This window comes from Magnolia sinica, chromosome 4 (assembly GCF_029962835.1).
Source record: "Magnolia sinica isolate HGM2019 chromosome 4, MsV1, whole genome shotgun sequence".
Taxonomy (NCBI): domain Eukaryota; kingdom Viridiplantae; phylum Streptophyta; class Magnoliopsida; order Magnoliales; family Magnoliaceae; genus Magnolia; species Magnolia sinica.
In genome coordinates this window covers 27945790-28017878 of record NC_080576.1, presented here as the reverse complement: position 1 = coordinate 28017878, position 72089 = coordinate 27945790, and the positions used below count along the sequence as shown (strand labels likewise).

Sequence of the window (72089 nt, the reverse complement as noted above, 5' to 3'; positions counted from 1 at the left end):
TTGGTACCCCAACCTCGCAAACCGGGCTCACAAAATTCCCCAACGCCGAATCCAATACTGACGCCTCCGTAGAACCCCATTCTCGGCTCCTAGCGCCCATTCGTTAGGTTCCGATCCTGAGATGCTACGAGGAGGATTTTCAATATCAGTTTGATTTGTAATAAGCATAACCAAAGGCATAACCTACAAACAACAACCAAAAACTCCATCACATTTCCACTATGATCAAAAACTTTAAAAGTACAATGAGCATAAAGGGAAATACAATGATAATAAACAAAAAGCTCCAAGATGATCTACAAAGCGCTCCTGCCTCAGCGATACTATGCTCTAATGTCACATGCACGTAACGGTCGTGCATAAGTTTATGGAAAGCTTAGAGGGTGGTGTAAGTGTGTGCGCAAGGTAGTAGTTATGCAGTATCAAAGTAATGCGGAATATGCTGATGAATCCATGAATACCATGAGCCGTACCAAGGCTATGCAATGCGAGGCATGGATGATGTCGGCCATACCAAGGCCATGCGGTGCAAGACATGAATGATGTCAGCCATACCAAGGCCATGCGGTGCGAAATGTAACTCAAGCATGCGAATCCTCATCTAAGTCCACATATCAATATAACTCAACTCTGGAATATCACCGGGGTCTAGTACACTCCAAGCCAGATTACCGACCCATCGCGCGCAATAAGGTGAGTGGAAAAGACCACATTATCCGCCTGCCAATATCGGGCTCGGCTCGTCGGTAGGGGACCCATTCCTCCAGCTGGTCAAACTCAGCCTAGCTTTGCCCCCTCTTCTCGGGCGGGTAAGGCTACACCCCTTCCAACCGACCACGATACAGTGGAAAGCGCGACCGTCTGGTAATCAGTACTCGGCGCTCATGCACCCACTTGGTCTAGACGTTGGAGCAACCTCTTGGTACTATAAGGGTTTAAGGACTTTCACTCAGGGATATCTATAGCACCCCATATAGGACAAGATTTTCGGTATCCAATCCTGCCAACCACGATACGTCTGTGGAGGCTACGGCCCTGATGTCGCTAGGGCGTACAGTAACCATATCACACAGTGTGAATGCATGAATCACACTATCCAGTCATACAACAAACCTACGCGTAGCGTGCGCTCATGTAGGGCAACACCGCTATCCGGGAGCCCCTAAATAATTTGCCTCAAGGCATATGCTATGATCAGTCACTTCTCATATCAAGCATACATATGATGCGTATGATAATGAATCATGGAACTATACTAAACATGTTATATGGTGATGGACACTGTTCATAATGAAGATGGGCCTAGACGGCCTACACATTACATGCACGGGCCTATCAATGGGCCCTAGGGAGAGTCATAATGCAGACATTTAACCAACACTATACTTGCAATGTGGACGTCAAACCATCATTGCTCCCAAGGCATATCCCGTCGTAAACATCATTACATAAACCATGTTGGGATCACATATTGCAATGGACCTTAGGTACATCCCATTGGGCCTTCATTATATCAAATGGGCCGTATCACATGGGCCTTACATTCGTCAAATGGGCCGCATTAATGGGCCTCACCAACGGGCCTTATGTACATTGCAATGGGCCATAACCCATAGGCCTTAAAATACATCAAAATGGGCCTTGTAATATGGGCCTCGTATATACATATCAAGGTGGGCCTCAATGGACAGCCCACAAATACACTAAGATGGGCCTCAACACATGGCCTTAAATTAATTTCCAAAATGATTGGATGGTTTAGATGAAACACATGCATCATGGTGGGTCCTATAAAAGCCCACCATCATATATATATATGTGTGTGTGTGTGTGTGTGTATATATATATATATATATATATATATATATATAAAATATAATATATAATATATATAATATAATATATTCTATATATAATATAATATAAACCACATCCAGGCCCTGGACGCCTGGACAGTGATATATACAATATATAATATATATAATATAATATATACCATATATATAAAAATAAAATATAATAAAATTATCATCGTCCAGGCCCTGATGGCCTGGACAACACATATATCAGGTGTAGCCCCACGTGGGGCCCACCAAAATTTTCAATTAGGGTAAAAGTTGGGCAAGGAGGACCCGAAGGGTTTCAATGGTAGCCACTCAATCCCACTGTTTCTTATCGTGTGGGCCACCTGATATCGGATGTGGCTGATATTTGGAGGGAACCTACTTTTGGGGGTGGCCCACCTAATGAACGGATTGGATATCAAATATACATCATGGTGGCCTACAGGCCGTGGTTGTGCCGTCCGCCCGTCCGCCGTCCATTGTCGCGCAGTGCCGCCTTGACACGGCGCCCCGATGTTTATTTATTTTATTTTTTTAAATCGCGTTTTCTTACGATTTTTCGGTGTGCGGCCCGCATCATGTAAATCCACCCCAGCATTGTCTTTACTGCTCAAGACAGACCCAATGAGTCCAATATTCAATATATTTTTCGCATAACAAAACAGGGTAGATTTTAATGGTAGACACACTGTTTTGCTATGCTATGGTCCGCCAAAAACCTCGGATTGGCTCCATTTTTCGGCTCAAGGCCTAAAATGGTCTGGGGAAAAGGTTGGACGGCTTGGATTAACGACATTTATCAAGGTGGGGCCTAAACAAGTGGTCCACCCAAAAAACTTGTGAATCAAGCTAATATTTTTGTTTCCCTTACACGTCCAGCGTCCCTGGACGCTAGACAGTGTGGCATAACACTTTAAGGTATATATGTAAAGTGGGCCCCACCTACAAATGGCTTGGATCATATACATGCTTCATGGTGGGGTCCATTTAAGTGGGCCACACAACCATATCATGATCTCATAAAAGAAAATGAAATAGAGAGGGAGAGAAAAGGATAGAGAGTGGGACACGTGTGATAGAGGGACCCCGACACTATGGGCCCTCCCTTGCACTAAATCATACATCAAGTGGGTCCCATTACACATGGGCCCAATAAATCAAAATCCAATGGTGGAGATCCCTTCTCCACTAAAATAGATGGTCTAGATGACCCTAGGTATACAAGAAAAATAAACATCATAATGGGGTCCATGGAGAATAGCCTCATCATGGAATGATCATGATGATCAAAGTGGGCCATCGGCCACATCTTAGGGTCCCAAGTGAGATCCGAACTATTGGTCTGTTGGCCTCACTTGGCCCATCTTTAAAATATTAAAACTACTCTATCAAAGCACCCCACCGCTTGATCTTCTTGCTCCCTTGGCTTCCTTATCTCCTTAGCTTTGATTCCAACGGAGAAGATGAGGTTTGGATGGTTGAGATGGGAGATGAGAGGGTGGGAAAGGTGGGCTACACTTGTTGCTTGGGAATGCTTGGAAAGGCTTGGACGTATGGTGTTTTCTCTCTTGCTTGGGAATGAGTTTGAAAATGAGAGAGAGAGACTTGTAAAAGGAGAGAGAGAGAGTGATGGGTGATGGAGTGATGGATGTGGTGAGTGATGGGTGTGTAAGAGATTTTTTACTTTTGGAGGTTTTGGTGTAAGAAAGGTCGAGGCTTGTAAGAACTTTTTAACTTTTATGGTTACTTGGGAATGGGTGAAAGGTGATGTGTACTTGACATGTACTTGACATGATCGGATTGATGGGTTGATTGATTGATGTGACATCTCGAAGAGATTCTCTCAGAATTCGCAAGCGCGGCGTTTTTTCATATCGAACGCCGCCCGCATGCGCGAGTCATGACATTATAACTGCGCGACGGCGCGGTCGCTAGGGTACACATCTTGGGTTGAATCGACTTGGGTTAACGGCATGCATCTCAGGGGTCGCGCGCAAACATCGGATAAAGGTTGAAGGTCGCCGGAATTCGGCCGGAGGACCGCAGAAGTCTATGGAACAATACGGTCTAGGATATGAGGCTTACACGTCTTGGTACGAGAGGACGTCCCAACGTCGAGACTGAGTGGATATATGAGCGCCCGAGTGCCGATTACCAGGAGGCCGCGTCTCCTACTGTGTCGTGGTCGGTTGGGAGGGGGTGTGGCCTTACCCGTCTGAGAGAGTAGGCAATGCTAGGCTGAGTCTGACCAGCTTGAGAAATGGGTTCGTTATCGAAGAGCCGGGCCCGATATTGGCAGGCTGATAGTGAGGTTTCTTCCACTCACACAGTTGTGCGCTTGATGGGGTGACAGGTGGCGTAGAGTGTACTAGACCCCGATGATGATCCCAAAGATGTACAATACTGATTTGTGGAGTAGGAGTTGCATACTCAGCATTATATTCATCCATTCACTATCAACTCGGGCTAGTAGTGCGCAACTAATTGTTATGTATACTTTCGCAATGGCCAGGATTTCGGTTGGGGCACGCGACTAACTTAAGATCAGAAGCTTACCACATTGAGTCTATCTATCCAAATTTAAGTATGGGACTGGTTTGGATAGAAGTCCTTTGTGATAGGCCCCATAGCATGCAATACCACATACTATCATCCCAACTTTACACTGCAGCTTGGTCATTTTATTCGCACCACATATTGCATATTGCATTATATCCTTGGTATATAGTATTTTGGGTTGCTATGTTTCTGCATTTATATGACCTAGATAAGACTGATGGTTTTCGTAACTCTTCCAAACTGCATATTGTATTGCATCATCGATATTTGATATCTGATTCATAATGTTTCCGCATTACATAGTCGATGTATATTACTTTCTCAGTATATGACATTGGCTTGCTATGTCTTTTCATCGTATATCCTGGATGAGGTTGATGATATTTCGTGGACTTACCGGTATTTCCGTTTACTCTGCTATTACATTCTGAGCATGCATATACTGCTCACACACTTTCACCACCCTCTAAGCTTTTTATAAGCTTATGCACGATAGATGCGTGCAGGTGGCGTTAGGTTGCAGCAGCGTTGAGCATGAGCATGCAGCCATCTTCTGGAGCTTTGATTTTTGATATATGTATTTCCCTTTCAGTACTGTATTTAAATGTTTATATTAGTGGATATGTGATGATGATATTGTTCTTGTGATTTGGGTATACTTGTGGTTATGCTTCTTATGAGATAAATTCGTATTGAAAATCTTCCTTGTAGGATCCCATGATCGGCATCTGACGTATGAGCGCTGGGAGCCGAGAATGGGGTATTACGGAGGCTGTCGGCACCAGATTCGACGATCGAAAATTTTATGAGCCCGGTTTTCGATTTTGGGGTGTGACACTTGGACTGCACTTTCAAAATCTCATTGTATTTAAGATAGCAGCAATGGTTTTATAGGTATTTTATCAAACACCTTCTAAGCAACATAACAATCAAGAAAAAAAATGGTGTTGATTTCATATACATACCTTCCTTGCCATCCGCCACACTTCTTTGAGTTATTTCATCAAACACTTGGTGAGTAATATCAATATCAAAGTAACCGAGTCACCAAACTGGTTTGATCCGAGTTTGATTCGAGCTAGGTTCGATCTGAGTTGAGTTGAGCTAAGGCCATCTCGAACTCGGCTCGAACTCATTTTTTAACTCAAAAAATCAGCTTGACTTGCCTTGGAAATGAGTCGAATGGAGCTTTTTTGGGTCCAGTTAAGCCTGCTAACCAAGCTAGCTCGGCTCGTGCACACCTCTAAATTATAGTTGGTGTGTGGTAGACCCAATTCGCTTTCTAAAAGGAGGCGTGCGTATTACGTACTACCCTAGCCTGTTTGAGCTTTGGACAGGCAAAGGCTCCGAGGGCCATTGAAGGGTCACCATGATGTATAAATTTTATCCACACCATCCATCCATTTTTTCATATAATCTTAGATTTTTATCCCAAAAACATAGAAGAAAAAAAGTTCAAATGGACCACATGATAGGGATTAAATTTATACTGTTGAAAATTTCTTAGGAGCCACATAAATTTTGGATCAAGATGATATTTGTTTTTCCACTTCATCCAGATGCATATAAACATATCAAAAGGTTGGATGGAAAATAAACGACAGGGTGGACCCTAAGAAGGTTTCAATGGTGGACATCCTTAGCAACGATGCTTCCTGTGGTGTGGTCTACTTGAGGATTGGATCCGTCTTATTTTTGGTCAAGTACTCTAAAATGATATGAAAAAAATGGATGGATGGTGTAAATAAAAGTCATACATCACAGTGGCCCTCGGAGCGTTCGCTTGTTCTGAGCTCCAAACAAGCGGGGTAATACCTAATCCGCGACCGTAAAGGAGAGGTTGATTAGCGTGACTTGGTAATGAAGAGACGTCACCAAGTTCTATGGAGCCCACCATGATGTATGTGTTGTATCCACACTGTTAGTCCATTTGGAGAGATAATTTTAGGGCATGATGAAAAGAATTAGGCACATCCAAATCTAGAGTGGACCCCGCCACAGAAAACAATGGGGAGAGTGACGCCCACCGTTGAAACCTTCCTAAGGTCCACTGTGATGTATATTTGAGATCCAACCTGTTCATAAGTTAAAAAAAGATATTAAAGAAGGTAAGACACAAATATAAGCTGGATCGAAAACTTTTTTGGCCCTTAGAAGTTTTTAACGGTGGGTGTATTCTCGCCACTGTTTTTTTGCAATGGGTCTACTCGAGCTTTGTATATAATTCATGCTTCGGTTCATGACCTAAAACGATCTCTACAAATGGATGGACAGTGTGGATACAAAACATGCATCATGATGGGACCCACAAAACTAGGTGACGTCACTTCAGTAGTGAGTCTAGTCTAGCTGTCGGTAGCTAATCCACGTCCATACGTGGGCACCTAGAAATACAATGCACGCAGATTAGGTACTTTCCCTGTTCGGAGCTTGGGACAGGCGGAGGCTCCGAGAGCCACTAAGGGGCCACCGTGATGTATTAATTTTAGGGCCTGTTTGGCCGGGCAGGTTGGATGGAATTGGGTTGTATTAGGGTGGATTGCACATCTTTCAAGATGATAAATGAGTGGGTCAGTGGATTGCATGCAATCCAACTGGATTGCTATATCTAACGGCCAGCTAGTGGCATGTTTGGACGGGCGGACGGCCGGGGGAATGCTACAGTAGATGATGTTTGGCCAGGTGTGGGATTGCATGCGACCCATGGGATTGGCTGGGCGTACTAATGTTAGTGGAAAGGACAGTTATAACCGTTTGGCACCAATGGACGGATTGCAAACAATGCCTACCATCATGCGCGTGGCTGGCAGTCTGTGCTCTTTGCGCCCAGCCATGATGTAAATGTTTCATCCATGCCCTTCATCCATTTTCACATATCATCTTACATCGCTGTTCCAAAAATTAGAGGGCTATATATCTCAGGTGGACCACACCACATTAAGATATACCAACAATCCCATTATTTTACCAGAAAATTTCACAATCTGATCTGTTAATGAATGCCATACAGGCCCAGATGGAGATATAAAACACAGATATCAAAGAATATTAACTGCATGTGGACCCCACTGGTGTGTCCAAAGGTCGACCCTCATTCAACACTGTTTCCTGTAATGTGGTCCACCATGACATTTTTGGATATATGTAATTTTTAAAATCCCACCGTAAAACGATGTGCAAATGAGGACGGACGTCATGGATGAAACACATACATTGTGGTGGGTCCCATAGAGCACCTTCCAGCTTGTTCCTCGTGTCAGTGGGAGTAGCAAGTCCCGTCGCTTACATTGAGATGCCCATAGCTTGTTCGGGTCATAAAATAGTGTGGGGCCCACTGATGTATGTCTCATCAACGCCGTTAATATCTAGTTTATTCAATCAATATCACCATCACCATAGAACATGTCCACGTATCCGCATGGATCACATCATGTGACAGTGGTGTGATACAAATAGATCCCTGAAAATATATGGCAGTTAAAAAAATGCATGAAAACATGAGAAACAAAAGACAATGTCAAACATAAGTTGTGCGGGAAAAAGAGAGGAAAAGAAACAAGTGACAGATAAAGAATTACAGTCATCCGTGTTGGGTTAGAATTTAAAAATTACAAGGATGGTAAGAAAAAGGACACCGACGCCAATTAGAAGAGCACAGAACAACTCTCCATCTGATCGAGCTGATGGGGGAAGATCATCAGTCGACACGGCCCTAGAAACCATGGCCGGCGTCGCCTGTGCCGTTTGCATCATCTTTCGGATGGACGAAGACGAAGAATGGTGGATGTCCAGCTCATCAGAAAATGCGGCAACCTGAACCGCATGAGAATCCGTGCAAGGACTTAATGGTGCACATGCCTTACTGAAGTGACCGTCCCAGCATGCAACTGCCTCTTTCCAGTTCCTGAATGCGTGGTGTCTCGCTCCACTAAAGCCTCCACCTCCAACCAAGCGTCGTCCCAACGTATGTATATTTCAGGCCTACGTCCCACCAAGACGGTGTAATACTTATCCTTTCCCATTTGCAATGACATGGACATAATTGGCACGAGATTCATGTGTTGGAATAGAAAGTCACAATTGAAGTTTACATGCAGTATTGTCCTATCAAGTAGCATCGTAAAGTACAAATAGACTTACTAGATGAAAGCAAAATCCAGTTGTGTTTACGTACCCTTCCAACCAAGCGGATTGTATGGTCTTATCTGTCTTAAGAAAATAAACTTACCAATGCATGCATGTGAAACCATATAAAAGATGTTAATTACATAAAAGTTATCGCCATCGCATAAGTCATATTGGTATATACTATGTATATACACCATATTTGTCAGTTTAAAAAAATAAATCTAAAATAAACAAAACCAAGAAAATCAAGTATATCAAAGTTATTACATACCAACAACTAACATCCAATAAAACATAACCTAAGATATTAAGTCCTCAGATGGATCTAACACCTCGATCACCAAAGTGGTCATGGAGAGTTTTCTTCAACCAGTCAATGCGGCGCTCAGGTCGCAGACTCATAAAGAACGATGCCAGTCCCTTTTCCTTACTCAAGAGCTGACCAGCCTAACAAAACTCTATGTTGGTCAGGCCCTGGACCTCTTCTAATACATCAAGTACTTTGGAAGTGTGATTCATCGACTCACCAAGGCCAAATTTCAGCATTGACTCGGCAACGGTCTGCAGAGAGGCCCCGAATACTTCACAAGGATGAGGAGGGCGCGGTCGTTTCCTTCTTGCGCTCCCACTTTGAGTAGTATTGGAATCAGCTATGTGAGTGGGAGTGCTACGTGAGCCGTGTTGTCCCATCGAAGGACTATCTAGCGAAAAAGGGATGGTTCCTGTGGAGTCTGACAAAATCATCTGACAAGTCAATCGTATCATCGATATCTCTCTCCATGCATCATTGAGTTCTCATTGAAGATGAGATGATGATGCTGACGTAGCTATACTCCTACTGCCGTATACATAACGTCCCGTTGCCTGGTCCAAACCGACGATAACTGTAAAATCATCTATTCTCTCAATCCGTTTCCCGCGTAGTCTTTCCGCATGCGGGTGTGACTGTAGCCATACAATGAGTAGTTGTAAGTACAGTATGCGAGTTAATAACACATCAGATGGCGGAAGATGTATATTTCGAAAATGATACCTTAAGATATTCCTCCCGTGCTCCATCAGGAGCCGTCACCACCATCCGCTCACTGTCCCATCTAAACCCGCTTGCAGCCAGCATATCCTTCACTGCAGTGTACTCCCTCTTGTAATACCTTAGTCGGTTCGACACATTCAGCCACTTGAGGACTATATTGGTATGCTTTGTCACGGCTTCTGCAGCAATTTCGTACGCCTCACGTTTAAAACCATTATTTCCCTTGCATCTCAACGCCACTTGTTCTAGAAATATGTTGATCATAACCTGATTTATATTGAAAGTCCATTTTATTTCTGGGGCTCGGGCTCGGCCAGGGATTTCACCATCTTCATGCGTGGGGAAGATTGTGTGGGGACCATTGGTGTCTTGACCGATGAATGTGTTGGTGTCGATGGATCATTAGACATCTGGTCTACTACAACACTTGAATATCAAGTACAAATGATGATTTGCAAATGTTAACCATAATCATAGGAATAACAACTATTTCAAAAGAACGATTCGAAAATCATCATCTGGTATCTCCATATGATGAATCTATCTAGTCAGAAGTTGGAAGATTACAATTCCATTGTTCGGTATGTAACGTTTTTTGAAATTAAATAATAGCAAGTCATGGAATTTGTAACATATAACGATTAATTATCTACTCATACTATTTTGCCGCGCATCTGCCCATAATCTGGTTGCAATATCATCGCGCACGTGAATCCAAGTATCTTTTTCACACCGAGATGTCCGCAGCAACCATTGTCGCTCATCGTTCATTGATAGCTCGTGAGGCGTTAGGTTACTCTCCTCATCAGCAACCATGGTGAGTAAAGGAGACCCTAGCTTAAACAGGGGACCCTCCAATGCCTAAGTCAGGTCGAGGGAATCTGAGTCTAAGTCGAATTCTAGAGGGAGAGTGCAAGATATTGCGTACCTGTTTCCTCCCCCAAAGATGTTATTTATACCCCTCGCTTAGGATGGGCATGTCTGCATAACTCGGCGCATCTTGGGGCATTTACCACGTCCCGCAGGTGATTCGGCCATCTAGTCGTTCAGTGATCGTGCGGACGTGGGCGGTTGAGTAACTATTGCCAATCGTGTGATAATGGGACACCTCATTGTCCCCCTCGTTAATGGATTCCGATCTGAATCTTGAGCCAACTGTCTCGACATCGGATTACGCCGATCCGACCGCCTCGGCCCAAGGTTGCTCCAAGCTCTGAGTCAATAGCCCCGTCCCTGAATCATTCCGCATAGGGCCTCGGAGCGAGGGTGTAACTGATGTCGAATTGAAAATACATTCCTAGCCTATTCTCATACTCATAACTCCAAGCTTAATATTCACTACAAGAAAGAGGGTTTTTAGCGACGAAATAAATTTTCGTCGCCAAAAGTCATTTTTAGCGACGAAAATAATTTTCGTCGCTAAAAGTAAACTTTTAGCAACGACACTTTTAGCGACGAATATTTTCACAGCTATAAATTGTGATTGTCACTTTTCGCGACGAAAATTTTCGTTGCTAAAGGCTATAAACAGTTTTTTCAAAATTTTGAATGGATTACTTTTTGCTACGAAAATTTTCGTAGCTAAAAACCCTGGATGAGACTTTTAGCGACGAATATTTTCATTGCCAAAGGTAACAAATGAATTTTACAATAATGCTTTTAGCTACGAACTTTTGGCGACGAAAATTTTCATCACTAAAGATTGTAAACAACATTTCTACTTTTAGCTACGAACATTTTCGTAGCTAAAACTCTTGGATGAGACATTTAGCGACGATTATTTTCGTCACTAAAGGCTGCAAACTTATTTTCAAATAATTGGAATGGATTACTTTTAGCTACGAACATTTTCGTAGCTAAAACTCCTTGATGAGACTTTTAGCGACGATTATTTTCATCGCTAAAGGCTGCAAACTTATTTTTCAACAATTGGAATGGATTACTTTTAGCTACGAACATTTTCGTAGCTAAAAATCTTAGATCATACTTTTCGCTAAATCTAATGGATTACTTTTAGCTACGAAAATGTTCATAGCTAAAAACCTGGATATGACCTATAGTGATGAAAATATGCGTCGCTAAAAACAGTTTTACCTACGAAATATTTCGGAGGTAAAAGTCTCTTTTTTAAAAAAATATATTCCATCTCAAATTTTCTGAACCTGTTAAATTATAATTCATCATATTCTTCCTGATATACACCAGTTATATAATAATTTCATCATATTCACATTCACATCCATCTAAACCCAAACTACGTAAATTCATCCAGAGATAAACTACATTCATTCAAACATAATATGCATCCATCTAAACATAAACAATCTTATGGAAAAAAACAAATGAAAAGAGAAAACATATGAGAGGTGATCCAGATAAATGAAAAGAGAGAACATATGGGAGGTGATCCAGACAAATAAAAAGAAAAACAACCTTCAGCCTTAACCAAAACCTAAACCTATAACCTACACTTAGGTTTAGGTTTTAGGTTTATGTTAAGGTTATAGGTTTAAGTTATAGGTTTAGGTTTAGGTTTAGGTTATAGGTTATAGGTTATAGGTTGTAGCTTTAGGAAATTGAGAAGAGGTTAATGTTTAGGTTTAGGACATCGGGTTGGGGTTCGGGATCGGGTTTAGGTTGGGTTTTTAAGTTTAGGTTTAGGTTTAGGTTAGGGAGCTGAGATTAGGATTAGGTGTAGGTTTACGTTTAGGGATTTGAAAATACATTTAGGTTTTAGGTTTTAGTTTATAGGTTTAGGTTATAGGATTAAGTTTAGGTTTTAGGTTTCAGTTTATGGGTTTAGGTTATTGGATTAAGTTTAGGTTTTAGGTTTTAGGTTTAGGTTAAGGTTTAGGTTTTAGGTATAGGTTTACGTTTAGGTTATAGGTTATAGGTTTAGGTTTAGGTTTAGGTTTAGGTTATAGGTTAACATTTAGGTTATAGGTTTTAGTTAAGGTTTATGTTTAGGTTTAGGTTATAGGTTATAGGTTATAGCTTTAGGGAATTGAGAATAGGTTAAGGTTTAGGTTTAGAAAATTGGGTTCAGGTTCAGGATCGGGTTTAGGTTTGGGTTTTCAAGTTTAGGTTTAGGTTTAGGTTAGGGAGTTAAGATTAGGATTAGGTGTAGGTTTAGGTTTAGGGATTTGAGAATACATTTATGTTTTATGTTTAGGTTTAGGTTTATGTTTTATTTTATAGGTTTAGGTTATAGTTTTAGGTTTTGATTTTATGTTTAGGTTATGGGTTAAGGTTTAGGTTATATGTTTTGGTTTAGGTTAAGGTTATAGGTTTTGGTTTAGGTTTATGTTTAGGTTTTAGGTTTAATTTAAGGTTATAGATTTAGGTTATAGGTTTTTGTTAGGTTTAGGTTATAAGTTATGGTTATAGGCTATAGCTTTAAGGAATTGAGAATAGGTTAAAGTTTAGGTTTAGAAAATCGGGTTCGGGTTCGGGATTGGGTTTAGGTTTGGCTTTTCAAGTTTAAGTGTAGGTTAAGTAGGTAAGATTAGGATTAGGTGTAGGTATAGGTTTAGGGATTTGAGAATACATTTAAGTTTTAGGTTATAAGTGTATGTTATAGGTTTAGGTTTAAGTTAGGTTATAGGTTAAGGTTTAGGGAATTGAGAAAAGGTTAAGGTTTAGGTTTAGGAAATCGGGTTCAGGTTCGGGTTTAGGTTTGGGTTTTCAAGTTTATGTTTAGGCTAAGGAGTTGAGATTAGAATTAGGTACAGGTTTAGGTTTAGGGATTTGAGATTACATTTAGGTTTTAGGTTTAGGTTTAGGTTAACCTTGTTTATTAGTTTATATGTTTAGTTTATAAGTTTAGGTTTAGGCTAAGGTTAGGTTATAGGTTAAAAGTTTAGGTTATAGGTTATAGGTTATAGGTTAAGGTTTAGGTTATAGGTTATAGGTTATAGCTCTAGGGAATTGAGAATAGGTCAAGGTTTAGGTTTAGGAAATCGGGTTCGGGTTCGAGATTGGGTTTAGGTTTGGGTTTTCAAGTTTAGGTTTAGGTTTAAGTTGGGGAGTTGAGATTAAGATCAGGTGTAGGTTTAAGTTTAGGGATTTGAGAATACATTTAGGTTTTAGGTTTAGGTTTAGGTTAGGGAGTTGAGATTAGGATTATGTATAGGTTTAAGTTTAGGGATTTGAGAATATATTTAGGTTTTAGGTTTAGGGAATTGACAATAGGTTAAGGTTTAGGGATTTGAGAATAGGTTTAGGTTATAAGTTTAGGTTTAGGTTATGGTTATATGTTAAGGTTAAGGTTATAGGTTTAGATTTAGGTGAAGTTTATAGGTTTAGGTTTAGGTTAGGTTATAGGTTTTTGATTAAGGTTTAGGTTATAGTTATAGGTTTTGGGATTTGAGAATAGGTTTAGGTTATATATATAGGTTTAGGTTAGGTTATAGGTTATAGCTTTAGGAAATTGAGAATAGGTCAAGGTTTAGGTTTAGAAAATCACGTTCGGGTTCGGGATCGGGTTTAGGTTTGGGTTTTCAAGTTTAAGTTTAGGTTTAGGCTAGCGAGTTAAGATTAGGATTAGGTGTAGGTTTAGGTTTAGGGATTTGAGAATATATTAAGGTTTAAGTTTAGGAAATCGGGTTCGGGATCGGGTTTAGGTTTGAGTTTTCAGGTTTAGGTTTAGGATTGGTTTAGGTTATAGGTTTAGGTTAAGGTTAAGGTTATAGGTTTAGGTTTAGGTGAAGTTTATAGGTTTAGGTTAGGTTAGGTTATAGGTTTTTGGTTAAGGTTTAGGTTATAGTTATAGGTTTTGGGATTTGAGAATAGGTTTAGGTTATAAGTATAGGTTTAGGTTAGGTTATAGGTTATAGCTTTAGGGAATTGAGAATAGGTCAAGGTTTAGGTTTAGGAAATCGGGTTCGGGTTCGGAATCGGGTTTAGGTTTGGGTTTTCAAGTTTAGGTTTAGGTTTAGGCTAGGGAGTTGAGATTAGGATTAGGTGTAGGTTTAGGTTTAGGGATTTGAGAATACATTAAGGTTTAGGTTTAGGTTTAGGGATTTGAGAATAGGTTTAGGTTATAGGCTTAGGTTTAGGTTTAGGGATTTGAGAATAGGTTTAGGTTATAGGTTTAGGTTTAGGTTTAGGTTAAATTGAGAATAGGTTAATAGGTTATAGGTTAAGGTTTAGTTTATAGGTTTTGGTTTAGGTTAAGGTTATAGGTTTAGGTTTAGGTTAAAGGTTTGGGTTTAGGTTTAGGGATTTGAGAATAGTTTTAGGTTATAAGTATAGGTTTAGGTTAGGTTATAGGTTATAGCTTTAGGGAATTGAGAATAGGTCAAGGTTTAGGTTTAGGAAATCGGGTTCGGGTTCGGGATCGGGTTTAGGTTTGGGTTTTCAAGTTTAGTTTTAGGTTTAGGTTAGGGAGTTGAGATTAGGATTAGGTGTAGGTTTAGGTTTAGGATTTGAGAATACATTAAGGTTTAGGTTTAGGAAATCGGGTTCGGGTTTAGGTTTGGGTTTTCAAGTTCAGGTTTAGGTTTAGGTTTAGTGTTTTGAGAATAGGTTTAGGTTATAGGTTTAGGTTTAGGTTAAGGTTATAGGTTTAGGTTTTGGTGAAGTTTTTATGTTTAGGTTAGGTTAGGTTTTTGGTTTTGGTTAGGTTAGGTTATAGTTATAGTTTTGGGATTTGAGAATAGGTTTAGGTTATAGGTTATAGGTTATAGGTTCAGGTTCAGGAATTAGGGAATTGAGAATAGATTAAGTTTTAGGTTTAGGAAATCGGGTTCGGGTTGGGATCGGGTTTAGGTTTGGGTTTTCAAGTTTAGGTTTAGGTTATATAGGCAGGGAGTTAAGATTAGAATTGGAATGAAATTAGTAGAGTATAAGACAAATTTCAACTTTATGCATATTAAAGAAAACCCATATGACAATCTATGACAAAGATAGTCACATGAGTCGAAGTTGATATTGAATGAAATTCCACACAATATGAGAAACAGAATCCATATGCCCAAATAATACCTGAGAAACAGTAAAGCAAAATAGACCCATGTGAAACAACAGGATAGTTAATAACAGATGACAACATATGCAAAGATATGCACAACAATTCCACTGACTACAAGGAATGTGAAAAACAAAATCGTCAGATGAATGCACACACACCGCTTGACAGATGCAAGAAAATGATTCTGCAAGCAATTTGCCATGTCTTAAGTTTTCAAGGGTGGGAAGGTGAGAAGCATCCTTTTTGTGAGAATACATGTTACTGTTAACAACGATTTCATCTCACCAGAACTGGACAGAAAATACACATGGACTCCTTCCAGAAAATGAAAATGGAAGTGTTTCATACACTGATTATTATTGGTACTGTAAATCAAATCTCAGAACTGGATTCCAGGGAAATCCAACAACAGGGAGTCCACAATCTGATAAGTGGTAACAAGGAAAGCAGACTGAACTTGACAGGCTATCTTATTCCACTTTGAGATTCAATCGAACTAACTGCCCACTGTGAGTAAACAACAATTCATGAAGAATAATCAACATCAATTGGAATGAAATTAGTAGAGTATTGTCCAAAATTCAACTTTATGCATATTGAATAAAACCCATATGACAAAATATGCTTAGATAGTCAGATGCTGTGAAGTCGATGTTAAATGAAGTTCACATAATATAAAAAACAGAATCCATATGGCTCAAATAATAACTGAGGTACATTAAAGCAAAATTGACAGATGTGAAAAAACAGGATACTTAATAACAGATGGCAAAGTATACAGAGATATTCAGAGAAATTCCACGGATGAAACTGAATGTGACAGATCTGGATACTTAATAATCTTTGCACAAACACACCACTTGACAGATGCAAGTAAATGAATTTTATGATATTTGCCATGTCATAAGTTTTCAAGGGTGGGAAAGTGAAGACACAAAAATTTATAAGAATGCATTCCACCTCTACTTGAATTCATCTCAATTGACTTAACAGAAAATACACATGACCTCCTCAGCAAATGAAGATATCAGTGGTCAAGCAATGATTAATATACTTAGTTTAAATAAACATAATATAACTGGATTCCAAGGAAAACCAACAACAGTAAATCCATCTGAGATCACTGGTAAGAAGAAAATTTAGAAATTGATTTTCAAGTCCAATGGATAGACATATGAGATCTACCAATGTAACAGTAGAAGTAAAGACAGATTCATGAAGAACAACAACGGATCAGCACCAAGTCAGAGAAAAGACTACATTATCTAACATATGCGATCTACCAAACTGAAGAAACCCATGAAAATTCATAAATCCCCGAAATATATACAGAGAACCCAAAACCCCCCTGGATCATTTTGGTGGCAAAGACTTCGACAATCAGAACCCAAAAGCCCAAAACCTAAGAAGTGGTATAGAAGAAAACTCAGACGGCCATGCTCCAACAACAAATCCACCATCGGAGTTATAAGATCTTTAATAAAAATCATGTGATGCAGGGAAATACATCACATGTGAATACATCAGATTAAAGCATTAGGAATAACAAGACATCATTCTAAGACCTATGAAGAAGAAATCCAACAGCACATATACATCTGGACTTCTAACGATGCCATGGCAGCCAGCTTGACAGGCTCAAATGCATGACATTTGGGCCTGTTTCGCCATGAGCTAAGAGGGATACATCACAAGAAATGAAAATCATTCATGCCCCTCTCAGATGTTAGAGAAATCAACAATTCCTGGAACATGCAAGACATATGCACATGACATAAGGGCGTTTCATGCTCGGGGGCGAGGAAGACAACCTACCTTAGCCCGACCACTCCTTTTAGCTCGCGATGGCAGACCCGCTCATCTGAAAACAGCCATCGCGGGTTGAAGCACCCTCTATAGGGCTATTTCACGGCAAAAAAACCATCCATCTACCACATCTCCCGCCATAAATGCATACCCTGAGAAATCTCATCTTTAGCCCGTACGATGGACTGTTGACGGGAGTGAGATGGGATCGAGAAGGGATTGTAATCCACCGATGTATCCAGCGCGGGATTTCACAATCCTAGATGAAGCCGTTCGAATCCAGCGCGATCTGCAGCAGATCCTGAATCCCTCACTGCCCAAACAGAGACCCATACGGACGAGATGGGATTTCGAAAACCTATCCAACCTACTCCACCCTACTCCAACGCTCCTTGCCCATCCAAACACGCCCTAAGTAAATCATTCATAAGACAGTATAATGGCTATGTTTTGATTGTTTAAGTATGAAATCCTTAAGTAAATCATCTATGAGACAGTATAATGGATATCCACCATTGAAACCTTTTTGGGGTCCACCGTATTGTTTATTTTCCATCCAATCTGTTGATATGATCATATACACCTGGATGAAGTGAGAAAAACAAATATCATCTTGATAAAAAACTTGTGGCCCTCAATAAATTTTTAAATCTAATTTTATATCATCATTACAAAAATAAAGAAGATCTAAGTCTCAGGTGCACAACACCACAGAAAACAATGGGATTTCAGTCCCTACCATTGAAAATTTTCTTATGCATCACAGAAGTTTTGGATCAAGATGATTTTTATGTATTACCTTCATCCAGATTTATGTGACTTTATGAATAGTTTGGATGGAAAATAAACATATTGGTGACCCTTAAAATGATTTCAATGCTAGGCGTCTCCCCATTGCTTGTGGTGTGGTCCACTTGAGATTTGCATCAAAATAAATTTTTGGATCAAAGACTAAAATGATCTCATTAGATGAATAGATGACGTAGAATAAATACGTTATTGTGGGCCCATAGAACTCTTCCAATACCGAGTGCTGGACTGGAGGGGTCACTACCGAATCCGAGTCTCTCTCTGCACCCTAGCGCACAATATAAAAAGGGCGCGCCATAAACCAAACTTCAACACCTGAGGTAGGGCTGTGAATGCCCCTTCTTGTATAAGATCTCATCCAAGACTATATACCGCGCAACTCTGACCCTTAGACGTTTTGCCTCCAACCTGTCCGAAGGGACCTTGCCAGATGTGACGTATTTGTAAATCGGGTCCATCCAGCTCGATGTGACTTCTACCAGGTTGACCGTTTCCTGTTCCGTTCGGTCAATGCTTAGATGTTCTATGAACTTTATAGGGATGACCCGAGGAATCTTTCCTTCCATGGCTGAGGCTAGCCTTGCAAGGGCTACAGCCCAGGAATTCTCTGCCCTCGGAATTTGATTGATAGTGCAGCTCCTGAACCTTTCTATCAACTTCCTGGCCTCGACCAGGTAAGCCACCATCCTGGTCTCCTTAGCCTCATATTCGGTGGAGATGTGATTCACCACCAGCTGAAAGTCGCATCGTACCTAGAGGGACTGGATCCCCAGACTGACCTCAGCCTGAGTCCAGCCAATAGGGCCTCATACTCTGCTTCATTGTTAGAGGCTTTGAAACCAAGCCTGGTTGCATAATAGATAGGCGTAGAGTCAGGTGCGACTAATACAATCCCTGCCTTATCGCGTTTAGCATTTGATGACCCGTCTATAAAGAGGATTCATCTCGGTTCTGACACTGTATCTTTATTAGTTGAAGGAGTTGACTCTACATCGACGTTGATCCCCTCTTCGCTCGGAGCAGTTAACTCTGCAATGAAGTCGGCCACAGCTTGGCCCTTAATCACAGTCCTCGGTCGGAACTGGATATCGAACTCCCCGAGTTCGATCGCCTACTTAGTTAGCCGACCAGACATCTCGAACCTCTATAGGACTTGCCTGAGGGGAGAGTCGGTTAAGACAATGATAGAATGGGCCTAGAAGTACGGGCATAACCTATGAGCCAAGACAATCAGGTAGAGTGCCAACTTCTTGAGAGTCGGGTACCTCATCTCATCAAGCACCATTGCTTTGGTCACATAGTACACAGGGTGCTGCTTGCACCCACCTCCCTGATTAGCGCGGAGCTGACGGCTGAGGCCAAGACTGGCAGATACAGGAATAAGGACTCGCCCTCTTCAAGCTTGGACAGTAAGGGTGGTGAGCCCAGATATTGCTTTAATTGATGGAAGGCTTGCTCGCATTCCAACGTCCACTCGGCCTTCTTATGACCCTTTAGTTGCTAAAAAAATGGGATACATTTATTAGTGGCTCTGGATATGAACCGTCCGAGCGCTGCTACTCGTCTAGTGAGACATTGTATCTCTTTTGTCGTCCGAGGCGAGCTCATTTCGAGGAGTGCCTTAATCTTGTCGAGATTTGCTTCAATACCTCGTTGACTGACCTGAAACTCGAGGAATTTACAGGAACCGACTCCGAAGGCACACTTCGCGGGATTCAGTTTCATGCAGTATTCCAGGAGGATGGAGAAGGTCTATCCGAGATTCGCTAGGTGATTGGAAGCCCTGATACTCTTGACAAGCATGTCATCAACATAAACCTCCATGGTACGTCCTATCTTCTTGGTGAACATTTGGTTCACCAATCTCTGATATGTGGCCCCAGCATTTTTCAGGCTGAATGGTATAACCTGGTAACAGTAGAGCCCCTTGTCAGTGATAAAGGTAGTCTTTTACCTATCTGGGGGGTGCATCGTAATCTGGTTGTACTCGGAATAGGCGTCCACGAAGGAGAGCAGCTCATGCCCAACTGTACTATCTACCAGCTAGTCAATTCGGGGCAAGAGGAAATTATCTTTGGGACAGGCCTTGTTCAAGTTCGAGTAGTCCACACAGACCCGCTACTTCCCGTTTGCTTTCTTGACGAGGACCACATTTGCGATCTAATTTGGATAGTGTACTTCCTCAATGAAGCCAACGCTGAGGAGTTTGAATACCTCGTCAGCTATGGCTGCATATCGCTCGGCGTCGAACGCTCTCCTCTTCTGTTTCATTGGCTTATGATCTAGGTCCATATTCAGCCTGTGGACCATGACATCGAGAGAGATTCCCGGCATGCAATCATGTGACCATACGAAGATGTCTCTGTGTTGCTGCAGGAAGGCCAACATCTCAGACCGTTGCTCAGAATTCAATGACATGCCGAGCTGAATGGTTTTGCTCGGATCTGCTTCGTCAAGCAGCACGGCCTCCAAGTCTTCCACGGATGAATCCTTTGTAGGTCCCCTGGGATTGAGGACATTGGTGGTGAGGGCCTGCTTCACCGACCCTTTCCTCACTGCTGTCGCATAACATGTCCTAGCCTTGCGTTTATCGCCTCGGAGGTAGCCTATTCCGCCTTTGGCAGGAAACTTCTTCATTAGATGGTATGTGGACATGATCGCCCTCATTGCATTGAGGGAAGGCCTGCCCAAGATGATGTTGTGCACTAACGGCACGTTAACGACAAGGAAGTTTACCAGGAGTGTGACTTGATGCCGTCCTGCTCTTGTGGTCACAGGGAGGGAGATGGCTCCTTCGGAGATCACCCTTTCTCCGGCAAAGCCGTGCAGAGGGGTTTTTATAGGTCTAAGGCGTGACCTTGGAATCCCCATTCTTTCGAAAGCCTCTGAGTAGATGACATCAGCTGAGCTCCTGGTGTTGACCAGGATGCGGTACACCTTGTAGTTGGCTATGGTCATTGTCACCACTAGGGCATCGTCGTGGGGCTGCTGAATTCCGTGCGCATCATCTTCCGTGAAGGTCAGGCTGCAAGGGCTGACTCGGAGTTCTTTCTTCGGCCTCTCAGTCATGTGGACATAGTGTTACTGATCGGACTTCCGAGAGTGGGCTTTACGGGCCCTGTTTGAGTCTCCTCCACCGGACAAACCAGAAAAGATGGCATGGATTTTGACTAGTTCCTCTGTAGCTTTGTCCGGTTGCTCTTCTCTCTGAGCTATTCTCTTCTCCTTAATGTATCGGCGCAGATGACCCTTATGGATGAGGGCCTCGATCTTGTCCTTGAGATCTACGCAGTCACTTGTGTTGTGATCGTGGTCATGATGGAACCTGCAATATTTACGCTTGTCTCGGTGTTCCGCATTGGCCTTCATGCAAACGTGCCAATTCAAGAGCCTCTGACCCCTGATGTCTAACAGTATCTGTTCTGTAGACGTATTGAGAGGAGTGTAGGAACGGAACTTGCCCTCAGGCTTCGTGCTCGGCTAACGATCTCGAGGAACATAGTCGTCCGATTTTTTGTTGGATGACTGGGGCTCTTCGTTCCTCAGCCTCTTCCCTTTGGCTGACGGCTCTTCTCCTTGAACATTTTTACGGGAGTTGGAGAACTCTTCGGCATTAGTATATTTTTTAGCTCTGGTGACGAGGTCGGCCAAAGTTTTCAGCGAATTCTTCCCAATGGAGAAGGTGAACTTCCCCTCTTTCAGTCCGTTGAACACGACAGAGAGCGCCATTTTGTCATCGTAGTCCTCCATCTGTAATGCCTTCTCATTGAAGCGGGTGATGAAATCCTTCAATGACTCTTTAGGCCCCTGCTTGATGGTGAACAAGTGAGTAGTCAGTTTTCGACTCTTCTTACCACTTATAAACTGGGTAAGGAACAATCTGTTGAGTTCTACGAAGGAGCCAACTGAATTGGGCTTAAGTTACCTGTACCGACTCCGAGCAAATCCAATAAGGGTGATCAAAAAATCCTTGCACATCATCATGTCTGTGGTTGTCTGAATTTGCATCCACGAGCGATAGGCTTCTACGTGCTTAGATGGGTCTCCAGACCCGGAGTACCAGATGATGGGAGGCATGCGGAATCTCTGCGGCATCACCTCGCTCATGATTGCAGAGGTGAAGGGAGGTTCGATATCTTCCATCATTGCCTGAATGATGGCAGAGACGGATGAAGGCTGCTGATTCTGCTGTAGCGTTAGAACCCGATTGTTAAGTTCTGCGAACCGTGCCTCCCACGGATCTCTATTTTCAGCAACTGTCTCCCATGGGGCCTCTACTTCGAGGGTTCTTCCCCCTTCCTCCTCTCCAGCTCATGACGGAGGTCTGTTGGTGCTAGGGCCAAAATGATCGAAGCATTCGTCTGAACCTGAGTCATTGGATTCCAAGTTGGAACTTGGTTTTGGGTCGGAGGGGGATTCTGGACTGAAGCTGGGACTCAGGCGGATTGATGCTGTGACCCTTCAAGTCTCATACTCCACAGTGCGGACTCGACTTCCACCACTGGTTCGACAGTTTCCTAGACGGGATGCGACTGTTGCTCCTGTCGTTGCTTCATCTGATTGATTTCGTCGCATAAGGTTTGGATCTCGCTTTGCATGGCTCGATACTTGCTTGCCCAATTACGAGAACGCTGGGATGGTCTCGAATCCGACTCGGCGTGAAGTAGCGAGGAAGACCGAGTCTGATCATTCGACTCCGGCTCTACAGTTGCGGATTTCTTCTTTCCTCTTGCCATTGTAATAGTAAATAGGAAACTGACTTTTTGTATCAGATTCTCACAGATGGTGCCAAAAATGTTGCTGCCAAAATCTTGACCACCCTCCGCTCGGATCTCAGAACTCCGAGCCACCTCTGAATCCTGAACCTGCACAACCACGGTAAGTAAAGGAAACCCTGGCTTAAACAGGGGACCCTCCGATGCCTAAGTCAGGTCAAGGAATCTGGGTCTAAGTCGAATTCTAGAGGGAGATGTAAGATATTGCGTGCCTATTTCCTCCTCTAAAGATGCTATTTATACTCCCTCACTTAGGATGGGCATGTCCGCATAACTCGGTGCATCTCAGGGCATTTACCACATCCCGTGGGTGATTCGGGCACCCAGACGTTCAACGGTTGTGTGAACGTGGGCGGTTGAGTAACCGTCGCCCATCGTGCAGTAATGGGACACTTCGTGGTCCCCCTCATTAGTGGATTTTGATCTGAATCCTGAGCCGACTGTCTCGGCATCGGATTACTCTGATCCGACTGCCTTGGCCCTAGGTCGCTCCAAGCTCCGAGTTGATAGCCCTGGCCCCGAATCATTCCGCCTAGGGCCTCGGAGCGAGGGTGTAACTGATGTCGAATTGAAAATACATTCCTAGCCTATTCTCATACTGATAACTCCAAGCTTAATATTGCACCTCAAGTCAACTCTGAATATCCTCGGATCTCAAAGTTAAGACGTCTCTGATCTTCACATAACATATTGTATCCGCATTGTTCATCCATTTGGGGAGATAATTTTAGGGCATGATGAAAAGAATTAGGCACATTCAAATCTGGAGTGGACCCGCCGTTGAAACCTTCCTAAGGTCCACCGCGGTGTCTATTTGAGATCCAAACTGTTCATAAGTTAAAAAAAGATACTAAAGAAGGTAAAACATAAATATCAGCTTGATCGAAAACTTTTCTAGCCCTAAGAAGTTTTTAGTGGTGGGTGTAATTCTTGCCACCGTTTTTTTGCAATGGGTCTACTCAAGCTTTGGATATGATTCATTCTTTGGTTCATCACCTAAAACGATCTCTACAAATGGACGGACGGTGTGGATACAAAACACGCATCATGATGGAACCCACAAAACTAGGTGACGTCACTTCAATAGCGAGTCTCGCTGTCTCTAGCTAATCCGCGTCCATACGCGGGCACCCAGAAATAGAATGCGCGCAGATTAGGTACTTTCCCTGTTCAGAGCTCGGGACCGGCGGAGGCTCCGAGTGCCACTGGGGGGGCCACCGTGATGTATTAATTTTATCCACACCGTCCATTCATTTTTACATATCATTCTAGGATAATGAACAAAAAAAAGGCATATAAAAGTCTCAAGTGGGCCAACCCACAGGAAGCAGCAGTGCTAAGGATATCCACCATTGAAACCTTTTTGGGGTCCACCGTATTGTTTATTTTCCATCCAACCTGTTGATATGATCATATACACCTGAACGAAATGAGAAAAACAAATATCATCTTGATCAAACACTTGTGGCCCTCAATAAATTTTCAATGGTAGGAATTTATTCGAAATTTGTGGTCCATTTGAGAATTATATCTCCTCTAATTCTAGGTTCATGTTCTAAAATTATATTTAAAAATAGATGGACGGTATGGATAAATTTCATCCATCACGTTATCCCCTCAGTGTCCGTCCGAGCCCCCCGCCTCTCCCGAGCTTAGGAAGTTTTCAAGGTAGGCATTCAACCAACACTATTTCTTGGGTGTGGTACACTCAAAACGAGCCTCACACCCCCAAAATCGGCTGCCATATGGATGGACAGCGTTAATAAAATAAATACATCATGGTGGGACCCTCACAGCGAGCCCCACCATATGGGAAAACAAGCTGTTGTAGTCCACCAAAGATTTGGATATGATTCATTTTTTGACAGCCCCCAAGGACCTGTTGCCCGTTTGTGGCTGAATTAGGTGGGCCATTTGAGACTTTGAGTATCCCAATTCCCACCTACACAGTGGCGGGAGTCGACAATGGCCCCATAGCGTTCAGAGGGGATGGGAAAAGACAAGCAAACGGGCCCAGCCCCCACATACAAAATTCCACCTGAAAATTGGATCTGCCTCAATTCAATTCAGCCCACATAAGCCCGTGGGCCTTTTCAGTGGCCAGATAGGTGGGCCAGTTGGGGAAAACTCAGACATTACAGTGAGCCCCAAGGCTCCTAGATGGGTGCCAAACAAACACCTCAGTGGGCCCAAGAAGGTTGCAAAAGTGAACATCAATACCAACTTTTACTTTGGTGTGGTCTACCTGAGATTCGGATCTGTATCATTTTTTTCCCTGTGACTTAAAATGATCTTCCAATCTGGATGGACAGTGTTGATGGATAACATACATCATGGTTGGGCCAGTGGTGGGCCCCACGTCGTTGCCTTTCAACCAAGCAGCGCCTGCTTAGAGAAACCCATATGAGGGCAGGAGGTATGTGATGATCTGGGGCAAATCAGGCCAACCGAGCCGTTCAACGGTAGACAATTGGTTTAAGAATAAGAGACTTGGGCCCAATGGCTACAATAGTGTATTCTATGCGAGTTTGTGCCAGTCATGCAGACCCGAGTGTGGGTGGGTAGAAAGAAATGGTTGTCCACATCGAAGAATAGATTATGAGTGGTGTTTGAGAAGGTAGAACATGTATTAGTGATGATCAACGGTTCGGATCGACTGATAATAACATCATGGAAGAATAAGGCTATTTATATGAGATGGAGGATGTTTTGGTCCGTTTGAGGCGGGATCCTCTACAAAGCTTTGAAAGTTAGCTTAACCTATGAATATGATGCAATGTGCAGGGCTACCGAGATTGGGCATGAAATCCAATCCATCCATCATGTGCGCTCGCTCATTTTACTTAGTGTTTTGAAAGCAGGCAGATTCAAAACTTAGGCGTGCCACACCATCTAGAATTATGCCTAAAGCCACTAAAATCATGTGGCATGGTCCACATGAGTTTCTGATTGGCCTGATTTTTGGGGCGCGGTTTGGGTGTATCCCCGGTCGGTGGATCCATAACTGTGGGGCCACTGCGATGTATTTTCCTTACATCTACACCGTCCATTCATTTTGACAGCCCATTTTAGGGCACGATCATAAAAAATGAAGCAGATCTAAATCTCAAATCTTAGGTGGAACATACTATGGTAAACAATAGCGAGTGAATCCCCACCATTAAAAACTTTATGGGAATGTTTATTTGCCATCCAACCTGTTGATAAGGTCACATTGACGTGGATGAAGAGATAAGCTTGATTCAAAACTTGTGTGCCCCGTGAATGTTTTTAATGTTCCATTACTATTGTTTCCTATGTTATGGTTCAAATGAGATTTGGGACAACTTATTTTTAAGTTTATACCCTAAAATGAGCTTTCAAAAAGAATGGACGGTGTGGATATAAGGCACATGTATCACGGTGAACCCACGGTCACGTAACCACCGAAGCCGCGCCCTGAGTCCCTGACTTTTGGGATGCACATTCATCCTGGTAGGTTAATCTTCTGAATGAGTTGGATAGCATGTAGAAAAAATAAGCACTGTCGTTTGTGGACGCTTACCTTATATGCTTTTTTTATTTTTATTTTTATGAAAGGCGGGAAACTTATATTACCTAAGTAGTTTTTTAAGGTTTGGGAAGAAGGTTTTGGATAAAAATATTCGAAATTTTAAGGTAAAGCAGTTGAAAAGGATACGATACGGGTATTTTTGTTTTTATAAATAGGTTTCGCTCGGTTCAAATAAAAAAAAGGTGATCGGTCGTGTCTACTGATCTCCTGCAAGCACATGTAGGTTAAGCTAAATGTACACTACAATTTATAGGTCCCATATTAGCGAGTATATAAAATTCAATCCATCTATCACGTATATCTAATGACGATTTTCTTAGTGACCAAAATTCATTCCAGTTCAAATCTCAGGTGGGCCACCCTATAGGATACAAAATCTCAACCCTTCTTTACTCTTTGGATAGACAGTTTTGTCGCTTCGTAAAAAAGAAAGGTACTATCGAAAATCTGTTTTGTACTGCTACACGCACAAATTCCTTGCGAACCTTCTTTTTTTTTTGTTAGCTTGTTAGTAGACCGTCATCCATCGCGCAAGTGGTAGACAGAGCGAAAAATACCTCGTTTCAACATTGAAGTCTTGGTATCGTTCCTAGGTGTTGAATCTAGGTTGGGCTCTCACAAACATTAATAGGTTGGTATCGATTCCTAGCAGGAAAGGGATTGACGGCGGCTGGGATGTACAGATACATCACGGGTTTAGATCAAGATGGTATTTGTGTGGTCTCTTCTTATGGGTCCGTGTGACCTTATCAATAGGTTGGACGACAAATAAACATTTTGGTGGACTTTAAGGTTGGACGACAAATAAACATTTTGGTGAACTCCATGAACTTTTTAATGATGAGGATTCAATCACCACTGTTTCCTGTGGTGTGGTCCACCTAAGATTTTTAATGATGAGGATTCAATCACCGCGTTTCCTGTGGTGTGGTCCACCTAAGATTTGGGCATGCTTCATTTTTGGAATCATTCCCTGAATGAGCTTTTAAAATAGTTGGATGACCTTGATTTAAGGCAAATGCATCACTGTGAGTCCGACAGTCGGGTTCCCAGCCACCTCAGTGGATCCCGGGTCTTACTTAATCCGCTCTCGGCGTGGCCCCCATTGATGGACGCGAAATTCATGATAAGTTCTATGGTTGCTAAGTAGAGGCCACCGTGATATTTTTGAGAAATTCACCCATTCATTCTGAGATATCATTTCTGGACAAAACAAAAAACTGAGGCGGATCCAAAACTCAAGTGGGCCACTTGAGAAGGAAATTTGGGAAAAGAAATGTCTAATGTTTAAACCTTTATTGGCCCCAACTTCATATTTAAATGTCATTGAATGCTTTTATTGAATTACGAGTGGATGTCATTGAATGCTTTTATTGAATTAAGAGTGGGTGCATATTCACTTGAGAAGATATTACATTGGAGTATGGATACTCTAGAAACACGCGAAGCTAACACCCACTTGTACTGTACCCCTAAAATGACACCAATCTACTCCAACTTGCACCGCAACCCTTTTGAGCGCATGTCAAACGCTTTGACTAAACCACGAGTGGGTGTGTATCCACTTGAGAAGACATTGCATTAGGGTACAAACACTTCAAAAACAAATGAAGCCTACATCGACACGCACAGACCTACATTGAACCCCTAAAATAGCACTAATCTACTTTAACTTGCACTCCAGGCCCTTCGAGCGCACGTCGAATGCTTTCACTGAACTACAAATGGGTGTGCATCTACTTGAAAAGACACTTCATTAAGGTACATACACTCCAAAAACACTCAAAACCCACACCGTCGAACACTCACCCACATTAAACCCCTAAAATAAAATCGAAAGATACTCTGAAAGCACTCGAAGCCCACACTGATGCACGCACACCCACATCGAACTCCTGAAAGAGCACCAATCTACTCCAACTTGTATTGCAATCCCTTCGAGTGTACATCAAATGCTTTGACCGAACTACAAGTGGGTGTGCATCCACTTGAGAAGACGCTTCATTATGGTACAAACACTCACGAACAAATCAAAGCCTACACCAACGCATATCGACCCACAACGAACCCTAAAATAGGACTGATCTACTCAACTTATATTATAGCCCTTTCAAGCACACATCTAATGCTTTAACCGAACTACGAGTCGGTACATATCCACTTGAGAAGAAGCTGCATCATGGTACAAACACTCCGAAAACCATTGAAGCCTACACTGATGCACACTGACCCGCACCAAACCCCTAAAACATCACCAATCTACTTTGACTTACACTGCAGCCCCTTCAAGCGTATGTCGAATGCTTTCACTGAACTACGAGTGGGTGCGTATATACTTAAGAAGACGTTAATTTAGGGTACATACATTCTGGAAACACTTGAAGCCCACACCGACCCATACCGAAATCCTAAAATAACATCAATCTACTCTAACTTGCATTGCAGCCCATTCGAGCACACGTCGAATGCTTTCATTGAACTACAAGTAGGTGCATATCCACTTGAGAAGATGCTACATTAGGGTACAAACACTCCAGAAATACTTGAAGCCCACACCAATGAACATCGATCAACCTGATCCAATAACACTGATTTACTCCGACTTACATCACAACCTATTCGAACGTAGTCGAACCCTTTCTCCGAATTAGGAATTGGTGCATATCCAATCAAGAAGACATTACATTAGGGTGTAGAGACTTCAGATACACTCGAACCCAACACCGACACACACAAAACCCTTAAAATAATTTCAATTCACTCCAGCCTGCATCGCAACCTTTGAATGCACATCGAATGCTTTCACCAAAATACGAGTGATTGCATATCCACTTGATAAAACTCTATATCAAGGGTATGCAGACTCTGAAATCAATTAAAGCCCACACCGATGAACACCGACCAACATCGAACCCTTAAAATAACATCGATCCACTCCGACTTGCACTGCAACCCCTTTTAATACATGTCCAAAGCTTTCATTGAACCATGAGTGGTTGCGTATTCACTTGAGAAGATGTTGTATCAGGGTATAGACACTCTAGAAACACTTAAAGCCCACACAGACGAACACTGACCCAACCGAACCCCTAAAATAATGACGATCCACTCTGACTTGGACTACAGGCCCTTCAAACGCACGTCCAACACTTTGACTGAACTATTGGTGAGTGCATATCCACTTGAGAAGATGCCGCATCAGGGTACAAAAACTCTGGAAATAATCTAAAGCTATACTGTCGGACATCAGCATACACTAAACCCCTGAAATAGCACCAATCCAGGTCGACTTGCACTACAACTCCTTCAAGTGCACATTGAACACTTTCTCTAAACTACTAGTGGGTGTGTATTCACATGAGAAGATGCTGCATCAAGTACAGATACTCCAAAAACAATCAAACCCCACACCGACATACACCGACCCACATCGACCTACACTGTAACTCATTTGGACAGATGTTGAGGTCCTTCACCAGCCCATAATGAATGTGTGTGATTTATTCATACCATCCATCAATTTTTTTTGGCTTCTTTTATGGGTATAGCCCAACATTGAAGCATATTGAAGGCTCGAGAGGAACACACTAAAGAAAACGGTTAGAATAATGATTTTATAAATAGACCTTCAATGAACTCTTTCTTATGGCATGGTTCACATGAGCTTTGGATTTGATCCATTTTTTGTAGCTGAAGCCCTAAAATTATATTCTAAAATGGATGGACAGAATGGATAAAATACATAAATGAAGGCAGGCCCCTTACAGTTTACTAAGTACATTGAGTTACTTGTACGCTTCCATGGGATCACCAAAGACGGTACAACCCTAGACTCAACAATGATGGCGCACCTCTTAACACGGGGGCACACCTTTATTTATTCATTATGTATCCACATCGTCCATGCATTTTCTAGCTCATATTGGAGAATTATTGAAAATATTCAAGAGATCCAATTATAAGGTAGGGAACAACGGTGATTGACCATTAACGTACCACAAAAGTTTTGGATGAAGTTCTGAAGTTTATAATTGTTTTTTCCCTTCATCCACGCTTACGTGGCCTTACCAACAGATTGGATGGGACATTAGCAAAAAAGGCACTAGAGAATTAAGAAGTTTTTAACGGTATGCTCCTTCCAATAATTATATTTACTTCGTTTTTGGGATAATATCCTAAAATTTTCTTTAAAATGACATGGACATCATGGGCATAGAATACACACAGTAAGGCGGGCCCCACGGAAAGGGTTGCACTATCTTAGGTAAGACTGCGATTTCACCAAACTATGTCATCCGGAGATTACTCAAATGTTAAGGTGGGCCCACAATGTAGGCGTACCTTTTCTTTTATTGATGATCCATGCCGTTCATTCGAATGTACAGATTATTAAATGCTGAGTCAAAAAAAATGAAGCAGATCAAATAATCAAGTGGTCCACACCAACTAGATTCTATTTAATGGTCCATAACTTACTCACTATTGCAAATTTCTACAGCCCACCTACTACTCATATCCACATCTTTTTTGGTCCGATAATATAAAAGGAGCTGGCAAAATTGATGGACGGTATTGATCAATGAAGTTAATGTAGGTGGGCCCCATTTCAACTTTCTATAGGCAAGGTCAATTTAAGAGCTAAAGTTGTAATAAAAGTATTGAACATTTAGAAATTGATTGAGATTTCAAAGAACACTGAATAAATTTCATTCTTCTTTTATTTCTTTATAATTCTTTTGTAAAAAGATAAATATAACCTCAATTTACTTTTATCTTATACTACACAGCGGTGCAGTGATTCCGACCTCACAAAACATAGAAGAACCCACACAATCTAGCTGATCTAACACAATTTGGGTTGTATCAGCCTGATTTTTTGGCGGCATGGAACGAATGAGGGTATCCATAAGTTAACCTTAACGGATATAGGCCTGCAACGGATCCGCGTTTTTTTTTTTTTTGTGAGAGTTGAGAGTACAATAATTGTTCACAGCTTCTTTTTTTTTTTTTTTTTTTTTTGGGTAGCGTGTTAGTACACAGCCATGTCAGTACACACACTCCATGTTAGCCACCCCCACTAGGGATCGATACCAAGACCTAGATGTTGAAACGAGGCATCTACACTCAGTAGTCTACCAGTTGAGCTAGGGATCTGGGTGTGCCTCAAAGCTCTATTGCCCCACCCTAATGTATGTGTTTTATCCACACCATCGGTTCATTTTGTAGCTCATTTCAAAGTATGATCTAAAATATGAGGCAGATCTCAAGTTCTAGTGGACCACACCACAGAAAATAGTAGGGACAATGCCATCCAGTGTTGAAACCTTCTTAGGGCCTATAGTAACATTTATTTATCATCCAACACGTTGATGAGGTCATGCACCTTGACGAAAGGAAAACACAAATATCAGCTTAAACTAAAACTTCCGTGGATCTGAAGTTTTCAACTATAAAAGTTAAATCACACTGTTTTGTACCGTGAGGTCCACTTGAGCTTTGGATCTATTTTTTTTTTTTTTTTGGTTAGCTTGTTAGCTTTCGATCGACCTCATTTTTAACATCATGCTTTAAAAGGAGCCAGCAAAATGGACGGTCGGCGTGGATAAAACACCATGGTAGGCCCATAGAGCTTTAATATGAGCTAGCTGGCTGGTGTTGGGGTCACCAGCCATGATCGGACGAAAATGCCACTGATATCTCACAAATCGGACGATCCTAATCCCTCCATCGATGGACAAGAATCCAAATATTTAAGTGTTAAGCACGTCCCATCTGGGAGATTTCTGATGTTGTACCCTCAATCGAACTGAGGCTCATCAGATCAACAGCTTGGATCTCCCGAACAGTGGGCCACACCTGCAGGAAATCACTTACATCAGTAGAGTGTACGTTTGCATGTGAGAAGAACCCATGGTTTCTCTATTTCACGCGTGTAGAACGTGCATGCCATTAGCATAAACCCCCTTCAGTTCTCTCCGTAGCATTGCACATGCATGCCACGACACCTAACCCACAAAACACGTCAGCACGCACGCTTTTGACTAGGCACCACGCGCATCTCAACCAACCCACCAAATATTTTAATGCTCTTGCAGGGTATGACGGTTTATGTGCAGTCACTCATCAGAAATTGTACACGTGGATAACAACCGAAATTTAGAACCGACTAAATTAATCACGGGACCCACTGTCGGTGAGTCACATTCCTAGATTTGGATTGGTTGAGCAATCCTAACCTTTGATTTATAGTCACTCGATTGTTGAAATATGACAGTTGGATATTTTTCAATTTTAACTGTCCACTAAGTGTCCAGTAATCCGATATTCAGACAATCATATGAGCGTAGTTTTGGATCATGATACATCGAAGCTGGGATTTATCAGGTCCGTACTCTCATCCTCAGGTGGGCCTGTTATTTTTAGTTTTTGCAACACCGTGTGTCATCAGTGGCCCACCTTACGAGTGGCAGGTGGGCCAAGGCATGTTCACGGTGCCTTTAGAAGATGAGCGGTTTGGATTCGACACACGAGTGTAGCACTAGTACAAGCGTCCAAGACATAGTTTAATGACTTGTAGGATTTCATACATAAAGGGCTCATGACTGGAGGATCCGAACCGCTAATCCAATGTAGCCAACGTGGATAGGGCATGGGACAAAAGATTTTCCCTGATGTACGGTGCTAGTGCTTTGAAATTTCCAGTATTTCCATTTTGAATGTCGACCGTTGCTATATCCTTTACTTAGCAACATATACAACCGTAGCGACGTACATTTGTATCTTCGGACTTGCAAAAGAGACAGGCATTCCTTGTACATGGTGGGAAACGGATTGGCTACGCCCCCTGCCACTAGCCCCGTGGCAGGTGGTCGTTGCTGTGTGGGTCCCACCATGATGTATTTGTTTCATCCATTCCGTTCATCCATTTTGAAAGATCATTTTATGGCTTGATCCCAAAAAATGAGAGGAATATAAATATAAGGTGGACCACACCACAGGAAAACAATAGTGATTGGATATCCACCATTAAAATCCTCCTAAGGCCCACTGTACTATTTATTTGACATCCAATTTTTTGATTAGGTCATACAGACCTAGATGAAGGCAAAAAAACAAAGATCAGCTTGATCCAAAACTTTTATGGTCCCTAAAAAATTTTTAATGGTTGACATTCATTCAACAGTGTTCCTTGTAATGTGGTCCACTTGAGATTGGGATATATCTCATTTTTTGCCTAATATCTAAAATGATCTAGAAAAATAGATGGACGGCATGGATGAAACAGATACATCATGGTGAGGCCCACAGAGCGCCGACCACCAGTTTCAGAACCATGGGCCACGTGTATCTGATGCAAATTTGCATTAGGCGTATTATGATACCTTGGCAACAAAAAGCACCATATGGGCCACCGTCACGCATGTGGTGTCCATTTCGTCCATCGAATCGATGAGCTTGCTCGTGTTAGAATGTGATCTTAAAAACTATACAGATCCAAAACTCAACTGGGCCCCAATATAGAAAATAGTGGAGATAGACCGTTCACTATTAAAATCATCTTGGGGCCCATTTTGATGTTTATAATTATATACCAAAATGCATGATTTGTTAATCCCATGTTTGTGTGCAAGGCAACCATCTACACGCCATCAAATGGGCTAATGTGGCACGATGGTGCAATATCCGAGCCGTCCATCAGATGTGAATCACAATGTAGATGTCATGGCTCAAAAATCAGCGCTGTGCACTCATCATTTCGTCCATAAAATTAGGAGGAAAAAAAAACGTATGGCTTAGAAAACACTTGACCAGTATGGCTTCCATACGTCCATTTGTTTCGTAAACCGTGACCCAACTGATCTGCGTACTTAACTGATTTTCTAGAAGAGGTATGTACATCTTGGGTCCTACCTGATGGACGGTTTGGATCCAGCTCCCACGTGCCACTAGCTATATAAAGTTGTAGAGCAATCATAGGCTAATTAAGGCAAAATAAAAGAAATTTTAACTCATGGATTTTTCCATCAATTACACATATACACATCAAAGAAACAAAGAGGGATGATTTCATCCTCTCCTCCTTTTCTTCTTCTTCTCATTGAGGATAATACATGGAAGATTGGGATATGGCCTTTTGGAGATGCTTGAAGGCTTTCTGATAATTAACAAAACCCATAAACCAGAACTCGAAGTTATCCACGGTAACTATGTGTATGTACTTTTGGGTGGGCCTATTCATATTCTCACTTGGGTTGGCTCCATCTATCTTTCTCAATGGAATCAACACCTGCAAAACATCAAAAACAAGTACCATCAATGTCAGTCAAGAAGATCCATTGAAGGATAACATGATATAATTTCCTTGAGAGAGAGAGAGAGAGAGAGAGAGAGAGAGAGAGATGTTTCAGACAATTTTCTAAGAGCTAATTGTATCAGCGAACTAAAAGTAGATTGTATTAAAGTCACATCTGTTAACCTTTCTTACATCTTCAATGAAATTACCAACCACCCAAATCGATGAAACATGAATTTATAGAATGTTCCTTTAACCTTTAATTTATTTATTTTTTTCAAAATCTAAAATGGAAATCGGTCCCATATTGATGTTTCTTCCAGTATAACATTCATTTCAAAAAGAAATCTCAACGGGCTTTCACATTTATTTTGGCAATCAACAGTCTAGATTGATGATTTTCAAAATCAAGAAGATAATCAGAAATGAATGATTTATGTTTGGGTGGTGGTGGTCAATTTCATTAGTGATGTAAGAACGCATGACACGAGAAAATGTTTGAACTTTGGAAGGCCTCTGATACAATCAAATGGATGCCTGAGAATGCTTGGTTTTCCCCACATATTGTAGTCTTGCATTCAGGAAGTGTTACTGAATTCAACAAACCTTGTAGGGAGTCCTAACCAATCTTCCGTTAGGAGAAGTGAATGTGAGAGATCGTTCGCTGCAAAATGCAATCTTTTCTGTAGAGATGAACAGCAGCCCTGCAATGGGACCCGCTGTGGTAGACAGGTAGCATTGACAAGCCTTGAGCAGCTTCTCTCCATCCCCAACGCTGAAAATCTGTCTGAACACTTTCTCCACTCCACCAACTTGAAGAATCCGAGCCCCCAAACTCAACTTGCCCTTCACAGTTTCGGAGATCTTTGGTGCCAGCCTCACTGCATTTTCCATCAGACAAGAAAATCAGATATATTTCCAGAAAATTAAAATATCATTAGATAGACAATATATATCAGATCAATTGATGCAATGCAGTTCAGTTATGATAAGACGCTATTGCCGATACTGCTAATGGAACCGAAGTGACTGGAGATAGGGTACATGATAAAAATGCTTTAAACATGGGTTTTCAGTATGAAACATGGTTTGGGGAGGATTCGGATGCAAAAATAAATTGAATTGCAATAAGATAAATTCAATAAAAGAGGAAATCTCGACAATGGGGCATGACACCATTTTGATTCATGATTCCGTGCATTTTAAGTCGCATGAGATTGACTGAAAATGTCATTTGGAGGTTAATTCCTCGTGAATGAAGTGAGGCTAGCCCCACTATGGTCATTTCCATCAACCTGAGTTATTACAATTTATTTTAGCTGAGCATCCAAACACCCCCTTAAATTTTGGGCTGAAAATTTGGTTTTGACCCCGGAAATATAGCTTCAGAGTTTTACCAAAAAAAAAAAAAAAGAACTTAAGAATAGGAAAGAGATTAAAGAACAGGTTGGAACTCTACGATTCAGAAGAAGCCTCTCCCCTGCTCAAAAACTCTCAGTAAAAAAATAAATAAAAATAAATCATAACAACCAAAAACAAAAAACTTGGAAGATTATCAGGTAAGAAATTGTATTTAAGAAGTTTTTAATTTCTCAACTGAGAATAAAGATAGGAGAAAGAAATTCAATAACTCTGTATTTGTAACATAGCAAGAAGATAATTACCATGTTCACGGACACCTTTTGTGAATCTGTCAGCTCGTTTGCTGAATTTGTTCATCCAGTCGATGACTGATTCAACCTTATCTGCAGTTTGAAGTTGAACACAATTATCGAACAGCTCGGATTTTAAAGCAGCTCCAAATCATCAATTAACAACAGTCACATATACAAACATACACCTAAACACACACACATTAGAGAGAGAAAGAGAGTCATGAATCATTACTCTGTTTGAATTGAAAAGACCCATTTGAAGGAGGGCGGACAAGGAATGTGCTAGCAGGTTCAGGAACTGAATTTGGTCTCTCTGGCGATTTCTCAACTGCGTGTGTAACTGAACTCATTGGAATTCCAATAACATGGTCTTGAATTGGGTTCATCATATCGGATTGAGCTTTTATCTGAGCTTCTTTCAAGTGCAAGTCGAAGATTTTCTTGCCTGAAACAGAAGGCGAGATAGGCCTTTTTAATGGCGATGCAACCTTGGAATTTGTAAATCCATACAAAGGAATATCGTCGGTCTAGATACGCAACTTTATTGCTGCAGAGTCATCTTCAGGTCATCAGGAATAAAGGCAATGCCATGAATTCGAAAAAGAAAGGAGAAAGGTAGCAATGCCAGCACAGATAGCTTTTCAAAGCGCTTGCAACCGATCTAACTGCTCAATTGTGTGGTTTCTGTTGTTTTTTTAATGTCTCCAAGAAGCAAAAATGATATAGATAAACCCTAGTTAAAATAAGATCAGTGCACCAATAACACGTGCTAACCCAACACGTGTGGGACATTAGAGCAATGTGTCAAGTGGGTTCCACCATGTCGACAGCCTGATGAGTTGACAAGCCTATTTTTGGGCCAGGGCTAGCTGATACTCGGCCACAAACTACTACACTGCTTCCTTTTGTTACTCTGATGAATTGAAGCAGATGCTATACCTTTTTGCAACTATCAATGGAATCTCTAACATCTTTCAGAAAATCCCCTTATGTAACTCATCAAGACATATCATTTTTTGATCTTCTTTTATCTTAGTATTTTTTATTTTTTTTTTAATGAAGCTAAGACATGCCAAACCCTTCTGCAAATGTTTCCAAGGAAGCTGAATAATCAATTCAATTGGGTGAGCGACAAGAACCAAGAATCATTGTCATGTCTAACATCGATTGCGTAGCACTGAGTCAGCATATCTTTTATATTTATAACAGTCATGTCCTTTGATTTCTAGAGGACAGCTTTTGAGCTGGCTTCTTAGACTTACAAAAGCATGTTGCTTATGCAATAAGATAATGAAAATGACCCTTCAACCAAACCTATTAATTAGCCAGAATTTTGCAAAGCATGCAGGCACTTCCATACTCCGGTGAGTTAACGCGCCAATATGGCACATGCGCAAGATATCTGATGCATTCATCACTTGGGCCCCACCAGGTTGATGGCCTGGACCAAAAATCAGGTTGGCCCACTTGGCGGGTGGGCCACACATGTCATTGAATGTGGAGTGTCGGGGAGGTTGTTTTAAACATTTGTTTACATGTGAGGGATGAGCTGAACACAATACTTTAGGCCAGGCTATCTAATGGGTGGTTCCAACAAGATGCATGGCTTGGATATCCCACATACTTGCCAGGTTGGCATGTTCGGCCACACCTGGAGGAGATCATGTGTGTGCGCTTAGCCAAACTCTAGTAAAAACCACAGTAATCTTGTGCTTTCAATTGGAAGTACTGAAAATCCTGTGACTAAGGAGAGCTCACATCAATCTTAAAAAGACGTACATACTTTTTTCTTCATGTTCTTTTACAATGATAATAACCATTGTAAGTCAATCTTATTGCTTAGAAAAGAAAATAAATGCCAGATTCAACAATGCTTATCTGTAAGAGAAGCTTTTGGCATTCTTTACATCAGACTGAGGTGGAAGGATAGGCAAGGCAGCTCAAGATGCTCCCTCCTTTTTGACTGTCCATGTCAGCACAACCAACATGCAACACGTAATTGTGCTTTATATCGCTTAACCGACCCACGAACGACTTTCAGCACCGCAACCTTTACGTGGGCCTAGCATCACCACCTCCATTTTCAACAGTCAATTGCAGAACCCCATTCCATAAGATTTGTAGGCCACCCAATATCAAATTGAATATTGATGATGATTGGCCAACAGAATCACCCTGATTAAAGCAAGCACACCATTAAGCACCGGATTAGATGGAGCCGACTCATATCGTGGACCATCACCAACTCGGCCACATACCTACCCACATAGGATTACAAGTTTTACAGGTTTTATATATATATATATATATATATATATATATAACAGAAGTAAATCACAAACCCACAGACGAGAGTACTGAATATTCCCATGCGTGCTAAAGAACAACAAAACCATGAGATTTTATGAGGGTAGAATCAATTTGCACAATATGTGCACAAACACTACTCAAATGTCAAAACATGATGTGGCCTTTTTACACCTTTGCCTTGGGAATCCTGTCTCTATGCACCTACACTGATGGGTGGAGCTAAAGGAATATACACCACATCAGCAATAAAGGAAATAGTAAAATGAACCTCCACTCAAAAGCTGCTGTCTCTACTTCCACAGATTAAATATACAGAGAGACCTGTAATTCCCTTCTTCCATGGATTATTCAGGACATGATACGAATTGACAGCATTAGATACTCCAGAGTAGGACATATGACGGATCTACGCTCTATGCTTGCAGCAGCTATCTTATTCCACCTGAAGATGTAAAGGACCGCATGAACCCAACACGAGTAGTCTGTTCTCTTTCTTTCTTTTTTCCCCCTTTCGTACAGTAAGAGATTCATAGTCATCTGTGGGCAGCCGCATGCGGCATTGGATATGTCATCGGAGCCATGTTCATTGGAGCACCGGGAACTATGGCTCCAGCAACTGGGGCCCGGACACCATACGCCATGTGGGGCGGGGCAGAGAGATTCACTGGAGTGCCCACTGCAGAAACAAGGGGCCCTCCAATTGGCTGGCCTATTGTAGGTGTCCCATACACACCAACTCCAGGAGCCCCCGGCGGGGGCTGAGATGACTGCTTGGCAGATTTCCCAGGAGTTCCGGTGGGCCCATTGGATTGACCAGTTATAGGCCCTTGAGGTGCCGAGATGTCTCCGTTGCCTACACTGGTAATATCATGGATGCTCGAGCGCCTCCTGTCTTTGTTCATTGAGTTCAACCGGATGAAGTATTTCTGTGCGTGGCTGGCCACCTGAGTAGGAGTCCTTGATACCACAAAATTTCTTGATATGCTCCGCCAGTCACCTTTGCCATATTTATCCAATCCAAGAAGAAACAACCTGTGTCGCGAAAAAATAAAATAAAATCATCAAAACATTAGCATAAGAACACAACGAACAGTACCAGTTTATGGGTTGAAAGTTTGTAGATAGCTGACACAGATCTAGACAGTCTTTGAATGTGAAAATTAAATTCCAGATGCATCGATTAACATTAAAAAAGAATGGGATATCTTCCCAAGATTTTAACTTTCATAAAAATCATGTATAAATAGGTAGGATTGACATTAAAGAAGCCTGGTTACGTAATCCATAAGAACCATGGGTCTCACTGTTTATGACCTCCTAAAACTGATTTATGCCTCAGCGATTACCCGATCGTCCAGTCTCCAGTCAAGTCATGCAAATTGACAGGATGGGGGAGGTTCGTGGTACCGAACAGGATCGGATTCAACTGATTCCAAGTAAACTTGGACAAGTCGGAAAACCATGCTTCCTATTGGGCTGCTGAAATTGGGGACCTACACAGACATGGATGTTCCTATCACTTTTCAGGTGGGTCCCAAACCTTTCCTCAATGGCAAGGCCAGGACTGTATGTTCTGATGAACAACCAACCTTTTTGGTTAAGGAAATATTTAAACATGTTTATATCACAGTTTGTGCAACCTTGCGAGGGTATCATCAACGTTTTAGAAAGATGTACTGCAGAGATCAGCAGGCCCTGTTTAAAAGAATAACCAGGGAACAATAAATCCATGATCTCCTTGCAGGCGTAGCATGTATTTTAGTCATCATCATCATCTAACCCTTATCCCAACTAAAAGGATTCATTTAGCCAACCCCAATTAGTTGAGACAAAGCTTAGAAGATGGTTATGAATAAAATACATGCCACCTACAATGATATCACGGATAATAGCTTTCTTTGGACAAACAATGAACCTAGGATGTCCTTCATTCTCAGCCATTTGGAGTTTGAAAATACCTTGACGCCAATTCTACATTATGAACACAAACATCTAGCATCCCTCGCCAGATTCCACTGCTCCACCCATTGGGCATGTGACCGAGGAGATGGCTTTATTTGGGGAAATCACTAGTGACCACAGATGCCAACGAAATAAACGTGTGACATATGGGCCATAATCGGGCAGTCCCACCACTTATGTCCTCTGGCCCAAAAAATCAGGCCTCTATGCTCACAAATGGGTTATACATGTTCCAAAAAATTGGACAGTTACAAATTTTGACCATCATCACTCAACGCATGTGTCCCACCTGATCAGAGGACAGTCTTGATTTGGACCGAGGCACATAAACAATAGGACCCAATAGATTAACAGCCCTGATCTGCTGCACATGTACTGTGTTGACAAGTGTTTCTATAAAAATGTGTGCAGGTAGAGATGTGAGCACCCGATTCATATCTGGAATTAAAAAATCCATGAGCTCCTATGTTACTTCATGGCATATGTGGCCCAATGGGGAAGAAAAGGACAATGGAAAAAGACATCAGCAGAACTTTACCGTGTTTCTTATTCTATAGATTCTATAACCATAAGTGTAGCTCATAAGTTCGGCTTTCATCCTTGTATATTTCTTTGAAATAAAACAAAATAAAATCAGTCCTCAATAAGCATATTACTATGCTCATCTAAAATGTTTGCAATTATGCTTATATACTTCTCCTGACAGCCATCAGACAACACAAATAGATTACTTGAGAGCATGCACAGTGTCTTCCACTATGATACCTTTATACTTCTAGACTTACATATCCATGTGGATCATCATAATCATAATCACAGCCTTGGCACACACTGGCTACATTAGAATCACCCTCACATGACCTTAGACCCTTTGTAGTACTAATAATGAGTGCAAGGTGTGGAGCGAAGGGCCACGGAAGCACAACAAAATAGACATAAGAAACATACAGCATGGGACTGAATATATGACTGGTAATAATTCTTCACAGTTAACACTTGCTGATTGTAATAAACTTGTTGACCGTAATCAACCTATGTAATAAACTACTAGATAGCGCTTGATTGTAATCAACCTATGTAATAGTCTATGACATTGAGTGTGTGGGAGTTTTTTTTCTCTCACCGCCGGTGCCAAGCCTGGATAAAGAAGGAGAGCATTGTTGTCATATGCGACCGCATATGCCACTTTTTTTAGGACCAGGATAGTATGCGATGGCATACTTTTTTGTGCGATAAGTATGTGATCACATATGTGAGTATGCAATGGCATACTTCGCAAGATGTGCTTTTTTCGGTAAATTGTATTTGTAAATTAAGTTGTAACTTGTAACTTATAAGTTGTTCAAGTTATCAAGTTATCATTTATCAATAAAATTTCTAGCTTTGAAGTTCTTAATAATTAATTCTCTCTTAATGTAACATATTGTTAGTTTTGTCAAATTTTATGTAAATATAATATAAGTGATTAAATATATAACTTATTTTTATAGATAGTCTAATAGTCTCAAACACTCAAACTACAATGAAATAGGTAAAAGTACCCAATCCCACTTGTAGTAATTAGGCATAGTTTTTCCTCCTTTTTTTAATAATTTTTTCCCCCTTTTTTACATATATTTTTTTTTCAAAAAAAAAAAAAAACAGAGCAATATGCGATCGCATATGCGATTATGCGATGGCATATGCGAACAGCATATGCCAGTCGCATACAATGGCATATGCGATTTGACAACATTGGAGTAGAGTTGAGTCAGGTTGGCAGTTGGCATAAACTAATGCAACAACTTCATATGACATACCAAACTCAAGATTGTTATGGCCCTTGATAGAGTTAAATGGCGAAAAAAGATTCATGTAGCCGAACCCAATTAGTTAGGATAAGGCTTAAATGATGATGATGAAGGGGGGCGCAATCTAATGGTACCGATATAGTACTGTAAGCTTACAGTGGTACAAGGCAGATGTGGAGCCCAGTGATATTCACGGAATCCAACCCGTCAATAAGATGCATCACCTCAGAAAACCAATAGAGCCCAAAAATCAGCCCAATCCCAAACTCAGATGGGCCACAACACAAGGAACATATTGAGAAGAAACACTCACAGTTGATTTTTGTTGGACCCATCATGTTGTGTATATATAATCAAGGCCATTCGACCCTTCATCCAGTCCATATGAAGGATGGGCTGCTGTGAAATTCAAGGATGGGCATTCCCTCACAGATTGTTTCCTTTGTTGTACCTTGGATCGGGCTGAGTTTTGGGTCCTACAGGTTTTTTGAGGTGACACATTGGTGTGATACATTGCACCTTGATACCACTGTAAGCTGACGGTGGTATGAGTACCCCTGGAGCGCCCCAATTTAATGAAAATGAATAAAACTGTAGTGGATCGATAGAAAAATCATAACATGCAATCACCAGACATGAAAATGAAAATTTCATGGGGTCTGACTCTATGGCTCAATGGTAGATAGTCTCTATTTCAACACTGAGATCATGGGATCTAGTGCCGATGTGGTGTGGGTGTGTGGATGAGTGTGTGGGGGTGTCGGTGTGTGTTTAAAAAAAATAAAAATGATAAGTTTATGCAAATTACATGAAGAGGAAAAGTAAGATAATGGGAGCCTTGGACATATAAGCACCATATTGGTGACATCACCTTATATACCTGATGATTGGAAATAAGGGGTTGTTTGGCACCATGGAAACAGTGATAAAGGGTGGTAATAGGCGGTAAAGGCATAAAGTAAGTGTGTTTGGGGAGTGGTACAGTGGTGGCAAATGGATTTCATTTACTGCCCTTTCACCTTGTTTTGAATTCCTTGGCTAGAGGTGTATTTTCAAGCCACATTACCACCCTTTACCATGGATGACGTAAGCACCAAAATGAACCATGTGCTTGCTTCAAGAATTGATGAGCCCCACTATGACCTTTACATGAAATCCACCTCAATCACTACGTGCGTCCCCTTAATTTAACCATAGAGCCCAAAAATCAGCTCAGTGTGTGATTCGGGTGGGCCATGCCAAAGGAAGAGCTAGGAGAGGGATACCCACCCTTGATTTTTTCAAGGCCCACTGTGAATCCACTCCAACTGCTAGATACAAAGCTAAAATATAAGCCTATGGACCAAAAATGAGGCCCATCCTCAATTCATATGGGCCACACAAAAGGAAACAGTTTGGAGGGTGAGGATTACTGTTTTCCTTCACATGGCCCACTTGAATCATATGGCAATCTGAAATTTGGGCCCTATGGCTAAAATTAAGCAACGCAGCTGGTGATCGAGGTGGATTTTACATAAACATCATAGTAGCCATGTCCCATAACATTTTTAAGCTCTAGATTAGTTCATGTCACGACGTCTCTGCATGAAAATGGTTGTAGTTGACTTCAAGAATTGGTGTGCCTCACCTTAATGTTTACGTGAAATCCGCCCCAATCACTAGGTGTGCCACCTCATTTTAGCCGTAGGGCCCAAAAATCAGCCCGTTTCGTGATTCAGGTGGGCCATAAGGGAAATAGTTGGGAGAGGGATGCCTTGTATCTTGTTTCCAATCGTATGATCCATTTGAATCACGGACTGAACTGACTTTTGAGCCCTACGGCTAAAATGGAGTGACACCCCCAGTGATAAGGGTGGATTTCACATTAGACCTTACAGTGGGCCACTCGTGAGAATTAGTAAAATGCATGTCATGCATGAAGAATGCTACCAAACACAAATTTTGGATTCACATGGAATCCATATCCATAGTGCCAAACATGACTGAGTATTCCAATTCACATGGAATCCATGCTACCAAACGACCCCTAATATGAATGCAGTGAATGTGGAACTGAACTTAGATAACATCACAAGGCAACATAACCCACCAAAAGGCAAAAGCATGGAGTGGATACAAGTCAGCTACGAATTTGTTACACTTCATTCAAACTCAACATGGTTTGAGATCTTCAAATTGTCCATAAATGGGAATACTTTAACAGGCCTAGCCAGAACTTCTGAGGACTAAGATTGGCTAGTAACAAACTCCAAGCAAAGATGTTGAATCCAAAGATTGGTGAAATGAGAGAATCAACAAGGGATCGTCCCCCAAGACTAACAACACTGATAGACATAATGACCAGTTGCTCTTGTAAGACCATCATCATCATCATCATCTAAGCCTTCGACCTAGGTCAGCCACATGAATCTTGTTCCACCATTCAATATCATAATGTTTAGGTTGGTGAAAGATATGGCATAAGACTGGGGAATGGCAATGAGAGCATAAAACTCTCACAGGTGGAGTTTCCTTGTGTAGGACCATGGCATAAAAAGAATGGAGCATGCTCCTGTGGTACCAGTACCACCATAAGCTACAGTGGTACTTGGCAGAGGTGGGGCCCATATGATGCATGAATAAAATCCAACCCGTCCATCACATGCCTCAGGCAATGTACTCTGAGGGCAGTAAAACTCAGCCTGATGTGAATCAGGTGGGCAACACCACAGCAGACAAGATGGGAGGGAACGTCCACCCTTGAGTTGAGTGGAGGGCCCACCATGTGGTAAATATGAAGTCCAGACCCTTCACCTGCTCTGGATGAAAGGTCAGGCCGAATATAAGGCTGTTTCAAAATTCTGGTGGGCCCCTGTCTAAATCAAGGGTGGGGTCCCATCTCACATTGTTTCCATGTTTTGGCTCACTTAAGTGTTGGATCAGGCTGATTTCTCACACCTGGAGGTAAGATGAGATGACCCATCTGATGCACAGTTGGATGGCCTTCATACATCACGCGGGCCCCACATATGCCCACTACCCAAGCTAACAGTAGTACCGGGACCACTAGAGCATGCAATAAGGTGAGAGAGAATGAGATACACATGCTCTGGAGCCCTACTGTTTTAGTCTCATTCCTTCTTTACAAAGTTCGCTTCCTTTGAAAGGAACAAACTTATATATAAAATTGCATGAAATGAAAAATAACTACAATAGAACAGTGAAATGGTAAAATGCTCACTCTTTCTTTTTGACCTTTGGAGAACCCGTGGTTCATTCAAGACAACCGTGCTCACTAGGATAATACACCGAATTGGGAAGGCATGGGAAGGGCGATGAAAGTTAATAACGCTTTAAAACAACTGAAAATCAAAAGACGTGCCTTCTGCAGACTAACTCTGGTTGATAGAAATCTTTGACATGATAAGTCAAAAGGACTTAGGTCACTTGACCTCACCACAGGCACCTAGTATTCTGCAGGTGCAGGAAATATATGATATTTTTGTGCCTAGCAACCCATGATAAAAATCCGATATCATCAGTTCGCTCGTCATGGAATAATTTTAACTATGTAAATCCGAAGAGGTCCTCTTATGTGAATTTTTGTAGATGACACCAAACACAAGTGCACATGCACGAAATGCATTGTGAAAAACTCTGATACTGATGGACATTTCAGAAACTTAACAAGAATGAGATTTGAGCATCAGTCAATATCACACTTTCATTTCTGACTGCTTCTCAGTTACTAATGCCCAAACAGTCTGAGATGTGAGATGCTCAAGAAACCTCCATGACTGGGAACTCTCTGAATACATGGATCTCCTAGACTGCATCTCCAAGACCATGCTGCAGCAATCCTCGCCTGACAGACTTATCTGGAGGCTTGACAAAACCAGCTCCTTCACGGTCAGATCCTTCTATTCCCACATCACCCCTTAATCGCATCCGTCCGTCCCTGCTTCCCCCTTCATCTGGAGGTACTCAGCGCCCCCCAAATTCATCTGTTTTGGCTGGCTGGTGGATCGAAACAGAATTTTAACTATAGATAACCTCAGAAAGAGGGGAATGCAGATCGTCAATGCCTGCTTATGTTGCAGGCAAGAAGCAGAGACGGTGAACCATCTTCTGGTGCACTGCCCCTTTATTTCCCAAATCTGGGTCGACTTCTGTCAGCGGTTCAAGATTAGTTGGTGCATTCCAGACTCGGCCCTCAACCTTCTATCGACTTGGCAAGGGTTCAAACTAGGAAAAATCAGAACAACTATTTGGAGAATGGCCATTTTAGTAATCTGGTGGTCCGTTTGGGAAGAGAGAAACAAAAGATGCTTCAATGACAACTCTTCTTCTGCCAACGCAGTTGGTTCCAGGGCCAAAAGGCTGCTGTTCGAATGGGCGTCAATGTCGAGGGATTGAAAGATTGCGATCTTTGTTTTCTAGGCTGTTAGTGGCTGTCTGCTACCTCAGCAGATTTGCTTTTCCTTTCTGCTTTCTGTATTCTCTCCTTTTTTATATATATTATCCCGTTGCTTTAAAATATATATATATATATATATATATATATATATATTACACACAGAAGCTTATTCAATATATCTACTACCTACCAGTTCCTTGCCACTCAGATTTGTAAAGCCTGCTGCAATCGCACCTCCCTCCCTCCCTTTCTATCTATCTATCTATCTGTGTATGGATGTGTACACACACATTGATTTAAAATGGCTAAGTACAAATGTCCACAGAATGATAGATCCTTTAATAGGATTGCTTAACTACACACACAGGTCAACATGCAGGATTTTGCTGAAGCCATCATCTCTGACAAACCGCTCTTCGCTTCAGCATGGGGTCTTGAGTTCGAGCCCATGATCAGGGATGAAGTGAAGATGTGTCTCTGCAAGTTTTGCGTGACTGGCACATGGCTATGCTACTTTAAGTGAATTTTACAAGACAGCCATCAACTGGATACAACATATTGGGTAAAGTGGCAGGCAGTTAGAAGGCAGCATGAGTAGAGACTGTGTTACAGAGATTAGGATTTTGGTGTGTGGGAAGACAACGATAGAATTAAAGATGAGGTCATCTGAAGCAACCGACTAGTTCCAATACGAGATAAAGCGATGAGAAGCAAATTGAGATGGGATCAGTCAAGGCAACAAAGACCAGAGATGTCTCCCACAAGGAGGGGAACATTGATTAGGATTGAAGGGGAGTAAAAAGAGGATGTGTGGCAGATTGGTGCTATGGTCATTGTGGTGAGTCGGTTGTTTGGGCCCCACCTAGTCGTTGCAACCTTCAGGACAACAAGATTGATGAGTATACTGCTTTGCTGGAATGGTTGAACCCTTGTAGACGTACGACGAGTGAAAGTGATAGCTTGGTTTGGACAAAGATAGGTTGGGCATACTTTCGGTCAAGTCTTTCTATTATATGTTTCATACCCGCGACAAGAAGATAGGAAAAATGTGCCATGTGTGGCATTACGGCACCCCTCCCAAGGTTGGAAAATTTGGATGGCTTGTGGGTAGAACGAGAGTCTTGACGATCAACGGTCTCCAAAAGCGTTCCATGGTTATCCCTAACATGTGCCTTATGTGCAAGTCTGATGCCAAGACAATTAACCAACTATTCATTCATTGCCCCTTTGCTAGTTTCATTTGGGCTTTTATTCTTGGTAATTTTAATTTGTTCTCGTCCATGCCCTATGACGTGGAGACCTCTTTATGGCTTGTTACAGGGTAGCTCTCCACAAAAATGCTCAAGCCATATGGAGGCTTTGTCTCCTTGCCGGCCTATGGTCAATTTGGGGCAAAGGGAATGGAAGATGCTTCCGTAGTGAAAGTAGGGGGGTCGATTGGGTTGCTAGCAATGTTTGGCTTTCTATCATTGAGTGGACGGTGTGCAAGGGATGGATGGGGAAATTTCTATTATCGAGTGGACGGTGTGCAAAGGATGGATGGGGCAATTGTAATTTCTTTTCCTTTTGTTTAGTTGTTTGTGCATTTTTGTAGTCTCTCCCTCTACCTCCCTCTCAGAGGATGTGCAGGAGACGTAAAAGGACTTGGAATGAGGTGGTGAGAAGGGATAGGAAGGCCCATCAGCGTACCAAGGATTGCACCTTAGGAATGATTAGCGAACATAAAGCTGACCCCGGATAGCTGGGAAAGGCTATGATGATGATCATAGATGCACTGATTTCGGATTTCGATACTTCCACTGAAAGAACAAGAGTACTACCATTTTGAAAGAGTTTCGCTAAGTCCACATCTCACATGATTCTCTCCAAGAACAGCCGGACGTGCCAACCTGGGAAATGTGTTAGAACCATGAATCAGGTCAGGCCTAGTGCTTGCACGGCCTGGCCCAAAATCACCTCAGCTCATCAGGCGGTCCCACATATAAACTGAAAAAATGGAAGGTTCAAAATAACTTACCAGCAGTCTACATTCAACAACATGTGTGGCCTGCCAGTGACAGATTTTGGGTGTAGTTTACATTATCATTGATCATGGGAATAAATCATTATTTCAAGTTTTCAGTCCTGTTTATAATGACAGGAAAGAAAATTCATGAGGAATGGAGGAAACAAGAGTGGGAGCAGTAGGCAGTAGATTTATACAGACATTTCTTCTCAATTTTCATTTGTGGCACCAGTAACTGTTCTTCTTATTCTTCTTTTTTATTTGCAAAATGAAACCTCACGTCACCATTTTCTCAGGGCTTATCAGCCCCCATCTTTTACTTGTCACAGAGAGATGCTTGAAAATTTCTAACTGGCACAATGACATAATGGCTTAAACCTTAAGCTTTCTGATTCAATCTTGAAGCTTTTCAAGGACTTCTATAATTTTCTGAAAACCATAAAATATTTATTCCCTGCATAAGGTGCCATTTCCATTTCCATTCATGTGCTAGAAATATAAAGGCCTTGATTCTCATCTTTCTCCTTTGTGGAACTTCATACTCTTATTCCTTTTGACTTTAATAAGAAAGAGCTTCTAAAAGGGATAATCGGCTACACTGCACTCACTTCTAATTTTTAAAGCGAACCAGGCCTATAAGAGTTCTTTAAGAAAATAACAACTTGCAGGAGCCCGAACAAATGCGGGACTGCAAGATGAAGAAACTTTCAAAGGTTTAGTTATCACTTTCTTATCTCGCCCCACATCATCTCTTATTTTCCAGATCGGAAATCAGAAGCAGCTGAGGAAGTGGAAACAGGAGCAGCGAAGTAAAAGCAAATAAGCTATTTTAGGAAACCAAACTGTCTAAAGAACCATAGCTTTACAGTTGGGAGCAGCATCTTTAGTAGAACATTCCTGCAAACACAGTAAATAGCCGTGACTATTGAAACCGTGTTCTGCAGGAAAGTTTCTGGCTGTTTGAATCCGCACTGCCTTTTCCCACTGGTGTAATATTAAATTAGAGATGTGCATAGCCACTACTTAATAAAGTAATCCATCAGTAACCAATCATACCTGGAAAAATATTTATCTATACACTATTTAGTATGAGTTTACCTGTGTTCATCCTCAGTCCAGGCAATTCCCTTGCGGCGTTCTTGGTCGGACCTTGACGCCTTCCCGCTGTGATTGGAATCACCTTGAAAATGCCCAAAATGGCCACCTTTCTTACCGGTCCCTCCCTCATTCGCATGATCGGTTGAACCCTCTGACAAAGAAACATAGGCAGGCAAAGGCACCCGACCCGACTCGATGCCATTGATATCTTCCACTAAAAGCTCATAATGGTGTTTGATTTCATCCAAAGTTTTCCCTGGCACATCCGCCGCAATCTTCTCCCACCAATCACTACAATCCTCAGGATAAGTTGCCAGAGCTTTCTCAAACGCCTTCTCCTGCTCCCAACTCCACGAGGAGCCATTGCTCATTTCATCTGTGGTCATCTGGCCTTGTTTGAATTAGGGAGCATAATCCACTGAAAAAGGGATTGAAAAGGAGACCTCCCAAGTACTCAATCTAAGAGAAGACCAAAGCTATTTTTTCTTATTCTTCTCAGATAGATTTTTTTTTTTTAATAGTTCCTTTTCCAATAGACAGCTTAGATATAGATGTAAGAGAGAAACTGAATTTTCTAGAATAGCTAGAGGAAGCTGGATCTGAATAATTTCCTTGAGTGATCTCAATACGTGCGGGTTACTTTAATTGGTAGATAGAATTTTTGCAAAGGCAAGCTTGCAAAGCAACAATTTGGGGATGCAGAGTGGCAGGCAGTGTCAGATTAAAGGTAATCAGAAGGAACCAAACAGACCCACAAAGAGCCAAAGGAACTACAACAAAGCATCTAAATAACCACAAAACACGGAAGAAGAACGAGAAGATGGAGAAGAAGAAGAAGAAGAATTCAAGGGAGAGATCCCCACAAAAAAGAAATGGGACTTTCTGGAGATGCCATGAAAATCAAGAAACCTGAGATTACCGACCTACCCAAAAAGGAATTATAATATGGTTGCCAATATCAGATTAATGGAAATAGGACTAATAAAAGGGTGATCCTGAGAAACAAAAGAAAAGGCGTTCCGAATGGGGCATTAGGGCTTGGATTGTGAGATGAAAGAGACCGCAACAACCAGCCAAAGAACAATATGCCGGTGATGGTAAAATGGGTAATCAGAAGAGGCTTTCAGATGGAAAATCCTGATAGTTGAAACCCCATTGATAACCATTGTTTTCACAGCACAAGCCCATAGAAATTAACCCTCCATGAAAAGATATCCTGACATTTTCAACCCTTCACTTAAAACATCCAGCCCCAAGACCTTGTTTTCTCCTCCTGTTTTATCCTCACAGTAGGAGAGAGAGAGAGAGAGAGAGAGAGAGAGAGAGAGAGCTCTTTAACATAACAGTGAAACACACTCCTCCCTCTACTCGTTCTTTTTAAAAAATAAAAAAATAAAAATTTTACCCCCTTCGTTTAAAGGCCAACTAAAAAAAAAAAAAACCACATTCAGATACTCCTGTTTTCGTTGACTAGGACCCACAGTAAAAAAACCCACATGCCTCGTAGCTTGGTTTTTAACAATGACAGGAAACCACATCCAGATTCCTTGCCCTTTTACCTTTCTAACCCCTGAAATTTACAAGAACGAACGAAAACAACAAAAAGAGCGAAAAAAAATCTAGTACCATCAGAAGGTTCTTAACAAAAATCCAATAACATTTAGGATTCTTTAAAGAACCAAACAGTAATGGAAATTTTTCACCTTCAGTAAGATCCACCTCATGTTCTTCTATCATTCTGTCCTATATATAAAATTAAATAAAATAAAAATCAGAAAAAGAAAAGAAAAAGAAGTCCTTATTAGTAATTTTTTTATTTTTAACTTCAATGGTCACAAAAACAGTATAGATAAATCCTAAAAAGTAATTATCCAGAACCTATACTAATTTAATCTGAAAGCTAATATAAGATATAAAATCCTAAAAAACACAAAACCCTAAAAACATGATTTTTAAAACATAATAAACCCTAAAAAAGAAAAATAGCAAAAAATACTGAAAAAATAATAAATTACAAAGATTTAATACATAATAAATATTATAAATCAAAATTGATTAAATCCTAAAAGGACCCAAAAACCAAAATCCAGATGAACCAAAAAGACCAGAAACAGGATTTTCCACAAAATATAAACCCCAAAAAACAAAACTAACTAAAATCTAAATTTGTAAAAGGAAAAGCAAAATAATAGAAACCCAAATATGTTAAAATAGCCAAAACCATATCTGCAAAAAAGCCTTAAAACCACAATTCAAAAAAATATGAAAAAATGAATCCCAAAAGGAGCAGAATTTTAAAAAAATATGAAATACCCAAAAATCCCAACAGACCCAAAAGCCAGAAAAATGAGATTTTTTAACAGACGAAGTAATAAATAATAATTTTTTTAAAAAAAAAACGGACTTTCTTTCTTTTCTTTTCTTTTTTATTTTTACAGCGATAGGACAGAAATTTACATGATGTTGATGTGTTATCTTGGAAATCCAGGACAAGGGCGTGGGCCCCACAAGTGCAACTAGGCAGCGACGGATGGATTACGACAGCTGGGGATCAAAAGGCTCCAAGTTGGTTTATAAAGTGGGCAAAACTGGAATCTGCAAAAAAACCATTGAAATCTGACCAGAGAGAGAGAGAGAGAGAGAGAGAGAGGAGAAAAACAAAGTAGGCGTCAGGAGATGAGATAATGATCTGCACCTGAAGCAGAGAGAGAAGAATCATATTAAAAAAATCCAAGTTACTTTCCTACTATCTTGCTAGAAAATACACTGTTTTTCGTCTCTCTCCTTTTTTCTTTTGAATCCGGATCGTCGCCACACATGGATCGTGATTGGTCCACGTCTATACCTTTTCATTACATGCAGCCAGGATTTTACTGCCTGTGGCAAGCACATGATCCGGATTCCTTTCCTCTCTATAATTTCCGAATTTTTACGGAAAACGCCTCCAAATTCTAATTTTACAAACCGAAGCTGCTGTTCAGCATTGAAAACTGAAAAGACCCAAAATACACTCGGGTAATACTGTTGAGTCGAGCATCGTGGGACCCACGTGGTGTATGTATAATATCCAACCCGTCCCCAAAAACCTTACAAATTCACGTGTGGCCCACACTTTGATTATATCATCCCGGGTATCTCTGATAATCATGAGTGGATATAACTTTTGGAAGAATTATGTCTAAAGACACTAGTTGCCCCACCATACTAGATTTTATAATCGTTAAAAGGTGTTGGGTTTTTCAAATCCTTTTGAAAATGCTTTTAAATGTACAATGGTTATTATCTTTTTAAACTTTACAAAATTTACAAAAATAAAAATAAAAATATGGGCCCTGATGATGCATGTGACTCATCTACACCATCCATCTTTCTGCCAGCTTATTTTCGACGTGACTTAAAAAAGAGGCAAATCCAAGATCAAATATACACACTACAGAAATAATGAGAACTGAATGCTACCATTGAAAACTTCTTAAGCCCCTAAGGTTTTGGATCAAGCTTATATTTGTGTTTTTCATTTTATTAATATCCTTATGAATAGGTTAAATGACAAACAAGCATTAATATAAACCCATAATTAAAAGAGCTTTCTGACCACTATTTTATGCTTTGGGGTGAACTTGAGGTTTAAATATGTGTATTCCTATTAGCTCGTGCTGTAAAATGTCCTGATAAAATAGATGTAAAATAGATGGACAGTATAGGTAAGTCACAATACGATGATGTGGCCCATAAAATTTAATCAGCCTTCTTTTTATCAATTTTTGAAAAAGTACTCGTTAATTTATATCTCTTATCAAATGTAATCAGAAGTAATATATATCTTGTTTGGGAGTATTTACCAATAGGGCTGTCAATGGGCCCAGTTTAATCCAGGCTGAGCTCTGTCCAAGCCCCGCTTCAAGCCAGAGCCTGAGCTCGGTCCTAAGCTTGAGCCCTAAATATCTTCATGGATAAATGATATTTTAGTGTGCCTCATATAAGAGATAGGATGAGAGAACGAAAGAAAATAAGGAAAATTAGGTTTATAAAAGACCTATCAGGCTGCGCCGGGTTTATGGTCTTTTGGGTACTAACCTTGAATCACTTATTTAAGCCCGAGCCCGAGCCCGAGCCCGAGCCCGTCCACGGGCCTATTACACCACCAAGACCCGGCTCGATACGGGCAAGCCCGAAGGCCCGTCCGGATTATCCGGCCCATTGACCGTCCTACTTTCCAAGGAATATCAGTCATTTCTGACAGTGAAGGAGCTAAAGAGCTAAATGTCAGTTCGGCAAGATTTGAGTTTGTTTCTAAATTCTCTAATACAATGCAGCCCTGCTCTTTTAGTGGAATTGGTAAGGAAAAATCTAACGTGGGCAATTTGATCATCAATCTGGACGGTTCATTCGTGTGTTAATATTATTGATAGACCATGATGCCAAAAATCACACCCATCAGATGATTCTGACCCTTTTGAATTTTGGTCATTTTGTTGTAGCCGTCAATTTTAATGAGCAGATATAGAATCTATCCAATTGGTTTTCCAGAGAAGTTATTTTATACTATGGCTGCACATGACGCTTGATATGCGGTCTGCACGGTGTATATCAACTCAAATTACATTGAGTAAATTGTGGAACCCACGTTTACTTGTTAAAATTCGTAATGTTGTATTTGTTCAACAACCCTAACCTCTTATGTGTGGACGTTGGGCACTTTTCATTTTCAACAATTCAGCGAACCTCCAGTGATTTAATATTTAGATGATCAAAATTTGTACCATATTTGTGGCCAGTTTTGTATACAGAAAATAACCCATGTTGTTGCACATCGAGGATATGGTATGTGGTTAGAAGATATTTGAAGCACTATTTATAGAATTACAGTTGGCACTGAGCTGGAAAATACATGTCATGTAATGACAAGGTGCAAGACGGAGAAGTTCAAGAGACAGAAGGCAATTGAGAGGAAAGCAACGGTTAAAAAAGCACAAAGAGAAAAAGTTTTGAAAAATGACATGACAACGATTCAATTACCATAACAATTGAAGCAAATAATAGAAATGGATGCTAAGTATCGATATAGTGGAGAAACTTATAAATTAAAAGGAAAAATCAACTAAACAAACCAATCAATTTATCTTTACCCCTATGTTAGGAGTAGCGATAATCCCTAACTATAATCCAAGTCAATGCTCTCCCGTTGGACTAGTTCTGTTTCAATGCAAACAATTCTTCATTCAAAAATGCTCCTTGTTGTCCTGCTCTGTGGTTGATTATGAGTATTTCTTTTTCTGTGTGATTTCTTCCAGTTGTTTGGCATACCAAAAGTCTTTTCGTATGAAGGTAAAGTGTAAATCATCTTCGGAGGAAGAACTGCACCCTCTGACAAGTTGCCCTATCGTCTTGAAAATTTTTTATTCGAGTGGCTGAATAGGCAACCGAACTTCTCGGGTCTCAGTCACAGTCATATACAATTGCATTTGATGTATCTACCTATCTTGGCATTTAGGGTCAAAGTTATTCAATTTGAATCGAGAGGCACAATCAGTTCTGACACACCTGCACACACCACATGTGACTAAAAATAATCCAATGGATAACAAGTTTAGGCATGCCTGGTGGGACTTAAAAACTACTTAGTTGCCATAAATATTTATTGTGCACCACTACATATATGAGTTGAAGAGGTCATAACGCTTCTAGCAGTACTGAGCCGCCTGCACAAGAATAGGAAATGCATGTGCAGCCAATGCCTGAAATATTGCCCAATTCGGTACCTAATCTTCCAAGCCAAGATAGGGCATCATCATCTCGGACAGATCCTCTTGAGATAGTGTTGACTGGGTTACACGATATGTAAATGGAGATTCAACATATTATAGAGCAGTCACGAGCTCAGGCCAGGCAGTCTCGAATTCAGGTTGAAACGTTCAATGGGTGGATAGGCAGTCAGAATAAAATATTGAATCGAATGATGGTCATTTTCACTGAAAGAGCACCCATTGTGCCTCAGTACACAGTGCTTTAGCAACAAACTCTTGAGATCAGTTCCGTCGAAAACTTGGCGCCAACACATCTAGTCCCAACTGCACCTCTTTAACAACAAAACATGCATCATGTTCCGGTGCAGAAAGTGTGTGATATTCCTCAATCTGTTGATGTTAAACAACCTGAACAAGAGAATATGAATTTTGTTCCAAAGATCAGGAACAAAGGAATATCTTGGGGGGGGGGAAGATATCCCTCACAACGGGGAACAGTATCTAGTAAGCCCTGAGCCACCTCCAATTGTCGAGCCTTACCATGTGGACCGTAACCAAATTTTACAACTGGTCCAAGTGGTGGTTGGTCAAGTTTTTTATTGAACTACCACTCTTGTCTATCATAAAACAGATCCTAAATGGATTGATTGACAATATCCATTGTTGAGAAATTATCGATTGGATTTTATATTATTCACCGATGACACTGGTTAATCAACCATAGAACACATAGGTTGATTTACCATGCAGTATGGAGAACTAACCAATAATGATTATCACAAATTGTAACTGGAGAATTCAGGTTGAAACGTTCAATGGGTGGATAGGCAGTCAGAATAAAATATTGAATCGAATGATGGTCATTTTCGCTGAAAGAGCACCCATTGTGCCTCAGTACACAGTGCTTTAGCAACAAACTCTTGAGATCAGTTCCGTCGAAAACTTGGCGCCAACACATCTAGTCCCAACTGCACCTCTTTAACAACAAAACATGCATCATGTTCCGGTGCAGAAAGTGTGTGATATTCCTCAATCTGTTGATGTTAAACAACTTGAACAAGAGAATATGAATTTTGTTCCAAAGATCAGGAACAAAGGAATATCTTGGGGGGGGGGGGGGAAGATATCCCTCACAACGGGGAACAGTATCTAGTAAGCCCTGAGCCACCTCCAATTGTCGAGCCTTACCATGTGGACCGTAACCAAATTTTACAACTGGTCCAAGTGGTGGTTGGTCAAGTTTTTTATTGAACTACCACTCTTGTCTATCATAAAACAGATCCTAAATGGATTGACTGACAATATCCATTGTTGAGAAATTATCGATTGGATTTTATATTATTCACCGATGACACTGGTTAATCAACCATAGAACACATAGGTTGATTTACCATGCAGTATAGAAAACTAACCAATAATGATTATCACAAATTGTAACTGTTTGTCCATTCCTTAACAGTAGCTTTTACCTAGTATTCTAATTTATTGCTAAATTCTATTCAAACTTGACAAGAAATGAAAGAGAAGTTTCATACCCAATTCTTTTACAGGTATGGGGAAATTTTATATGGCCAACCTTTCACATTTCTGACATTGGCCAAGGGAATCGGTCAAAGTGTTTACGGCTACGGTGTGGAATTTAAACTCTGTAAAAAGTTTATTAGAATGGAGTTTGGCGATCTTTACGATTTAAGTAGAAAAGTATCCCAGTACAAAGCTATTCTTCAAGAATGTATGAGGAAGAAGAATTCGTCAATCAAGACCTACTATTATGACCCTAATTACGATGTGACAGTGGTCAAGGTAGTGGTCAAGCAACCATTTATTTGTTCAGCATTGGTTAAAGCAGAATAAACCCTGTCAGCCACACAAAAAGCTCAAAGAACATATATACTTGATATTATCCGAGCCGATTAAATCTTTGATATAATACTAGTTGGAAAGTTTATTAAAATACTCGTTAGTCAAAAGATACTAACGGTCAAAGAATTGAAGAAGACTGAATACCACGAATGGCATAGAATTCGGTCTCATTTTACTAATACGTGTGTTGTTTTCAGGAATTTATCTAAGACAACATTGACCGAGGGTTGCTAAAATTTTTTTAAAAGGAAAAGAGGCAATGTTAATCAACACTGACTCATTTCCATCAAGCATGGAGATTAATATGGCCACAGTCAATCCTTGAAAATTGGCTCGAGACCAGAATGTGGAACAACAACCTAAAGAGGGACACAAGATGTTATGGTGAGCGGTCATGAGTAATGAAACATAACCGAAAACATTATCACATACTACCGTGAACCACACTTATGCGACCAATGCGCAAGACCAATTCAGCCAACCAGACAGTTTCCTCGGCCAAATATCTAAGCAAATGACGAAATCAAACCATAGTTGAGGAGAAAAATAAAAGAGGTAGAATCTTATCAACATCATATTAACTGCCCTCAACTAATTCCAATACTAGAACGAAAGATAGTTAAACATCTCCCCACCTAGGAAGAAGTCTGAAGAAGAGTTAGACACCTTAAGTTTTCAACCATACTTAAAGGGATGACTCGTACACAGGAACAACGTTGGTAAAAGCAACAACTTGCTGAGCATCGATGATTGGTTGATGTGGAGAACAAAAACCAGAAAATGATAATGCGAGTGATGTGATCATGACCAATGCCAATGATTCTGCCACTAGAAGATGAACATATAATTGTAAATATGGTAGACTTGACTATGGTACCTCATCTTCACAAGTCGTCTGAGAATAGTCAGTAGCCTAACAGGAAAAGTACTAATTTTGAAGGATCGGGCGAGTACCTTAGTGATGAATGCTTTTCAGGCGATGATCCATTGATCAAGATACTTCACCAAATCCTTAGGAAAAAAATGAAAACCTCGGTCAACAATATAAAAGAACAACCGAATTCAAAAATGCCTGGGCGCAATGTCTAAATACTATGATATAGTTTGGATAATTTCCACCAGTTGTTTTAGACTATAATATAGTGCTTACTCTACCATTGAGCTTTCAAGCTAAACCAACACAACTAACCAAGATAGAAGGAGATGTGGAGGAATTTTCTCATGTCATCATATAGCATGGTTCCTTTGATTTTGAGGAGAAAACCTAGAATGTGTCGACTATCATTGTAGATCCAGACATACAATATAAGAAAATAGTAATAAAGAGACCCACTCACACTATGACCCAACATTTGAAGCTGTTATACATCTCTGTCCATTTAGATGGATGTTTGGTTATCGGAGTGCTAGTCGATAATGGAGCGGTTGTGAATGTTCTTTTGACAAGAAAGATGGTCAAATTAGGGAAAACTCCTAATGATCTAATTCCGACCGAGTTCACGATTAGCAATTTCATTGGAAGGGTGACACAGGCACACGGTGTCCTATCGATCAACTTGTTGGTGGGAACAAAAAGAGTATGAGCAACCTTTTTTGTGGTCGACACTTCATTAAATTATAATGCTTTATTGGGCAGAGATTGGATACATTCTTTCTCATGCATCCCATCATATTTGCATTAATTCGTAATTTTCTGAAATCAAGATAAAGTCGAGTTGGTGTTGGCTGACAATAAACTATTCTTAGCCATATCTAATGCAGCAGAGGCTTATTTTTATAGAGACAAACTTGGTCTAATATGTTTTACAAGAAGGGATAAGTATGGGCGTCCAATTGGCATAGATACCAAAACTAATTCAAACAGCATAGTACAAGTTATTTCTACTAAGTTATGACAAAAAAATGGTATGTCAAAGGATATAGTACCTTATCGGGCAGCTCCATGTTGTACTATTCAAGAAGTTTCGTGATGAGTTCCTCATTAGTTAATCAGGGAACGGTTAGGATCGCGGATATGATGAAGCAACTTGAAGAGAGTCTAACAGAGTATGGTGATAGATGTTTCGTTGACATGGTCAAAATTGTAATTGTAACACCTGGCTCAATCGGAACAATGTCTTTAGGCATCTACGTGTGAATTGATGCAGGATTGTACGATTCGATCGCACGTGTGGATTCATTACCGATAAATTAATCTGGATTAAGCCGCTAATACAATTGAATCCAATTACGTTCGGGCTAAACCTGGGCCGTAGTGCCGGTCAGCCCAATTGTACTTGACGACTGCCAGTACGAGCCATACACCACCCAAGGAAGGACAGAAGATTTCAAAAATTGGGGAGGCCATAGGCCTCACTGGACTTGTGGTCTATCACGGATGACGGACTCAGATGACACCCAGAAATGAACAACTCTTGCCATCTAGTCAGCACTTGTAAAGTGCGAATCGCCCTTGCTTTGAAATAAAATATGGAATTTTAAATCAAATGGCCCCGCTACTTGAGTCAGTGAATTAAGGAATTTCAGCCGTCGGATTTCTTCCAAACTTACACCAAAGGCTAAAGATATTTCCCTGCACTCATCCACAAAATCTGACTCTTGATTGAGAATCGGTGATCATTGATCGCAAACTAGACCATAGCGATAAAACCCCACATCTATTTGCCGTTAAACTTTACCCAGCCCTTCATCGGGCCATAGGGCACCTGTCCCATGAATTAGATGGGCCAATGGACCATTAGGGTGCCCCCAACAGCCAGAAATGGGCCCAATGGGGCCATTTGAAGAAATTAACAGAACCCGGGGCCAACTGATCTAATTTCAGGGTATAAAACCCTTAAACTCTCTCTCTCTTTCTCATTCCTATATAAATCCAGTAGTGAGAGAGGGAGAGGAGAGAGAAGAGAGAGAAGAGAGAGAAGGGGGAGAGAGGAGAGAGAAAGAGAGGGAGAGAGGAGAGAGAGAAGGGGGAGAGAGGAGAGAGAAAGAGGGAGAGAGGTAGTGGGTGCATGTGGTACTTGGGGACCGAAATTCCCCGCACCTACACCTCTACGTTGCCAGAAATCCCTACCCGATTGCCGTAGGGACGAGCTACGTCTAATCTAAGGTAAGATCCAGACATCAATCAATCTCTCTCTAACAACAAGTCACATGCATGCACCTTACCACAAATTTCATGTGACGCAGGGCCCCGACACGTCAAGTTTGAGGACCCGATGACACTAGGGCGACCGCAAGAGCTTCCAATCGATAGTAGGTGCAGACCATTACCTTTAAGTGGCCGATTAATGTGCTAAGCGTGAATCATAGTGGATTTGGGTGCTATATGAGAATGCATGTTGTTGAATTTTAATTGTTACTTGATTTAGGACATGCATAGGACTTTCCCCCAAATTGAGAAAGGAAATTAGGTCTTGAGGGTCTCTTAATGAGTAGATTGCTGACCTGTCAGCCAAATTTATGGAGATTCAAGTACAATCTCCTAAATGTGGCTGATTTGTATGTTACATGACTAATTACTAGATGCATGTCACATGTTGGTTGCTGATTTGTAAATTTCATGTTGTTCGCTAATTTGCATGCCATGAGATTGTCATCGATTCGCATGTTAGATGTTGCTTGATGAATTGTATGTTATATGTTGGTACAGTAAATTGAATTGATGTGAATTGGGTGCATTGCTGTCCATGTTGTTTGAATTTTGAGCATGATGTTTGTTCGCTAGAGTAGTTCCAGGAAAATTGTTGAAACATGCTACGTAACTGCTCACATGCCCCTTTATGGATCAGCTAACTAACCGAAATCCCTTTTTGGGCAACCCTTCCGTTGGGATGGCCCATGGACAAGTTTGGCCCGATTAGTCGAACTGTGAAGTGTCAGCCGTAGTTGGACTACACGAGATGTTTATCTCAAACCGTACAATCCATGGTACGTCTCGTCGGGGCAGATTAGTCCACTAGTTGGTCATCCTTATATGTTAACCATGATTGTACATGCCTGAATGAACCTGAGGTACCCTGTGACCCTTGCGCCCACTGATAATCATGATTTGCGGCCCACAAAGACTCTTGAACAATAGATGGCGGTATGTGACACTATGCCCGTGCTGTCGGCCTACGCTAGGGTGACGAGCCTCCCCATAGTGACTAGTGAGCACCAAAGACTCATGAGTCGGGTATGGTAGTGTGGGATATTATACCCAAGCTGTCGGCCTACGTTAGGGTGACGACCTCCCTGTAACGACCGCGAGTAGGACTTAATGTCCTAAATTATTTTCATATGAGCTTAAGAACTATGTGATTGACGAACCCATAAGGGCTAAGGATCGTGAGAGTCATATGGCCACGTCCATTAGAGTCGCGCGATCAGATTAGGGCAATGATCTGTCAGGGTATCTCGGTTTCTCTAACCTGCTGGATGAATGAACCTAACTAATCAACTCGGCTAACGTGTGTACTACATGCATTGGGTACTTTTGCGATTTGGTAGTCGAGGTCACTTGTGGGAGTATTGGTTCGCGAACGTTAGATGGTGTCGTAAGAGGGAGTGTTGTGGTGAGATGCATGCATCATATTATTAATCCATGCATTTGCATTGACCAAAGTATCTAGGGTTCTATGAATGTATATTATTCACTAAATTTACTCTTGTGTATGATAATTCGTGTAACTTACTGTTAATGGTATCACTGAGTTAGCTACTCACTCCCACTTTAGGACGGTGTTTTAAAACACCAATCAGAACTTGTCATAGATGCAGCGACAACGGAGCAGGATGCACTGGAGGATGCCGGTGTGGATGACGAGGAGGAGCGAGCATATTTTCAGACCTTTGACGGATCTTTCTAGTTCAGGTTTGTAGATCGTGGGACTGGGCCAGGGCCCTAGTCATTTTGGGTTAGATGTATGGTCGAGACTAGATCCCTGATTGGATGTTACTTTGGATATTTTGGGCTTATGTGTGGATGTTCATTTTATTAGCAGCACTTAACTTTTCCGCATGATTTATTGTTACTCTATGCTTGGTTTAATTCTCCATCACCACAGGATAATGTTCATATAACTACACATGAGGCCTGTTAGGGCATGCGTGGCACTAGGGAATTCAGGCGCCGAGTTCCTACTCGGCCCTTGAATTTCGGGGCGTTATAATAATACTAGCCGATAAGATAATCGAGGATGGTATTGACTTGAAGGATCTCAAACAAGCTCCAGAAAAGTTGGACAATTGTTAAGTTCAAGTTCATGATCCTTTGGATCAAATAAACTTAGGAACATAACATAAACCTAGGCTTACTTTCATCATCAGATTATTGGAACCATAAGCACAGGTTGAACTCATTGATTTGCTCATAGAATTTGCCGACTGTTTTACATGAGATTACCATGAGATGCTTGGGTTGGCCCGGAACCTGGTCGAGCACAGGTTACCAATAAAAGAAAGGTATCAATCACATAAACAACCACCTAAAAGAATGGCATCCAAGATTACTAAGAAAATAAAAGTAGAAATCGAACGAATATTAAAGGCGGGCTTTATTAGACCCATCAAATATGTCGCATGGATTTCCAATGTAGTGCCAGTCATCAAGAAAAATGATAAGCTTCGAGTGTGTATTGATTTTAAGAACTTAAACTGAGCTACACCTAAGGATGAATATCCAATGACCATGGTCGATCAATTGATCGACCAAGCAATTGGACATAAGATGGTTTCCTTTATGGATAGTCATTCAGGGTATAACCAAATAAGCATTGTGCTTGAAGACATTCTAAAGACGGCTTTCCGATGTCCAAGGCTGCTGGGGACTTTCTATTGGGTAGTAATGAAGTTCGGACTTTAAAATGTAGGGGCTTCTTAGCAACGGGCCATGAATGCAATCTTCCGTGACATGCTTGGCCACTTCATGGAAGTATATATTTATGATGTGGTGTCAAGTCGGACGATGTGACAGAGCATTTCTTTCATTTGTGTAAATCATTTGAGCGGATGAAGATCCATAAGTTGAAGAGAAACTCCCTCAAATGTACCTTTGGGGTTTTAGTTGAAAAATTCTTGGGATTCCTAATACATCAGCGAGGAATTGAAATATATCAAAACAAGTCTCAGGTGATAATTGATGCTCAACCACCAAAAAGTAAAATATAGATGTAGTGCCTTCTTGGTCAGGTTAACTTTATGCGTAGGTTTATTTATAATTGTATAGGAAAGACTAATGTATTTTCTCCGTTGATAAAGTTAAAGGAGATGAATTTAAATGGGAAGCAAAACATCTATCGACTTTCAATAAAATCAAGGACTACTTGATGAAGCCACCGGTATTGATGCCACCAGTTAAAGATCGACCGCTCAATCTGTATGCCACGGTTGTTGCATAGTCGATTGATGCTCTACTAGTGCAAGATGATGTTGATTAAAAGGAACATGTTGTTTACTATCTCAGCTAAACATTATTAGATACCGAAAGACAGTGAAGACTTATTTTAAGAAAAAGAAAAAAAATTAAAATTAAAAACCCAAAAGTGCGTACGACACCCCATAACTGAACAATTCCTCATACTCCTCGATGGGTACTAACACACAAGCAATAATTAATTTGGAGAATTTTTTAATATTCAATCTTCTTCAAAATCATATGTGGAATATGGGACAATCGGCCTAAATCTTCAATGTCAATCTGAACATTCTGGATCGTGTACTTAGCAAATGATTGAGATGTCACAACTCGACTTCCATGACGAAAATGCCCTAACTCAACCAAAGAATTAAGTTTGAAGCCCCGTATGACAAGGGAATAATTCGAAAAGACTTTAGTGAGGAACACCTATCAATACTAGCATAGATAAACATGAGAGATCCGTAAAGCCATAGAATAAGTAGGCAACTATCCGTTACCCATACCTATCTCCAGGTGACTGATGTAGGACATGAAAATTAGATATGATGTGCAAGATTTCAGGCTTTAGATCATAATAATTTAGAAATAATCACAATAATTTCACATCCCACATAAAGTCAAGCATTCAACAAGGAGAATCTACGAGGGTCGAAGCTTACATATGTTAGGGCTGAATTAATTAAAAACTATAGACCAAACAATGCTCAAAGGATAGTAGATTCATTCACACATGCAAAGGATTATTTCACAATCCAAGGGATTCTTACGTTTCAATTTGGGAAAACCTAGGGTTTCAAAAGTGGAATTGGGAATTTGAGATGACATATGGTTAGGTTATGGAAATAAGACGAAAGAGGAGTGAAATAAAGACGAGAGGGAACCTGTGATCAGCCCGCACGTGTGGACACCAAACTGACCTGACGCACGTGCATGGATGGTGGCCCGCATGTGTGTGGGTCCCACGAATCTAGAATCAACCAGATAGGGCCTGGTCGGCCAAGGATGGACCACCTTCCAAATTTTAGGCCAAACAAATGATCAGTTTGAATATAGTGCTCCACCGAAGTTTCAACCCTCATGCAGGGCCAGATTCTGAAAATCTACTGTAAGGGAAAGATTAACTGCAAATGTGGGTGAATTTGATGAGGGGATGGATATAGGAGATGAAGAATATGGTGGGTAGGAGATGGGGGTGATTAGGGATAGGTGTGGCTTTGCACCACGGTAGTTAGCCCTTCGAAGAAGGGAGGGTTTTGCACTCAATTAGGTTTCCACAACTCAAAGAATTAGAGAAGTAGGAAAACACAGAATTTTATTAACCATCTTCAATTAAAAAAATTACAAGGGGTTGCCTATTTATAAGAAAAATCTATACTCCAAAAGTCGCATCATGTGCACATACTATTACTTAAAGACGAAGTAATAAAAAATAACAACTTATCAATGTAATCTAAACCGTTCATGATGTTCATAATAACGGTAATAAGAAAAACTCAAAGTCTTAGGTTACCTAGGGTAGTGGGTCACGATCATGATATCCACATGATGATCGGGTCCACCCCAAGGAACCAAAATAAAGTCTTCTAACTAGGAGGCCTTCCATGGATGTCGTCATTGATTAAATCGAAGGTGGAGCCCTCCTCCTTGCGTACGTGCGTAAGGGGGGCATGCGTGTCGTGATATGTCCCCATCAACTCTCTCCGGCTGCGAAGATTTTGCCACTGACGAAACAAAACTCCTAAACTGCTCCAAGATATTAGGATCAAGTCTTTGAAGCTCCTCCTCAATAAGTCACATACTGTTTGAAGCTGGGCGTGACTTCCACTTAATCAGGAACTTTTGAAATCTGTCATTTAACGTCGATATTATCTGATGGTCTAGAATATCCTCTATCTCCTCTCTAGGTGTGGGAAGGGTAGGTATGGGAGGTAGAAGCTGAAAAGATATGACGGGAGGGGGCCATGAATCAAAGGAAAGGTCTGGGGAATCAGAATGGTTAGGTGACAGGCTGGACAATGTATCAGTTGTAAGGCCCGTATCTTAGTCTGTACCGTTCCGTAGGCTGGACAATGGTTAGGGACACTGGACGTGGCCACGTTAAGAAGTGTAAACTGACGGTGTGATGTACAGTCAGCTAACCAAAAAAAAAGATATCAACTTGATTCCAAACTTGGGGTGGTCTGCTCATGTAGGCCCCACCTTGATGTATGAATTAAATCCACGCCGTCCATCCTATTTCTCAGCTCATTTTAGGCGTTGAGCCAAAAAATGAAGCTAATCCGATTATCAAGCGGGCCATATCATTGAAAACAGTGATTTTAACTATTAAAGGCTATTAGGACCCACATTGATGTTTCGATACACCAAAACATGCTGCATATTGGGCTCTTTTGGACGGTCTCAAGCCATGGAATCCAATGGGTGGAGTGGATCCACTGGATGCCGGCCCTACCTAGGAAAATCCCCAAGAAAAAAAAAACCAATACAACAGGCGCTACTACTGCACATCCAGAGGACGCTACAACAGCGTTCTGTTGCGGTGCGCTGGAGAGGGCAGGGACCGTGGGTCCTAGCCGTAGGCCCCCACCGTGATGTATGTGCATCCGTCCATCCATCCCTCTGACCATCCATCCTTTTAGATGTGGCCCACATGATATACGTGTGGGATCCACACCGTCTAGATGGTTGGATGGTGGGACCTACTATTGATGTATTTATTCGATATCCATGTTATCTGTTAGGTGGACCACGCTGCAAACAATGGTGGGATTGAACGTCTGCTATTGGAACCCTCTGGTCCCAAAGGTTCTAGATAAATATAAAAATTTATTTATTTTAATAGGGTATGTGTGACCTTATTAACAGATTGGATGGAAGATAAATGTCATGGTGGACCCCACGCACGAGGTATGTGCTATATCTATACCGTCCACCCATGTGGACCCTACTATGATGTATGTTTTGTGTAGCCACATTGTCCAGACCTTGGACGGTGGGACCCACCATGATACATGTGTTGCATCCATACCGTCCAACCATTTTGAAAGAATATTTTAAGGCTTGTGATAAAAGAAAAATGAGACAGATCTAGGATCAGGTGGACCACAGTGGGTTTGAATGTCCACCATTAAAACCCTTGGGCATCAAAGTTTGGACCAATATGATATTTGTTTTTCCTCTAAATCCAAGTCTTTGTGACCTTATGAATAGGTTGGATGGGAAGTAAACCATATGATGGGGCCCACTGGAGTTTAACTATGGAAATCATTATCACCACGGTTAGATATGGTATGGTCCAGTTGATCTTTTGATATGATTCACATATATATATATATGGATTTATAAAAATAGATGAGTTGGGTTCGGCCTATTTGAATTGGCCCATTCGACTCAGCCTATTCGACTTGGCCCATTTGATTCGGCCCATTTGATTAGGCCCGAAGAGATATATGAGGCCCGTTGTTGAGGCCCACCTTGATGTGTATGAGGCCCGTTATTGAGGCCTACCTTGATATATATGAGGCCCATCTGATGCATTTGAGGCCCATGGGACGAGGCCCAACGGGATGTACATAAGGCCCATTACAATGTGTGATTCCACTATGGTTTATGTAATGATGTTTATGGAGGGCTATGCCTTGGGAGCAATGATGGTTGACGTCCACATTGTAAGAATAATGTTGGTTAAATATCCGTATTATCACTTTCCCTAGGGCCCATTGATAGGCCCATACTTGTTGTGTGTAGGCCGTCTTGGCCCATTTTCGTTGTGAGGATAGTTCATCACCGTATAACATGCTCAGTATAATCCCATGATTCATACCCATTCGCATCATATGTATGCTCGATATAAGGAGTGACTAATCATAGCATATGTCATTGGGTAGATTATTTATGGGACTCACTGATAGGAGTTACCCACATGAGCGCGTGGTATGCGTAGGATTGTTGCATGACTGGACAGTGTGATTCATGCATTTTCCATTTGTATGTCATGATCATTGTATACCGGAAATAATCTGTGCCGTGGCTAGTGACATCAGGGTTGTGGCTCCACAGGCACATCGTGGATGGCTGTATCGGATACCGAAAATACTTGGTTCTAACACTATGTGCACTTAGGATGTCCTTAAGTGAAAGTCCCATAACCTTTTTGGTACCAGGAGATGCTCCAATGTTTAGACCGAGTGAATACACGAGCGTAGGAGTGTCAAATACTAGTAGGCCGCGTCTCCTAGTGTGTCGTGGTCGGTTGGAAGGGAGTGTGGCCTTACCTCCTGAGTGAGGAGGTTGTAAGCTAGGCTAAGTTTGACCAGCTCGTAAATGAGTCCGTTATTGACGAGCCGGGTAGGTATTGGTAGACTACTAGTCAGGCAGATAGTATAGTCTATTCCACTTACCGGGTTGTACAGCTAGGGAGGCAGTAGTCAGTGTGAAGTGTATTAAACCCTAGTGATATCCCAGAGAGAAACTGTACTAATATGTGTACTTGATGAGGACTGGCATGCTAGTTTTGTATCTCGCATATGACATTTAGCTACATAGGCCTCATATCGCATGACTTTGGTATGGCCGATAACATTCATGCCTTGCATCGCATAGCCTTAGTATAGCTGATAGTATTCATGAACTTATCAGCATATTTCTGCATTACTCTGATACTACACACTTGACATTTGCCCTGCGCACACACTTACACCACCCTCTAAGCTTTTATAAGCTTATGCATGACCGTTGTGTGTAAGTGATATTGGATCGCAGCAGTGTTGAGGCAGGAGCACGCATCAGATTATTTTGGAGCCTTTGATCACCTTATATTTCCTTTTCTGTATTGTACTTAAAGTTTTTGATATAGTAGATATGTGGTGATGTTGTTTTATGACTTGGTTATGCTTGTGGTTATGCTCCATTATAGTAAAAAATTTATACTAAAAATCTTCCTTGTAGGATCACAGGATCGGAATCTGGCATATGAGTGCCGGGAGCTGAGAATGGGGCATTATGGAGGCTGTCGGCGCCAGATTCGGTGATCAAAAATTTTGTAAGCCCATTTTTCGAGTTTGGGGCGTGACATTAATGGTCCCCTGAAATGCAACTAGATCCTCCACATTGAATGTGGAACTAATTTCTATGGAAGGTGGAACATCTAGCATATACGCATTGAGACCATTTCGTTTTATAATTTTAAATGGTCCAGCGCTACGAGCGTGTAAGTTACGAACGGCTCCCTGAGGGTACCACTCTGGCCTAGTGCGAACCATCACAGAGTCTCCTACATTGAATTCTTGAATTGTTTATGTTGGTCAGTAGAAATTTTATAATGTTCATTACTAGTATTGATCTTTTGCCTAATTTCTTGATGGAATGAATGAATGTGATGTGCAAAGGACTCTAAAGACTCTGATGGCCTATGGGACAGGGACATAGGGATAAGATCAATAGGCTTCCTATGTTTATAACCAGTAACGACTTTAAAATGACTTAAACCTGTGAATCTATTGACAGAACTATTAAATGCAAACTCAACAATAGGTAGTGCAATGTCCCATGTCCTAGTGTACTCTCTCACTAAACACCTGAGCAAATTTTCCAAACTCCTATTGACCACCTTAGACAGGTTTGGTAGAATTGCCCTAGGGACTAAATCAATGACGTGCTATATTGTAATGCCCCAAGTTTTCGGAACCCGAGTAGATGACTCGTTTCCAAAAAACCCGAGTATTAATCTTTAAGGATAGCCAAATTCCACATATATTTTTTTTTTCTTTTCTCTCTCAGAGTGAGCAGTTTAGCGGAATAGGAATAAACCAAACATAAAGGGAATCTCATACACATTTGAAATATTCGAGCGGCTGCCCATAATGATTTATACAAACCAATGTCTCAATACTTACAATTACTAAATGAAATAGTATCGCATGTGAAACAAAGTAAATTATAACAAATCTTGAGCCGTAAAATCACGTAGCAACTCTTGACAAATACAACCATGCATCCTTGACAATTGTACCCTGCTCCTCATCAAAATGAACACGAATATCACCTAGGCCACCTGCACTACCTGTACAGTTATATATTCGATGAATGAGTGACCAGCTCAGTGTGAATTACCCTCAATATTACACACCACCGCATTAGATAAGCATATTTATAAACAAAAAGCGTTCAAAACAATACACGATGCAGTCTTATTAAATGCATGGATGCGTGAGTGCACATCAACTGTGGATGCTCATCCAGTTGGCTTTTGGGCAAAACCCATGTATGTGGCTGGTCACCAGCGAAAGTACATTGTACATGCGTAGTGCCAAGCTCACCGAAAGTGGGCCGATAGTCGGTTGTCTGGGAGCTAGCGAAACAATACCCCAACTAAATCCTATTAAGCACATGCTTTAGCATCCAAAATTATCTACTCGTCATTGCCTGTATGCTATGAATGCATGATTAGCCCATCCGTTATTATTCCATTTACAACCAGCCAATTTAATAAAGCTCAAAGGTCACTAAGGGGGGTTCATCACTTAGGCCGACAACTTAGGCATAGTGTCACATTCCCACCATCCCTGGCTCACGAGACCTCCACCGTAGGATGTTTAATGGAAGCCCATCGACTAATGACCAATCATAGTTCAACATATGGAACTTACCATCGCATGATTATGTGGAAATAAATCATCGAAGCCACATAGGGCAAATAATAAATCGAAATCATATAGGAAAAATATCAAATCGAAGCTACATAGGGCAAATATCAAATAAATGCGATAAAAAAGACCATCCTCAAAAGCCACGCAGACACAATAACCCATGGATGATAGGCCCACTTTAATATCCACATTATTTAAGTAACCACTAGATCGAGAGCCAATTATAAACACAATCAACCAAGTTATATTCCAAGTATGGGTGTACATTTATAAGTGAAGTTTTCCACTGATTGATGTACCAGTTTAAGTTCCATAAGCAATCCACAAGTAATCCACAAGTATGAGAAAATATGTAGGATAAACATTGAGCATGTAATCTATCATTCAATTCCAACAACTAGCACATGTAATTATAAGATAAAGGTATCAATTATCAACCAAAATTAAAATAAAAACTGTCACGCCCCAAACTCGGAAACTGGGCTCACAAAATTTCAGATCACCGAATCCGGCACCGACAGCTTCCGTAGTACCCCATTTTCGGCTCCCAGCACCCATTCGCCAGGTTTCGATCTGAGGATGCTACGAGGAGGATTTTCAACATCTGTTTGATTCGTAATAAGCATAACCAAGGGCATAACCCACAAACAATAATAAAAAATTTCATCACATTTCCACTATGATAAAAAATTTATAAGTACAGTGCGTGTAAAGGGAAATACAATGATGATAGACAAAAGCTCCAAAATGATCTGTTACATGCTCTAGCCTCAGCGCTGCTGCAATCCAACATCACCCGCACACAACGGACTTGCATAAGCTTATGCAAAGCTTAGAGGGTGGTGAAAGTGTATGCGTAAGGTAGTAATACAATTATATAGTATCAGAGTAATGCGAAATATATTGATGAGTCCATGAATACCATTAGTCGTACGGAGACTATGCAATGCAAGACATAAATGATGTCGGGCGTACCAAGGCCATGCGATGCTAGATGCAAATTTAAGCACATCAATCCTCATCTAAGTCCACATATCAATACAACTCTACTCTAAAATATCACTGGGGTCTAGTACACTCCAAACCAGATTGCTACCCCATTGCGCTTAACAAGGTGAGTGGAAGAGACCTCACTATTCGCCTGTCAATATCGGGCCCGGCTCGTCGATAGCGGACCCATTCCTCGAGCTAGTCAAACTCAGCCTAGCTTTGCCCCCTCCTCTCGGGTGGGTAAGGTCGCACCTCCTTCCAACCGACTATGACACAGCGGAAAGCGCAGTCTTCTGGTAATCGGCACTCGGTGCTCATACACCAACTCGGTTTAAACGTTGAAGCAGCCTCTTAATACCATAAGGGTTTAGGGACTTTCACCCAGGGATATCTATAGCACCTCATGTGGAACAAGATTTTCGGTATCCAATCTTACCAACCACGATACGCCTATGGA

At 41.2% G+C, this 72089-nt stretch overlaps 4 protein-coding genes across 5 annotated transcripts; all 4 read right to left on the bottom strand.

Moving 5' to 3' along the window:
* Window positions 1-9326: 9326 nt before the first annotated feature.
* Window positions 9327-9828, bottom strand: LOC131244096 (uncharacterized protein At2g29880-like). Its single transcript, XM_058243754.1, has 2 exons — window positions 9565-9828; window positions 9327-9476 (listed from the first exon to the last, which is right to left on the bottom strand). Exons 1-2 carry the CDS (start codon window positions 9826-9828, stop codon window positions 9327-9329), a joined length of 414 nt encoding a protein of 137 aa, XP_058099737.1.
* An 11404-nt stretch (window positions 9829-21232) lies between these two features.
* On the bottom strand, window positions 21233-22294 carry LOC131244095 (uncharacterized). Its single transcript, XM_058243753.1, has 3 exons — window positions 22077-22294; window positions 21637-22031; window positions 21233-21573 (listed from the first exon to the last, which is right to left on the bottom strand). The coding sequence occupies exons 1-3, from the start codon at window positions 22292-22294 to the stop codon at window positions 21233-21235; spliced, it is 954 nt and encodes a 317-aa protein (XP_058099736.1).
* A 12167-nt stretch (window positions 22295-34461) lies between these two features.
* On the bottom strand, window positions 34462-38275 carry LOC131242885 (putative GEM-like protein 8). Of its 2 annotated transcripts, XM_058241837.1 has the most exons (5): window positions 36968-38275; window positions 36660-36872; window positions 36437-36517; window positions 35379-35653; window positions 34462-34766 (listed from the first exon to the last, which is right to left on the bottom strand). In XM_058241837.1, the coding sequence occupies exons 2-5, from the start codon at window positions 36814-36816 to the stop codon at window positions 34575-34577; spliced, it is 705 nt and encodes a 234-aa protein (XP_058097820.1). In that variant the 5' UTR covers window positions 36817-36872; window positions 36968-38275; the 3' UTR covers window positions 34462-34574. The 2 variants fall into 2 exon arrangements, with proteins under 2 accessions (XP_058097820.1, XP_058097818.1); XM_058241835.1 differs by having other exon boundaries at window positions 36660-38273.
* Window positions 38276-38804: 529 nt separating this feature from the next.
* LOC131242884 (transcription factor SRM1-like) lies at window positions 38805-51314 on the bottom strand. Its single transcript, XM_058241834.1, has 2 exons — window positions 49989-51314; window positions 38805-39769 (listed from the first exon to the last, which is right to left on the bottom strand). The coding sequence occupies exons 1-2, from the start codon at window positions 50372-50374 to the stop codon at window positions 39271-39273; spliced, it is 885 nt and encodes a 294-aa protein (XP_058097817.1). The 5' UTR covers window positions 50375-51314; the 3' UTR covers window positions 38805-39270.
* Window positions 51315-72089: the final 20775 nt, after the last annotated feature.

Bases quoted from the DNA above. Each gene is read 5' to 3' on its own strand.
- LOC131244096 (XM_058243754.1), bottom strand. From the start codon at position 9,828: ATGATCAACATATTTCTAGAACAAGTGGCGTTGAGATGCAAGGGAAAT. The intron at 9,477-9,564 runs GTATCATTTTCG...GTATGGCTACAG, and splicing joins CACGGGAGGAATATCTTAAG to TCACACCCGCATGCGGAAAG.
- LOC131244095 (XM_058243753.1), bottom strand. From the start codon at position 22,294: ATGGAAGATATCGAACCTCCCTTCACCTCTGCAATCATGAGCGAGGTG. The intron at 22,032-22,076 runs GTAACTTAAGCC...AGAACTCAACAG, and splicing joins TTTGCTCGGAGTCGGTACAG to ATTGTTCCTTACCCAGTTTA. The intron at 21,574-21,636 runs GTTAGCCGAGCA...ATACGTCTACAG, and splicing joins CGACTATGTTCCTCGAGATC to AACAGATACTGTTAGACATC.
- LOC131242885 (XM_058241837.1), bottom strand. From the start codon at position 36,816: ATGATGAACCCAATTCAAGACCATGTTATTGGAATTCCAATGAGTTCA. The intron at 36,518-36,659 runs GTAATGATTCAT...TTCAAACTGCAG, and splicing joins GTCTTTTCAATTCAAACAGA to ATAAGGTTGAATCAGTCATC. The intron at 35,654-36,436 runs GTAATTATCTTC...TGGAAAATGCAG, and splicing joins AAAAGGTGTCCGTGAACATG to TGAGGCTGGCACCAAAGATC.
- LOC131242884 (XM_058241834.1), bottom strand. From the start codon at position 50,374: ATGACCACAGATGAAATGAGCAATGGCTCCTCGTGGAGTTGGGAGCAG. The intron at 39,770-49,988 runs GTAAACTCATAC...TTCGCGACACAG, and splicing joins TGGACTGAGGATGAACACAG to GTTGTTTCTTCTTGGATTGG.